General features: G+C 38.8%; 1 protein-coding gene and 1 pseudogene across 1 annotated transcript; one reads left to right on the top strand and one right to left on the bottom strand.

The window, feature by feature from the left end:
- The first annotated feature begins 21269 nt into the window (after positions 1-21269).
- LOC149231566 (E3 ubiquitin-protein ligase XB3 pseudogene) lies at positions 21270-63410 on the top strand (annotated as a pseudogene).
- Positions 63411-64503: 1093 nt separating this feature from the next.
- LOC149231565 (L-type lectin-domain containing receptor kinase IX.1-like) lies at positions 64504-66678 on the bottom strand. The gene has a single exon (XM_089381675.1). It carries the CDS (start codon positions 66676-66678, stop codon positions 64504-64506), a length of 2175 nt encoding a protein of 724 aa, XP_089237801.1.
- Between the last annotated feature and the right edge of the window lie 5411 nt (positions 66679-72089).

Below are 72089 nucleotides of genomic sequence, written 5' to 3'. Positions count from 1 at the left end.
ATATTCGTTCATTTCAAATTACATCTACATGACCCTATAAGTGACAATGTCAAGTACACAAAGTGATTTGTGTGATCATCATTGCATATGGTATAGTTCACTGTCATAGATGTTGCAATAATATTGTCGTAGAAGAAAAGATTGTATAAATTATCCATACGTTTGATATTTTCAAAAGTCTTAAATTCTAAGTTATCACTTCTGATAATTCTGCAATATTTTCCTCAATATCTCAATAAGTGTCATTCTGGACCCTTTTCAGTATGTTCCCCAATGATATTTATAGCATTGCATTTAGGCCATAGGCGGAAAAATGTTGAAAGAGGTGGAAAAGTAAGAATAAGAAATTCAAATGGCGAACCTAAGCTCAAGAGCTAGCAAAAGATGAAGGACTTTGATGTCAAAAGTGTTAAAAATTAAAACATTCTTATTAGCAGTTGTAAAGCTAGCAAAAGATGAAGGACTTTGATGTCAAAAGTGATAAAAATTAAAAGATTCTTATTAGCAGTTGTAAATAAATAAATAATTAGATAAATTACAAAGCAAGTGATTGTGTGTCAAGATGTAGTGTTCAATGAATAGTTCCTAGGAGTTCATCCAACCAACAAACTCTTTGAAACATCACCACATTACTTAATTATAGATAATATCCTAGTAAGTAATGATGTTAGTGTCTCAACTAGTTAGAGATGATGTGGCACATGACCTAACAATGGAAGAATATAAGCATGCAGTTGATAATATATCAAGCATTGAATTGGGCATAAAGAAGAATACTCTAAATAAGGAAGTTATGCCAATAAATAAATAAAAAAAACATACTTCCCAATCCAAGGAAGTTGTCTTCTATTTGCAAATGTGGGAAAATTTTGTTTTAGCTACATAAAAACTATCGAGAGGAATCAAATTGGTTATAACACCTACCGCACCTCCCCTATCAAGAAAGAGATAGTGAAATCCCTGTTATCACTCAAGTTTATCTCCAAAGAAAGATCCCAACCTTTTTCGATGAAAACCCAAGGATACTATTAAGTGATCACAACTTGTGACCAGTGACCACTTCACTTCACTTACTCATGCATAAATTATCAAATTATCATAGCAACCTATTGAAAATATGATATCCCAATTATAATATATATTTATATCAATAACTATATTCATGAAAACTATAATTTAATTCAAATTATTATTAACAATTTCAAAACAAATTAATTTAATAATATTTTAAAACACACTCCTAATTTTTCATGTACCCATGTAAAAAAAGAAACATCCTTTTGCAATAAATATTTAATTATTGACTTCTCTTTAATACATACCAATATATAAAAAATCTATACAGTTGATGTAAATATTAAATTTAACCAAGGTATTACTACATAAAACATAATTTCCATATGTCAATTTATAATGTGGCATTTTTAACTCGTTATTAATTTTTAAAAGAATGGCTTGGTTATTGTTAGAGCATTAAAATGCTTCACATCCAACCACTCATAAAGCCTAAACCAAGAAAATTAGCGTATGACGAAGTCAAGATTAAGTTTTTGGTACTATACGATGAAAAGACAACTTATTGAAATGAGATGGAACTAGTTTCATTAGTCAAACTTATTTGTATGTTATTAATTTATGGTGATTGTCAATCATTAAATTGTTATAAATATATTAAGCACTCAGACGTCCTTAGCTGTCATAAAACATGTGCATTGACCAGTTCATTTTAAGGATGAGTGCTTCTCAACTATATGTTTCATCACCACCCTAAGCAAAGTCTCTGACTATTTAATTTTAGCAGTTCATATGTGTATTAGAAATTGTAAAATAAATTCCATAATCCATTAATTCATAAATACAGCTTCTTTCTTAATTGGTTAAATTCATTGAAGGGGTCCCATTGGTACTTGCCAGTGATATTTAGTGTCTTCATAGATTTGGTCCAAATTTTTATTGACTTTTAATAAATGATTTTGAAAAAATCAAGTGCTTTTATAGAATTAAATTTGTAATGTTTATCTAGGAAGCTTCTCACTGTTGGAATAGTTTTCAAATTATAGTAGTGTCTAGCATAAAATGAGTATGTTTTAGGTGAAAATTGTAAGGACCAGTTCTATACTATATATTTTTTTATAAAAATGCCAAAACTATTTTTATAACTTCATAGTTTTCATAGTTTTCATCATAAGAGAAATTTTATGAACCATGGTTTTATTTTCTAAAATACTTTTATATCTTTCTTAGTATTAATTAAAATGCTTATCTTTAAAAAACAGCCTACTAATATTCTAAGTTGTTTTGAAACCCATGTTTAAGTTTATTGTAATTCATGTTGCACAAATCTAAACATGCAAATATCAAATTTCATATAAAACGAATTTTGTTCCCAATATCATAAAGCATAACATCACAAATCATAACATCACAAAGAAATGAAAATCTCAAATTTCATATAAAACGATTTTTTTTCCTAATGTCATAAAGCATAATGTCACAAATCATAACATCACAAAGAATTAGTCAAGATATATTATCATTGATATTTTAAAATATTTGTACATAGCATCAAAAATTAATTTAAAATATGCATTGGCCAAGAAACAATTAATTATTGTGAATTAATGGTTTTCATATTGGTCCTGAGACTGACTCATGAGGCTGACACTAATGCCTAAAACATTCAAATCCTTGGAGATTCCCAACTATTTATTCAATGAATGTGGAAGAAAATAACAATTAGTAATTTCACATTACAATAATTGTATAATATCATTCATTCTCTTCTATCAATTTTCTCACATATCCACAGGGACAGGAATAGGATTGCTAATGGACTTTCTAAAGATGGAACAAGGTTGGAACACAGAATCTAGTATGTTTTTGAACAGTGAGGGCACTGTCTTAGATTATACTCATTATGCATGGTTGTAAATCTGTTTTATTAGAGAATCTGGTGTGTTTCAGTAACCAGTCACATTACGGATTTGGTGGACTTTCAATAGTTCATAGAATTTCAGATGTATGCATGGGTGCCGTCTAGTTTTTTCCATGTAATGTTATGTGCTTTGTCTAAGTAAAATATATTTGTTTCGTTATACAATTTATTGACGTTTTATACTCCATTTTTCGCAGTTAATATCATTCTAACTTCAAAGCAAAATTGAACCAATTTTTTTTTCCATGGCAGTCTATTTCTTTGCGAACAAATATAATCGTAATTTTGTGAGGAATATTTGACATATATTGTATAACAAAACTTGGTTGCCTATATTTCATCATATTCCTTTCGGTCCTTATTCCTCGTGTACATCACGGGGCTTGTGACATTGGGCCTGTGGTGTATCTCCATGAATAGTGTATTAACAGAAACAATAAAACAGATAATGAAAACAATCATGTCAAATATTTCTAAATGATAGGCAATCATGGTGAGTAAGGCCACTCACTACATGTACAAATTGAATTACGTGCAGCTCTGGAATGTGGGATATCGTGTCATTCTAATCAGCCCCATTGACATGTCACAGGCAGGTTTTGACACTAGGTGGGGTGGATAACAATTTCTTATTTTAAGAAGTGAAGCTAGAACTAATTAACACTATAGATATATATAACCTAGTTACATGAGAACTGCCTTTGGGAGTTGGAGAATCGAATCCCATCATGTCCTAAGTTCTAAGGGCTTTGGAACTTATAGGAAACATTCCAAGAGCTTTGGGATCTTAGCTGGATGTTTTGGGTAAGGAGCATGTCACTCCCAATATTGTTCCCATGATGTTTTGTGCATTGCTGACCCCATGGGGCTGGGTTATAACACCAAATCAGCCCAGCAGAACCCGCAAATTGCCTGCTAAAGTAACTTATGAATTTGCATTTTCACGTGCATTTTACTCATCAAGTACTAGCTGGGTCATTGATTTGCAGGGTCGATGGCTGAAGTACTATATTCATCAGGACACTCCTTGCCAATTTGGTCAAAGTTCAAGCCAATAAATATATTGACAACTATTTCAAGTAAAAATAAATGTTAAAAATGCACTTATACTATTTGATTAAGTTCTAAGTTATAATATTAATATTATATGTCAATTGGGACCTGGTGGTTAAATCTCTGGGCAATTTTGCTAAATGCAGCTTATCTAAACATGGCAGACTCTAAAGCAAAAGCAGCCGATTTAAAGAAGTTCTTCAGAAAAGGATTCAAGTCAGTGAAGCATGCCTTCAAGTCCAGTTGGGAGAAGGTGAAACATATCGGGAAGAAGAAAGAAGCTACTCAAGGAAGCTAAGAGGCAATGATTAAAATCATAAGAGTTTAAGGGATTTCATATCATTTTCAATCATAACTACTTGTTCATTGTCCATATCTATTGTGAGTCCTTGAAAGAATTGGCAGCTTGAATCTAGAGATTTACTTTTGTGGCACTCACAACTTTTAGTGGATAGATTGGTCCTCACTAATTCATCAATTTTAGTTGTTGCCCTATTTCTTCCCTTGAAATTCTACCCGCCAGGGAAATCTAAAGCATCTTTGTTTAAATTTCATGAAATTTGGCCTTTTTCCTTCTTCAATAGCCTAAAATTCCATGGAAATTTTAAGAAATGTTGTTTAATTTCATAAATTCTGTTTTGCTTTGTTTTTATCCCGTGAAATTCCAAACTGTGTGGAAGTTTGCAAAATTTTTGCTTAAACTCCAACTACTGGGGCACTATAATAATCCGTTCTATGCTAGAGTGGGCGACATTAGCAATTCCAAGTTTAACCAGCTCAAAATCGACTTTCTATTTCGTCTTGCTTTCCGATTGAATGTCATGGCTAAAGTATGAGGACCTGTTCTATCGAGATAATGGCGTGGCCCATGAAACATAATATTGCGTCAGCAAATGGCTACCCTTTCGCCATGCATGAGTCCTCCTGCCGCCTCTGCTACTGATAGACAGTTCATGATCCAATGAATTCTCATCTTCTCCCTGAGAAATCTTATTGAGGATGCCTTTATATCCAAGGAATCTATGAAATCTACACCTGAGTAAAGTTTTTTGCAAGAGGCCTTGAAGCGTGAGACGGAAGGAATCTGTGAAATCTACATCTGAGAAGCGAGGATCTACGTATGTCAGGGAAGGAATCAACCCAATTACTTTCCTTCACATGCTCTCTACTTCATCAGCACTTAGGGACAGTAGATGTTGTTCAATGCTCCTATTTCCGGCATTCTGCACTCTTTTTTCGGTAATATAAATTGAATACGAGCTTCAATTATGGGGCAAATGCCATTTGTACAGCGTGTAAGCCAAATGCTCTGTGAAAAAAACTAGGATGCAACCTCCAAGCATGGAGTCAAAAATAGAACGTAGCGTGAAGGAATCCCCCTACGGTTATATGTAGAACACAGAGTTGGTGAATAGTCTCATTACTTCTGAAGGCACATTGCAAATGCTTTCCCCTTATTGGCATTTCAACAATTCACAACGCAGAGATGACAAACATTGCTACAAGATTCGGCCTCTGATTGACACCCTATCGAGTCTGGGCCACGAATCGGTTACGAATCTCATCTTCATTGACTGAGACTTTTAGCTCTCCATTGGCACTTTCATAAACCAGAAAATGGGAGTCTACCCAACACCCCAAACCCGTATATCTACTAATCATTTCTCCATGACATTTAATTTTATTTAGAACTTACTTAAAAATTAAAAGGTGAAGTCCTTCACATATAAATCTCAGACTCCAGTGCCAACCAAAAGAAAACAACAAGAAATAATTACGCATTTTTCATAACAAAAAAAATCAACAATCATGTTTAACAAAACTAGTCATGCATGCATGGGCCTATAGGTCTCAAGGGTTCAACTTGGCTCTGATACCAAGATTAGGGACCTACCCTATATATATTTTTCTTTCTTTTAATCACAATAAAATACAACCAAAAGAGAAAAACATTAGGATTTCAAATTTATTCAACAGTGTCTAACACATCCCTACATTTTATTTCACTGAAAATATCATAAAATTTACAGATATTTAACTAAGGCCATAAAGAAATCATACAAAATAATATTGCAAGACATATGTACCGTTCACCAGAAGGCGAGACTCCACTTGATTTTCCATTACTTGTCTTCCCTTGTTGTCGCTCACCTCCGAGAGTGAATGACGATGTACTTGATCCAAATGCGATGACCCACCGGTTAACCTCCCAGCCTACTCCTTGGGTCCTCTTCTTCCCCACAGACCCCTGAGCTGCAATGGGGTTGTACAATGGAGGAATGCAATAGCTGGTAGAGGAGAGCACTCCTTGGCTGAAGAGTCCCCTCTCTAAAATCCTCTACCTCACCAAACTCACTATAGTTTCGTAATCACTACTCTAACATAGTCCCATCCATCCAACAACAAGGTTCCCCCAAAAAAAGTCCCTTCTCCCATGGATTGCCATTTCTTTTATAAGAGTCATCATAGGTGACACTTGGCATGTCATGCATAATCAATTATATTTTATAATTCAATATTTTTATTATTCACCCACCCATGTGTCACTCTCTCATCAAGGATCTCCAAAATTATTTACTTAAATTTTAATTTAAGACTAATATTTTCCTCACCTCAACAGGATTCCTATTTCTTCTCCTAGTTGCCTCTTGATCCCCCTTTTTACTCCTTAATTTGTGTTCATTACTAAAGTCAATTAATGAGTCAAGATTTGATCCCCTATCTACTCCCTAATTTAACTCAAGTTATCTCTTAGATGGATATTCTTATGTTGGCTGTTGCCACATGGAGGTTCTCTACATTTCTCTAAAATTTAATTTATTAATATTATTTTAATTCACCCTCCTCTTCTCTTAATTAGGTTTAATCATTTTAGGATTAATCTTTATCCTTACAATTATGTCCCTCTTTCCCCTTTTACCTAATTAAACTACATAGTCTACCTACTATTTTCCAACATGGGAAGGGTGGAGTTTTTAAGGTAACCTAAGGTAACCTATTTTATTTCTTCTTATTACCCTATCAACCCAAGTTTTACTTTTGGTTCAGTTACCTCGGTTTCTAACATCATTTACTCTTGATGTAAATTTACCTAGTTTTCATTTCTTGATTATATTTATTAATTAATTTATCTTTAATGATTCCAAGGGTGCCAAGTTTGGTTGTGCCCTTCAAGAACTTCCCTCGAAGTTCCAAGGGTGCCATGCCTAATAGTTTATTTGTGATGCTAAGGGTGTCAAGTTGGTTGTGCCCTTCAAGAAATTCCCTTGAAGATCCAAGGGTGCCACACCACTTGCCCTTCAAGCATTCAATGACTGCGAGGGGAAAGGATAGGTGCAATGTCATAGACTGCTATCATCTCTTATGTTTCCTACTATAGTGAGACTAATGGTGTCGGGGATCAAGGAATCCGCTTGGATGCATGCTCCCTGGTAAAATCCTCATGAGTGACCCAACTTTGGGACCTACCCTCATGGCATCATGATCTTCAAGGTGAAGGTGTTTCAACCTTTCCAGTCCAAGTCACAGTAGGAGTGCTAGTGGGTGAGATGAGGGACACTATCCGACCCCTCCCATGTAGTTCCATCCACTTGTACAACCACATCACCGATATGTCAGTCATTCAACCAAGCAACTAATCTGTGCCTGCAACCATTAACATATCATTAGAATATAGATAAACATATATAGCAAGCTTCAAAATTGACTTAGAATTTCGAAGATAAAATAATATAAATTTTCATCAAACCAGGTGTCATCAACTCATCATATGCGAGTGCCTCTGGTGGTTTTCTGCCATACTCAATAATCATCAGTAACAAGGTTTCTAAGTGTTAGGCATTGTCATAATAACATCATTGCCATCACCTAGTCATTTGCATCATTGTTCATTGTGAACCAGAAATAATGCAAGTAGGTAACATAGGGGACACATCCATCATGGCTATCATCATCATAACATCAATAAAGAGCATACATATCCTTTAGTGCTATCATCATCATAAAATCAATAGAGAACAAACATAACCATTTATACCACTATCATCACAATATTAAAAGAGAACGTGCATAACCATCAATGTTACAATCATCATAATACCAATAAAGAACATACCTAACCCTTAATACTATCATCATCATAATGTCAATGGAGAACATACATAAACATCACAACCACTAATATCACAATCACTAATAATAAAGTCATGTGTCCAGATCCTCAACCTGAGGTCCTCAAAGAATAAAATATCTAAGATAATGTCATATTAGGGTCAGGAAACTAGAGTGGGCACTACACCTTACTTTTGTTGGCAAGGTCCTCTATCTCCTTTCCAATAGTTGTCTTTTTATGTAGCTATTTTAACAGCGCCTCCCAGGTCATGCCTTTAACTTCTAATTGTTTCTGGAACAAAACCTTTATCAGGCTGTGGTGATATAACTTCTTGTCGGCCTGGTCTGCCCGTCCGTCCCGCACACCTTTGGCCATTTTTTCCAAGCTCTTAAGCAAAAAATAGGGGAAATTCATCCTCCATCGGATGTGCTGGGCGGCTTCAAAATGTTGGAACATCCTAAAATGGTACACAAAAGTGCGGGAGTACCTTCCCTCACAAGTTATGAATTTTTGTAGGATGAAAAGGAGGTCCTGCCACTGTCCTAGCAGGCCATTGCGCGGAACTCCTTCCTTCCAATCTACCTCCATCTTCTTGTCGACAATGAAATGATGCCATCGCTTCCTTTCTTGTTTTTTATTTTTAAACCACTTCTCACCAGTATTTTCCAATCCTGTCGCTGTTGCTATAAACTCTTCCATAACCTCAAATTTTAGAGGCCCAATTTTTACTCATCCATTTTTTAAAGTTCTAGCAAACTGTAAGGCCACTTCACTATCGTGCCCATCAAAATTTTGCAGGAACTGAAGAAAGCCCAAGTCTCGCGATAGTGCAAGACTATTGTGATACTCAGCAGTCTGTTCTACCCTACTGAGAGACGAGGGTTCACTTCGAACAGGCAGCATCGCTGCTTAACGGTTATGAATAGTCAAGAATTTACATGAAACATCGAAAAAATTGGTTCTTATAGATAGGGATCCAACCGTCCCCCGTCCCTTCCATCTTATCACCCATTCATTCCACTGAAATAGCCATGGATGCACGACACCTTTGAGATCATGCCGGATAGGTACTTTCGGCGATGTTTTAACGGCTAGGTGAGGTAATCATTATGAGTGAAGGACATCTAGGATTATGGAAGAAAGGGGCAATTATATCCAAGCAATGGTTAAACACTTCCACACTCCTTCATAATTCAAAAAATAACTTAGCATTCATTACAAAATGATCATGATTCTTAACTTAAAAACACCTTGTACTTTAAATAATTTTCTCCTAGTTAATATGATAGCACAAGTACTCATCGACTAAGTGAAAAGACTTGTTATAGACTTTCATGATGACTAATTTCCTATGACGTATACTATGAAAAGAACAAATTGTACTATGTTTTTGATAGGGTGCATGCTTGCACTGGTCTGCTTGCACCGCTTAAACTATGTTATTCTGCTGGTACCATTCTGCTTGCATTATTATATAGGACGACATGCTTGCACTAGTGCAAGCATAATATCTAAAAAAGAACAGGGAATTTAAGTAAAATATAGGTTGGACTTCCAACATGACTTCCTCAACTTATACTGGAAATTTGCTTCGCCCTTTCTTGATTCTTCGGAGCATATCCTTTTGCTCTTTGTGCTTAGATCTTGCAATGAATTCATGAGGGAACAAAAAAGTGGGAAAAGGGAAATTTCAGAATGGGAAGGAATTCTTTTACAGGGATTCCAGGAATAGTACCACAAGAGGGAATAAAAAGAAATGGAATAAGGAAAAAATTCAAGGGTAAAGTGGCTTTTTTTACAAAACGGACAAGGTAAATTCATAATAATATGGGAAGGTTAATCATTCTGGGATTGAAGAAGAAAAGTGAGGGAATATTATGGAAGTGGAATATGAAGAAAGGCAGAAAATTTTCTGGAAGGTCTGCTTGCACTAGTGCAATAAAAATAACTACAACGAAAATTAAGCGTTACTTGAATAAAAATATCCATTCTAATTACCCCAATTTATAAAGGTTGGTTCTGCTAAACCTGCTTTTACTTGGTGGTCGCTACCATATCTAAAGATCAAGCAACATTTTATTTTTATTAGAAATTTTTGATCTTCCTGCTAGCAAGCTGGTTTTCAGGTTGATCCTTCTGCAATCATGTCAGCGAACTGATTTTCATAATTACAGGAAAAAAAAAATTTTACTTTTTTTTTTGTATTATATTTTTTTAAGAAGAAGAAGAATTCATGTTTCCAAAAGGTTGGTATTACCATTCACCACTACCGTCTCGAATTGTTGTTGGAATTGTTGTGTAAAATCTTTCCGGGCAAGTGGCTGAAAATACTTCTTTAATTTGTGTCCATTTACCAAGAATACTGAATTTTGTCCATCAATAGTTTTAACTTATACTGCTCCATTCTTGAATACTCGGATCACTTCATAAGGTCCCATCCAACGTGTATGGAATTTCCCTTTAAAAGTTTTAAGTATAGAATCATAAATGAGCACCCAATCACCTGGTTGAAATTGCTTTTGCTGAATGGACTTGTCATGCCACCTTTTGCGTTGTTGTTGAATTAGTATGTTCTACTGAACAACATCCCCACGAAATTCAACTAACTCATTTAATTGGAGAAAACATTGTTGTTGTGCCTCAGAGAGATCTAGTCCTAGCTGAACTGTAGTTCTAAAAGTTTTGATCTGGAATTCAATTGGTAACAGAACCTGTTTGCCATATACCAACTCATATGGTGTATGTCCCGTGCTATTTCTCCAAGTGGTTTTGTATGCCCACAAATCTTTTGGTAATCTTTCACCCCAGTCTTTCCAATGCATATTTATTGTCTTTGTAAGAATGGAATCGATCACTTTGTTTGTGGATTCCACCTGGCCATTTTCTTGGGGGTGATATGGTATGGATTTCCTGTGTCGGATCTTTTATTGCTCCATCAAGCTTGTACCAGATTAGAAATAAACAACGGACCATTGTCAGAAACAATTTCTCTAGGCACATCAATTCTAGTAAAGATTTCAGTGAAAAGAAAATCAATAACAACTTTTTCTGTAGCAAAGGAAAAAGCTTTAGATCTACCCATTTTGTAACAAAATCTATGCAAAACAAAATATGCTTTTCACTTAATGACGTTGGATTTATTAGCCTTATAAAATGAATAGCCCATTTTTCAAATGGATCAATCATAACTTGGGGGCATAAAGGCATTTCATTGGTTTGATTAGGTTGGCCCATTCGTTGATAGCTATCACATTTCCTGACATAATGTTTGGCATCCTTAAACAAGGAAGGCCAAAAGTAACTAGCATGCAATACTTTATATGTCATCCTCTTCTCAGTGAAGTGGCATCCACAACGTTCATCATGAGCAGATTTCAATATGTCAAACACTTCCTCCTCTCTTACACACCTATGGATAATCAGATCTGGACCAGTGTAAAAGATATCTCCTTGAATCTAGGAGTATGCAACACTTTTCTGAATAATATTCCGCTTTTCACGGGTGGACAAGTGGGGTGGTGTTTTCCCAGTAACCAAGTAATTAGCAATGTCAGCAAACCATGGAGAATCTATTGACATAGCAAAAATATGTTCATACAAATAATCATCATTAATAAGAGTTGCTTCACCAGGACTATCTAATCTAGAAAGAAAATTTGCTACAACATTAGATTTTCCCGATCTATCAACAATAGTAATATTAAATTCCTACAACAATAGTAACCACCTAGTCACTCTACTGCTAGTCAATGGTTTTTTCATCAAATATTTAGTTGTAGAATGGTCATTATGTACAAATACTTCATATCCTGTAATAGTGCCTGAACTTATCAATTGCAAAAATTACAACGAAAAAATCTTTCTCTATAACTGTATAATTTAATTCAACGTAAGACAAATTCTTACTAATATCATAAATAGCATGGGATTTTTTATTTTCCTCTTCTCCTAAAGTTTCACCAATAGCCAAATCTAAAGCATCAGAGGAAATGTGAAAAGGAAGGGACCAAGTAGGACCTCTCAAAACTGGTGCATGTAGCAACTTTTCCTTCAATGTTTCAAAACACTGTTGGCAAGTTGTGGTCCAAGAAAATTCACTATCCTTAGCTAGAAGTTGGAAAAGAGGGGCAGCTATCTTAGAAAAATTCTCAATGAATCTTCTATAGTAACTAGCATGTCCTAAAAAATCTCTTACTTCCCTTTGAGTTTTGGGTGCAGGAAGATGCAGAATGATTTCAATCTTCGCTAGATCAACCTGGATACCTTTACTAGAAATCAAATGGCCAAGTACCACTCTTGCTTTGCACATTAATCTACATTTCTTGTCACTCAAGGCGAGATGGGCTTCCTGACAATGAAGAAGTACTTTCTCCAGATTTTTGAGAGCTTCCTGAAAAGAATCACCAAACATAGAAAAGTCATCCATATAAATTTCTACAAATTCTAGATCAACAAAAATGGCCAGGACTGCCCTTTGAAAGGTAGTCGGGCCATTACATAAACCAAATGGAAGCACTTTATAAGAAAATGTACCCCATGGACATGTAAAAGTAGTTTTATCTTGACCTTCAGGTGCAATATGTATCTGGTTATAACCACTGAAGCCATCCAAAAAGGAAAAATATTTCTTTCCTGCAAGGGTATCAAGCACTTGGTCAATGAAAGGGAGAGGGAAATAATCTTTGAGAGTGGCTTTTTTTAATTCTCGATAATCAATGCAAATACACCATCTTCCATCTTTCTTAGGTACTAGCACTAATGGATAGACCCACTGATTGTCGGAAATAGGATAGATAAAACCGACATCCAAGAGTTTCTGTACTTATTCCTTCACAATATCTCTTAGAGCTGGATTCATTCGCCTTTGGGGTTGTTGAACAGGTCGGGTTCCTTCCTGAATATAGATATGATGTGTACAAGTTTCAGGAGGAATACCCTTCATATCTTCATAGCCCCATGCAAAGGCACTAAGATGGTTTTGCAACAAATTCACAAGCTGCTCCTACTGAGATGAGTCCAAATCAGAACTAATATGCAAGGATTTACCAGGGCCAATATTAAAAAGAGTAGTATTAGGCTCAGGAGTACTCAAGAGAGTGTTCAAATGTAGAAGTATAGAAGAATGAGAATCATGATTATCCTGAAAATCTAGCTCAATGGCTCAAAATTAGGTAGAGTTTCTATATTATTCAGGAAATATTGAATCTCCTCTTCTTGTGAAGACCCAATATAATGATGGATAAGGGAAATGGGTTGAGTCTCCTCATCACTACTTTGATCCAACCATAAAGTATCTCGAAGGTCTTGAATGGATTTGGCAGGGGGGAATAAGGTAACTTTCTTCCTATAATCTCCATGTGAAATATACATATCACTGGAACGACATCCAATAAATGCATCGGCTGTAGCAAGCCATGGTTGACCCAAGATCAAGGGATTTCCTCCTACTAGGTTCTTTGGCTCGAGCACAATGAAATTAGCGGGATATTCCCAAGAATCTAATGAGATGATCACATCATCCAATACTCCATCTGGCTTAATTTTAGATCTATTCGCTAATTCAAGCACAATGGGAGTAGGGGGAAGATGAGATAACCGAAGTTGATCCATGGTTTTCTTGGTCATGACATTAATGGTTTCCCCTAGGTCTATAAGAATGTTAGAGACAAGGACATTACCAATCTGAACTGAGACAATAGGGATTCCGGGATCAGTATATTTTTCCATAAACACACATCCCGTCATTAACTCTGCTGCCCTACCAACAAATTGAATCGTTTGGGGTTCCAATCTCTTCCTCCTGAGTTTCCTGAGACAGATTTCCTTAATAATATTGGTACAAATGGGGATCTCTTTGATGGCTTGAAGCAAATGTATCTTAATGAAAATATTCTGAAGCTCTGATGCCAAGCTAGTCTCAGAAATAGGCTCACTTCTTTCCATTACTAGCCTCTCTAGGAAGGGAGGCTGGTTGGAAGGAGATGGCAAGGATTCAGAGGGTAAGGGCTGCTTAGTGACAGCTTTTGGAGAATGGTTAAGAGTTTCCTCTTCTCCTTTCTCTTCAAAAATCATTTTAGGTTGCTTCTGATTTTATGATGTTACAGTCCTTCCCGATCTTAATTGAATATCATGAACCCCAACTAGAATAGACTGGTACTCAAATGGTAAAGGTGGGTTTGTTATATAGATCATTTGAACTACTTTATTATTGTTAGGATTGGGCATAGGTTGAGCAGGTAACTGAGGAGGTCAAAAAGGTGGAGGTAAAGGAAACAGTGGAGTAGACTGACTTGGAAGTTGAGGCATTGAATAAGGTGTATGCGTAGATGGATATGACTGCATGGGTGGCTGGTAGGAATATGGAGAATGTGTTGGTCCTCTCCAACCTTGTTGCCATGGTTGAGAAGGTTGCCCATGCTGATATTGATTCCCATACTGCTACTGCTGATTAGTGTTAGGATAAGAATATGCATGTGAATTATAACCAAAATAGTGTGGAGAAAATTCAGGGGCCATACATGCACCTACCTGAGGCCAATTACTTCTTGCTCCCATAGCATACAAGTATTCAACTTCAGGCTGTCCCCCTGTAAATATAGCTTTAAGTCTTGGTATAGAGGGGCATTTTTCTATGACATGGTCTTCTGCACAAATAGCACACTTATTAGTTTCTTTTAAATCAAGAGGACACTCTTTAGGAGGATGCTTGTCTCTACATTTAGGACAGAAAATACATAATGACTCATGTTCCTTCATGATTTTTCGCTGAAACTTTAAAGAGTCCAATTGTTTTGTAACAGTATTCATTATATCAATTTTCATGTTTTCCATTTTATTTTCTAGTCCAATAATCATAGCATTAGTAGATTCAATTTTTCTATTTCTATTTCGAGTTCCTCTACCGGATATATACTGATTTCTTCAAAATTTCCTGCATAATTCACAAATTTGTTCAAAAGTTTGCTAAGAAATAGCACCTTGTCCTAACAGATTTAAATTATTTCTAGCATTATTAGTAAGTCCTATTAAGAACAAGGTTCTAATAGTACTGGGATCAAGCTTAAGTTTCGACCTTTGTAAAATATACAGAAATCTTTGTAGGTAATCTTCAAGAGTTTCATCATCATCATGTATGATTGTAAAAATCTGATCCTGCATGTCCCGAGTTTTGCAATATTCTTGATATTTAGACAAAAACACTCTCTTCATTTGATCCCAAGAGGCTATAGTGTTTCCTCCTAACCCCATAAACCAGCATAGAGTTGAGTCCTTGAGAGTAACAGGAAATAATCTTAACTTTTGAGCGTCAGTTGAATAATCATAACTTATACACAGAATATCAAACTCGAATAGAAAAGAGTCAAGAACTTCATGAACTTTACCATGGAAATGAGGAAGACCTGATAATGAAATATTCTTCATTTGTGCCACAATATTAGGATCCACAATTGGAAACACAAAAGTGGACTGTTGCCTACTTACCTGGTTTTCACCAGCCCATTCCACATGATCTTCATGGTCCGCCATTGTTTCCCTTTTACTTGAACCGTCCTCAACAGGCTGAACCACACTTGAGCTGTTGTCATCAGAATCCAGGTGGACTATTCCTGTGTGATGGGTTTGAATTGGATTAGGTTTCCTACTCACAAAAGGAGACCCAATATGAGAATTGTTTTCAGAAATCTTTCGGCCCTTAGTGGGCTTCAAACCCTTACCTTTTCTAGGCATTCATTTCAAAAAAGAAAGAAAAATAACAAACAACTTCTAATAAAAATGCGGTCAAAAATCAATTAACACTAGTAAAATTCCTTCAAAGAAGCTTTTCCAAACAATACTGCAAAAATAAATGAAAAATTACCTCTATTGTATAATCAGAAAATTCTTACCAAATCAAATCGCCTTCCCGGCAACGGCGCCAAAATGTTGGGTGCAGGAATTACACTTAAGCAAACTCCTCAACACTTAATTTGTCAACCCAGGGGATTGTAAACTTAGAGACGAAGCACAGGGAATGCCAAAGATGGTATGAATACTTCTAATATAAATTTATACTTTCTTTAAAGGAAAGATTGCATAATCAAATTAAAAAGAGAAAAAGGCAATTTGAACCATCAAAATAATCTAAGACTGGAACAAGGAAGAATGCATTTGCAAGAGGGAATTAAAGATAAAGGGCAATCACTCTAGCTAATTATTGTTTAATTATTGAGTATGTGTTTTTCTTTAGCAGAGACACTTAGCAGTCACATCAGATGGGCCCTTAAACCTGCTCCTTTAGAGATTTCCTTCTTGCACTAATATGTCATGTACTATCACAGTCTCCTAGCACTAGTGCAGGAACAGAGATTTATGTAGAAGGTATAAATGGTGTCTTTACTAAAGTATTTTTACTTCCTGCAAGGCTTGAACTTTTCTAGGTTCAAAGCACTCAGATCTCGTGGCAAGAAACTAGTTCTTTCACTTGATCAAAGCTTATTTCACATAGCATTTAATTCTTAAAATGAGTGCTTAATTATTGCAAGTGCGATTATACTGTTAAATCAAATTGCACACATAAAAAGTGAATGTTTCTTATCTTGACAGAGTTCAGGAATAAAGAAACAATCCATATACATTTATCCTGTCATATTTAATGAAAGAAAGAAGATTGCGGAAAGTGGACTAAAAAGGCTTGCTGCATCACACCAACATGCACTAGTGCAGGTTCATTTCTCCTACTTGGACCAGGCGAGGAAAACCAATCAAACAGAATTGCAGAAAAGGAGATATCACACCAAGATGCACTGGTGTAGGGTTATTTCTCCTTCTTGGACCAGGCGGGGAAAACCAATGAAACAGAATTTGCAGAAATGGAAATATCACACCAATGTGCACTAGTGCAGGGTTATTTCTCTTGCTTGGACTAGGCAGAGGAGAACCAATATGAAATCAAGTCCAGTAAAGGAAATTTATCTACTGCACACAATGGATCCGCTTTCATTTAGACAGGAATGCATGTGCTTAAAATTAAATCACACTTGACAATATAAACAACAATTACAAGAAACAGAAAATGGGGTAAACGTGCTTGGTTGGCTGGGCCCTAGCCAATCAATGCGTTTCCCCTTTATATAAAAACGTTGCTCAATACTTTAATCAATTCATCAGCTCAAATATAGAAATGCGATTTGTAAAACATGAGGTGGAGCTCCCTTTTATTAATTCACTGAGGCAAGTACATACGTTAATACATCGTCCAGCCCAGATTCGGGTGATAACAAAACATAACAACCTGTTACCGCCTCTCTGGTTGTGTCTCTATTCAATCCAAAAACTCCCTTATTCCTATTTACATTCTACATTATATAGATCTTTGGCAAAAGGCCAAAATAGATCATTCAACCGATTACATAACCAAACACAGAATTTAACTTTTAGGCCTTTAAACTTAGACAGGTAGAAAAATTGGTCGTATCCAATCTCCAGCTTTCGTTCTTCTCAAATTCAATCTCAGCTGCCTTTGGATCGATCTTGCTGTCATGGTTGAAGCTGCTCAAAACAAGGCGGTGATCAAGGAGGTTCGGATCTGCTGCAAGGATTTGTTGTGCTGGCAATGGCGCAAGATCCAATCCTGCACTAGAATCAGTGGTCACGATAAGTAATCTAACTACCAAATAAACATTGGAGATATCCATAAGGTACAAAGAGTGATTAAAAGTAAGAAATCATGTAATAAATGATTAATTAATGCTAAGTTAAATTAAAGTATGAAAAATAAAGTTTATACGAAATATGTCATCGTTCTTGGACTGGTGCAAGATGAGGGTGTATAAAAGAGGTAAAACAACGGTAAATGGTTATGATTTAGGAAGGGGAAAATGGAAAAAAGAGCGAAAATTAGGGGGCTAACATTCCTGAAAAAATTTGAAAGTGCAGTACCAGAACAGCAGTGGTTTGCTGCTATCAAATGGGAACTGCGCGCAACACCCAAAAGATGGTGGGGTACACAGCGCACCAAGGATTATCCACGGAGAAGCATTCGACAGGGTGTGCAAGGTGTTGAACAGAATCCACCAGGTGAGACGCACTGACTAGGACCTGTGCCTGCCAGCGGTCCGATGGGCCTATAGAACCATGTGCGAAACCCCGACCGCAGAAACAATTCCAAAGTTGTAGAATAGGGTAGGGACTGTAATTTCTTAAGACCTTGCAACAATGAATCTACACATAAAAACACCCATCCGTACGACAGTGTGCAATTCGCAGGACGAATAAATCATACAGTTATGCGAGATAGAACACATAAGGCTTCAAGAAGCCATTCGGAAAGGGAACCTTATACTTCACGAACTCGAAAAAGACTAGGTAATACTAAGGAAGAAAAGAATTTTGATGGACGTAGAGGTCAAGAGGCTGGAAAGAGAGATCAAGAAAGCATGTCTTGTTGATAAACAAAGAATGGCAAGGCAAGGTGCAAATTATCATACCAATGGATTAGAAGGTGCTCGTCAAGAATTGATTAGTCTGCTGCCATGGCTAGGGCCACATATCACCAAATGCAGTGACCAAGGGAACGCACTGCATAGAGTAGAGCGTGTGGCATCAACTATCGCGAGGGCAAGTGGGGATGTTTCGCAGACTATATTGGAAGGTGAGATGGAGCCTCGTATGGTTGGTGCAACCACTTGACTAGCTGTAGGAAGAATAGTCTTAGTATTCCAGGTAGTTGAAAGGGAGCATGGGACTATAAAAGAATTTGATGGGGAGCTGTACAATAAGAAATGTGCGCGCAGAGTCAGCATGTCACAAGGTTCGCACCCACATACACAGAGTTGTGCTACTGCATGGGTAGGTTGGGAAGTGACCATTGGTGTCACTGTTCATGACATGATGTCTAGTTTGAGGCCAAATGGAGTGGGAGGCAAACATTTAAGATAGTAGTTATGAGAAAGATTTCGAAAAATCTACCACCAAGAAAGCATTGATGGCCCAAAATTGGGGGGAATGGTTGAATTTCAATTCAAAAGGTGTTATAAAACTCCAAGGGCCAGCCACGAGACAACATTGTTCACTTGAGACTTGAGCGGTTGAATAGAACACAGAGTGTTGAGCGTCGAGCAATATTCGAGCCCCTAAGTTCGCGAAAGACCGCATACACTACAGAAAAGATAACAGATACCAGGAGAGGTTTGGGCTTTGAAGAAGGAACTACTGGTGAGGCCGTGCCGACCCATACGGTACATGATATTCCTAAAGATACTGGGATTGAGCCAATAATCTCGAAATCACCTTGGACACCGAGACCGAAAAAGGATAAGCAGGCAATGGGACCAGTTCGCATGTCCCCGAGGAATCCGCGACTCAGTAAGCTATCAATGGAGGAAAATGGCAAGGCTATCACCATTGAGACATATGAAGAGGAGGAGGAATTACAGGCTCAGATTTTCGAGGTAGAGGAATAAGAAGATGTGGAGGTGGACGTCCAACCAATGCACTCTACAACAAAAGTACCAAAGTATGTCCCTCCACAAAAAGGGAAAGTTAAGGTACCAAAGGATCTGGATGCAACGAAGAGTGCACTCTAGAGCCCGCTCCTCTACGATGGAATTACATTTGAGGGTCCGCTCCTAGGATGTGTGCCCACCATAAAATTTGAAGACTAGGATCTCGTAGACAGTGAGAAGTTCCCACACTTAGAGATGGAGAGCCTAATGAAACAGAATAAGGAGGGGCTAGTGATCACATTACAACCGCGAAAATGGTTGTGCAGTGTGGAGAAGGTTAGGTTGCTTCATCTACTGAGCATACCACACTTTCACTCCCATAGCCATTTTCATCATCAGGTAGCTACTTTACCTAGTGCATGATGGGTACTTATGGCTGGAGGAGCCTATTCCCATCACGACGGATCTCATCCACATAATTTCTCGGGTTCCCTGTAAGGGAACGGACCCTGTGATGATAGCAGGAAAAAGCGGCGATTTGGCTCTCACAAAAGCCATGAAGAAAAAATATAAGATCGAGAAGAAAAAGAGGGGGTACTCTATCAACAGTATCAAGGATAAAGGGGTGTGTGTAGCCACCCAGCTGTTGGTCGGTAAAGTAATGAGAAATGTCGTGGCGATGAAGTGTCAGCGTTGGTAGTTGCATTGGCTCAATAGTGTGTGGAAGGGGTCTAGTTCAACTGGGCCGAGTTCCTCTGTGAATAATTTTTTATTAACTGCAAGTAGGCCCAGGAGTAGGGTAAGACCTTCCACTGCATGTGGTTTCTCTTGTCCATCTTGCTAGTAGCGAGAGAACTACCGGAGGATAGTCAGTTCCCAAGCATAGAGCATGACTTTGCAGAGGCCAAAAGTACACATCGCTCTGGGCTACCAAAGACGCGAAGTGGACTCGCGATACAAATATTTTATGGGTGCTCATGGAGGTAAGCATTCGGATGTGGATTAATAGGAGGTCGCGCCTGTCCCCCACAGTGCACAATAGTCCACAGAGTTTTACAAACTTCAAGGTAGACATGCACAACATTTACATCAGGGCATGAAAGGATCCGATGCAGCAGTGGACAAAACTCCCATTCATAGCCATTGACAATGCGATATTTATAGTGTTAGATTCATGGCTTCCCGAGTTGCGCGCCCTAGATTTGGCAAGTTGGAGAAGATAACAGCGTGTCAACTGGCCGAGAAAAGGCACAACGAAAAAGAAGCAGCTAAGGTCAGGGCAACCTACGAAGTGGCACAGGCATCCGTGGAGAAAAAGAAGGTCGTTGAAGCAGCAACAGCAGTAGAGGCTACAATAGTGTAGGCAAAGGAGGGTCAAGAAGTGTCTGCAGGATGGGAGGCAGAGGACACCGACCTTGCAGAAGAGGGCGTGGACCCAGGAACCACTTCGACCCAACTCAAATGGTCGTAGGTCCCAAAGAGATTGGGTCCATGGAAAAAGGTCAAGGCGTCGAAGTTGGCCATTGACCCGATTACATTAACTGAAGGAGACCTCTACGACATCGGCGAGACGATTTGCGATTTCACCAAGGAAGTACTCCAAGAAGTTATGACGGAGCAACAGGCTGTGTTGGGGGCCCTAAGGGCGCAGTTGTAGGAACTACAATTGCAGCCCCTGCAGGAAGGTCCCTTGTCCACCTACGTCACAGCAGGAACATCAACATTAGAACAGATGCTACGTGCAAGGATGGCTAATACAATAGTTTTACTGGACAAAGCACTGGCAGTAGAAAATGAGATCGACAGAGCTGCTGTTAGTAGAATCAAAGGACTTGGCCTCAATTTGGTTCCCTTGCACAAGAAACATTGTACCAACTCTAGGATGGAATAATAGCCGAACTCTGCGCCAGGGAGGGCCACATGATACAAGTTCTGAGTGAGAAAAAGATAAACATTGAACAGTTCATCCTATAATGTGATGAACTGGTATCACAGACTCATCGGTTGGAACAGGTAGTAGATGATGCTTGCAAATGCGTCCCGGAGCTGGCTATCCTAGCAAATATACCAGCAGCAGAGCGGATCCACAGGTTGGCGACCAGCGTCCGCGAAGCCATAGCAGAAACGATAAAGGTTTAGCTGGAGTTAAATCTTAACATCGTCGAGCTGCAGTTGAAGGCGCAACCTTCCACTCCCCTGGAAATCAGAGAACAACGCGCTAGCTATCCAAACAGGGTTGGAATAAATTGGGCGTGCATTACAAGACTGTACCGGTATGTTGGAACAAGAATTTGTGGTCCTCACATCTTTATAGGAGGACCCCAACATACAACCCCTAGAAATAAAGGCGCGCGAACTTTAGGAGCAGTATGACAGTGTCCGAGGAACTGCGCAGTCAGTAGTCCTCACTTAACGACTTGTAAAGATGCATCAAGCTAAGGCATTGAAGGAGCAGGTGGATGCGGTGTGATAGAGAGAGGCAATAATCAGAGTGTGCATCCAGCCATGGATTGATAGGCCTTCACCATCACGGCAGATATCGAAGGCAAGCTCGCATAGAGGCAGGGGATGTACGTGCTAAGGTAGGGATTTGATCCTGACAAAAATGCTTTGGAAAAGCGCATGAAGTAGGTCCAGGAAACCGCAGAGCAGTGTGCTGCGGACCTCCGAGCAGCACAAGGCTAGCTGGAGGGACTTCGCGCCAAGATCACTGTGTTGATAGAGTGACTCGAGGGTGAGTCACGATGTTTGTATTGGGGGGCTATTGGGCATGGAATCCCCCCATGACATCTTTTGAGGCTCAAAGCCCAAGTTTTGGTCAAAGATGTTGTAAGACTCCACGAATTGTGGGCACGGAGCGTGAAATGTATGTTGAGTCATAGGGTTGTTCGCCCAAAGTTTTGTAATGTAATGCAATTTCATGTCAGCCTACCCATGGTCCATGGACCATGGGATTGTATAAATAGAGCGAGGCTCTAAGTTGTAAAAAAATTGGAGAGAGAGGAATGTAATGATCTAGTAGTGGATAGAGAAGAAGTCTAAGTGTCTTGGGTCGTAGTAGTAGGAAGAGGCTCTGCAGCTAAGTGCCTAGAGGCCTAGTAGAGTCCGCAGTTGAGTGCGCAGACCCCTGCAGCTGAGTGCATAGGGGCGAAGTTGAGTCTGTAACCCAAGAAAAGGAATAATAAAGATAAAATTGATTCCAAATACTGTGTATCTGTTGTTGTATTACTCTCTATGCATTTATACTATTTTGTTTATTATGCGCACTTGTAATACTGAACATTGTTAGGTATAATTCGGCTCACATAGATAAGTTAATTAATCGAGTAATATTGGATTAACTTAAGGAATTGGGTAATAACACAGATCACGCCTTGAACAAGATTGCGCGAAAGCAGCATTATCGGATGTGAGGTACTGATAGGTGCGCATAGCGACGTGCGCACAAGGTTAATCTGCGGACCACTAAAAACCATCAGACATCACTAGGTTGTGGAAAATTGTTTCTAGCACCCTCGCATACTACTTCAGGTGAGACCTCAGTCCGCGCTCTGCAGACTGTTGTCGAAAGGACCAGTAGTACCAGGATTTGTTTGGCTAAATCATCTTTGAACCTGGGTCAAGCTCATACAAGCCAATAGTAACATCATTCCCTTACATGTTGTTTGAACATAAGAGTGAACAACCTACAAGCAGCATCCTCGTAATGAATATTGTGTTTCATGCAAAATTCAATAAAACGAGTGGTGTGCTCAAAGAAGGTTGTTTCACCCTCACCATTTAATTGAAGATTTGACAAGTCATTAATAATTTCCATTGGCACTTTCAATTTTGAGGTTCTATAAAAACATGTCGGGCTAAGATATGGGAGGAAGCCATTAATGAGTGTTGAAATTTCAAACAAACTTGATGGGATCAACTTTTCATATGTCCCTCCTTCTAGCAACAAAAATGTTGACAGCATCGGACCCGCCAACATTCTGGAGATATCCCCGATATGAAGTCCCAATTAGACTTCACACCATTTGGTGTAGGAGTCCCATCCAGAATTGATCTGTAGACTTCTCTGGATATTCCATTAGACAATTTGTCACAACATATATGATAATAATATATTAAGATACTGGAATTTTACACTATTACAGTATATTAAACTTTAAGATTTGTGGATTTAATTTTAATTAGTGCATGCACACATAAGAAACAAGATATGCTCTCTGGGAAACCCTTTCGAGAGAAAAACCACCTAGAAGGTGAGGTCACTTCACTGCCTTTCTATGTCTGGAAATATAGTTGCAGGTACAGAGAAGTAATGTATGTGGCCCGTGGACTGATACAGTGGATATATTTTCTCTTTGTGCTCTACCTCCTATCTCTCCTAGCTATCTTTTCTCAACTATGGAACAAAATTCTTGTCAGGCCAGGTAGTAACTCCAGAAGTTCAATTCATTGATTTCATTTAGGTTGGTGTTTATTATAGACATGAGGGAGGTTGTTCATTTCATCTCCCGGTGACTATTCATATTCTCCATTATTTATTTACATCAATTTCAGTTATTCACACAATCTTGATGATTAGGTGTCAACATTCCCCCCTTAATCTAAATGGATGTTTGTGAGTCCAAGCATCATTCTGAATCTTTCAAGTTTTTCTCTTCCAAGTGCTTTGGTGAAGATGTTTGCAATTTTCTCGTTCATGGAACAATGGCAGAGATGGATTTTTTTGGCTTCAACATGATGTCGAATCAGATGATATTTAGTATTGATGTGCTTCATTCGATCATGGAACTTTGGGTTCTTTGCCAACTTTATTGCATAGGTATTGTCAATCATGGGTGGCGTTGATTGTACTTTTTTTACCTGCAAATCTTCAACAATTTTCCTGAGCCACACAATTGCTTTTGTTGCTTCAGCTACTGCCACGTATTCTGCTTCTGTTGTGGAATCTGTTGGAACTAATTGTTTGCATGATCTCTAGGAGACAGCTCCTGATCCAAGACTCATAACATATCCTGGAGTAGATACCCCAGTTTCTTTGTCTCCATCGAAGTCTGAATCAGAGTATCCAATCAAGCTGAAGTTGTCCACCTGTGTATACTTGATTCCAAAGTCTTGAGTTCCCTTCAAGTACCTTAGAAGTCTTTTTGCAGTAAACCAATGTCCCTCACAAGGCTTTTGCATAAACCTGGAGAGGATTCCAACAGCAAATGAAATGTCTGGTCTCATAGTAGTTAGGTAGTTGAGACTTCCTACAAGTTGTCTATACTTTGTTGCATCCTAAAATTCTTTTCCTTCAATAGATGTGAGCTTTAAGTTTTGTTCCATTGGAGTAGTAAGAGGATTGCATTCTGTCATGCCAAACCTATTCAACAGATCTCCAATGTATTTCTTTTTAGAAATAAATATGGACTTCGGATGTTGGGTTACTTCAATACCAAGATAGTAATGAACATAGCCCAAATCAGTCATTTCAAAACTTTCCCCAATTCCTTGTTTATGGATGCAATGTAGCTTTCCTTTTTCCTTGTCATCAAAAGATCATCTACATATACCACAAGATATACAACAGTTTTTCCAACTTTCTTGACAAATAAAGCTGCATCATCAAGATCATAATGTTTGAAATTGATTTTCAGAAGATGCTCAGTTAGTTTTTCATACCAGGCTCGCGGTGCTTGTTTGATGCCATACAAGGACTTCACCAATTTGCATACTTTATGTTCATGTCCTTTCACATCGAATCCTTCAGGTTGGGACATAAAAACATTCTCTTTTATATCTCCATTCAAGAAAGCATTTTTTACATCAATTTGATGGACTTTCCAACCATTCTGAGCTGTTAGGGCAAAGAGTGTCCAGATGGTAGCCCATTTTGCTGTGGGGCAAAAGTCTCCTCATAATCGACCCCTTCCTTCTGTGCAAAACCTTTTGCCACAAGCCTAGCTTTGTGCTTGTCAAGTGAGCCATCAACTTTATACTTGTTCTTGTAGACCCACTTGTAGCCAATTGGTTTGGTTCCTAATGGAGGATCAACCAGCTTCCAAGTGTCGTTCTTTATGAGGGCATCATACTCATTTTGCATCTCTTCTTTCCATTCATCATGAGAAGCAACTTCTTTGAAGGAAGTTGGTTCAAAATCTGTAGACAAGTTCAATTCATAATCATAAGAAACATCCATATCAACAGGGGAATTAGAGTCATCCACATCACCTCCATTTTTCCAGTTTGAATTTCTAGTTCCTATCTTTCCAACCTCATTAGGATGAACACTTTCAAGTGTCTTCTTCATCCACTTTTGGGGACCTTTCTCAGATGGTCTAGGCTACTCCGTTGATTGAGTTGGGACTGAATCAAGATTGAGTCTCCCAATTCTATCAATCTGTTGGAGTTTCATGCAGGGGAGAGTGTTCCTCAGAAGACGGTTCCACATGTTGATCTAGTATAGGAATCCCCCCTGCAAGATGTGGAATCTGATTATCAAATTCTTGAAATTATTTTTATTTTGCGAATCTATCCAAGCAATCAAGTTTCCACTCAACAACATCGTCATTTTTGGATGATTCAAGAAAAATTACATCTCTAGATACAACAAACTTTTTATTTACTTCATCATAGAGACAGTATGCTTTGGAGGTGTTTGAATACCCCAAAATGATACACTTACAACTTCTAGCATCAAGTTTGTTTCTATGTACCTTTGGTATCAAGGCATAACAGGTGGAACCAAAGACCCTGAGATGCTTTACCGAAGGAACATGTCCATACCACATTTCATATGGAGTCTTGTTTCTAGTAGCATTAGATGGACATCTATTCTTTATATATGTAGCACATAGAACAACATCAACCCAAAACATTATCTTTATATTTTTGAAGAAGAGCATGGATCGTACCATATTTAAGATTGTCCTATTCATTCTTTCAGCTACACCATTATGTTGGGGATTATAAGGCACAGTTGTTTGATGTTTGATCCCATGTTGGCGAAGATAGTTTTCAAAATCATTTGATGTGTATTATTTTCCATTATCAGTGCGAATAGACCCAATATCAGATTGTGCATCATTTTCAATCCATTTATGAAAATTCTTGAATGTTTGAAAAGCATCAAATTTGTTCTTCAATAAATAAACCCAACACATCCTGGTGTAGTCATCAATAAATGTCATCATATATTTATTTCCATTTGCAGAAGGAACAGGCATTGGACCACATAAATCTAAATGAATGAGTTCAAGTTTTCTATGTGCTCTTGAATGTGAATCATGAAAAGACTATTTGCTATGCTTTCCTACAATGCAAGCATCACATTGCTTAAGGTTCCTAGGAATTGTAAGCAAACCAGCAACACCATTTTTCTTCAACAAGCGGAGGTTGTCATAGTTCAAATGTCCAAATCTAGCATGCCAAAATAAACTTGATGGAAGTGTACCTTCTTCATGATGACAATTGTATGAGAAATGTTGTGCACAAGAAGAGGTTCCTTACAGCTTGAGAAGTATTTCTTCTTCTATTCCCCTCAAGCTTGCCATCAAACATATGAATGGAGTGACCTTGCTGGCGGATGTGGACCAAGAACAGCAAGTTTCTCTTGAGCTATGGGAGATATAGAACATGATGCAGAAGAAAGTCTGGAAGACCAGGAAGTTTAAGCCTGATTGTGCCAAGCCCTGATGGCTGGATTTCTGATGGTCTGCAAAGTATACTGCTCCATCAACATTGTCAGTAAATTCTTCAAAAAAATATTTTCTATGAGTCATGTGGCAGGTTTCTCCTGAATAAAGAAACCAATAATTTTTCCAAGAAGCAAGTGAAGCATTAAATAAATCTTCATTTACTCCAATATTACATTGTGCCACAACATATTGAGCAGATTTAGGTGCTTTACCTTTGTCTGTATCATCAGTTTTACCTTTCTATTGGTTTCTTTTCTACTCAATTTTTTACCATGGTAGCTTTCATGTAGAGGCATCATGTTGTTGAAAATGCAACAAGAAGATGGAGCTTAGTGGAAAGGAGTCACCTTCACTAAGTGGGCCCGCAGGCTATTTTTGACGCAAAGTCTATTTTTAGACTATGTCTATTTTTAGACATATGGATCATGGTCTATGAGTTGCAAGATGCTATTTTCGGATGATTGGTCATGTTGGTAAAAATAGATGTACTTCTATTTTTAGACATATGGGCGGAGTCTATTTTTAGACTGCCAAGTCTAAATATAGAGCAGTCGAATATTATTAGCTCTTAATAATATTTGGACTATAAACATTATCTTATTCTCTTGGAGCACTTCAGTTTGAGCTACAGATGTGGCACATGCAGCTGTTAGAAGGAAATACGCTTTTCTTACGAGTCAATTGAGCTATTGCATGATGGACTTCAGTTAGAAATCAAGTGGTTGAGTTCTAGTGGAGTTGATTGAGGAGTTGATGGAGTTGTGTTCAGTTTGACTTGGTTGAACTAGTTCTATTTAGTCTAACTAAAGAATACACTAGTGATGAGTTGTGTGAATTAATTATTAATTAATTCACTAATTACTAACTCATAAAGCAACTGAAGAATACATCAGTTAACTCAGTGCATGGACAGTTCAGTGGAGACAGGTGTTAGAGGTGAGTGAAAGGACAAGACAGCTGTCAGTTGTTACTATAGTTGTGCATGAGATTTGCACATGCATGGATTGAGATTGCTAATGAGGATTGCGCAGTCACACACAAGGTAATAACGAGTTTGGATCAGCCATTCTCATCCATTCTCTTGAAGGATTGCGCAGTGGAGGCATGCAAACAGTGGAGGAGATTTGAGGCATCAGATCTGAGCTAGTTTGTGTGTAACAGGTGGAGATAGTACTGAGTACTTGCGAGGATTATTGTACTATGTATTGTTACATGTTCTTAATCAATATAATATACAAATAGTTGGGGGTTTTCAGCTGTATGCTTTCCCCAGGTTACATATTGTCTTTATGTGCGCATGTGATTGATGATTCATTGCTTTTAACTCCGCGAAATTGATGATCAACATAGAGGAGGTTATGTATTATGCATGTATTCCAAAATAGTGTATAATCAGGATAATCTCTGTGAGTAAGTGTCATATTATTCAAAATTTCTACATGGTATCAGAGCAGAGTTGATCATCAAATCTATTATTCAGGAAGTGTTTACATTTTATTTCTTCAAGCAGAGTCTGTAATCGGTCCAGGTAGCCTCTGGATTCATCCTTCCTTTGGAAGTGAGATATCCGATGAATGCCCATACAGTCGATCTCTATACAAGAAATACCTTGTTCTCACGAATTTTAGATCAGAAGCGGTTGAGTTTTGAGCTGGTGGAATTCAAATTTGCAGCAGTGTTTTCTTGGTGTCAAAGTTGAAATGTCTTTCAACTAATTGTGATTGGAGTATGCCATTGAGGGCAGCTCGAACTATATTGCATGGAAAGATAGGATGGAGGTAGTATTAGATGACAATGGGCTGAAGGAGTTCATAGAGGCTAAGGTCCCAAAGCCTACTGAAGCTGCTCACGTTGATGCTTGGCAAAAGAAGACAACAAAGTGTCAAAGGATTCTGTTGGAGGGCGTGAAGGATCACATTATGTCCAGCCTACATGGAAAGGCTTCTCCATACTTGATGTGGAAAGCATTGATAGATTTATTCCAAAGAAAGAGCGACCAAAGGAAGTTGGCGCTCAAGGATAAACTCAGAAACATTAGGTCTGAGAAAGGCGACAGTATACCCAAGTATCTCACGAAATTCACCCAATGTCGGGATGAGCTGGGAAGTGTGGGGGTGACTGTCGATGATGAGGACTTGATGAGCTTGGCTCTCCTTCGTGTTCCGAAGAGTTGGCATTCCTATCAGGACTCTATCAATGGTCAGGAGAAATTGCCAGGATGGGAGAGACTTTGGTCAGATCTTGTGCAGGAGGAGATCAGGCAGAATACTAGGGATGGATCTTCATCAAAGGAAATTGATGAAGAAAATTGCGCTTTGGCTGCCAAAGCAAAGAAGGGGAAGAACAAGAAAGCTTCTCATTCCGGTGCGAAATGCGAGAATCAAGACATGTCCAAGGTGAAGTTCTTTCACTGTCACCAGCACGGACATTATGCCACAAATTGTCCGCAAAAGAAGAAAAATAAGCAAGTTCCTGGATTTGCAGCGGGAGAGGCCTTAGCCTCACATTTTGAGCTAGATTTTTCATTGATCGCATGTTTGGTATCAAGTGTGATGGGATCGGTATGGTTCTTGGACAGGGGTGTGTCTTTTCACATGACAGGAGATCGAGATTTGTTTTCTGATCTGGAGGAAAAGGATCTTGGAGTGCACATCGAGATGGGCGATGATGGTAGATACAGTGTGACCGGTATCGGTACCATTTCCTTTGAGAGGGAGTCTAGTGAACCCTTCATATTGAAGGAAGTGATTCATGTTCCAGGATTGAAGAAGAATCTTATCTCTGTGGCGATGTTAGAAGACAAGGGATATGATGTTGTTTTTAGTGAGGGAAAGGCTTTCCTGCACAGTAAGACAACTGGAGAAACCCGGAAGATAGGGGTTCGAGTCAGGAACCTTTATCAGTTGCATGTAGATGGCTGCGCAGCAATGGAATGCAAGGCAGAAGCAATGGTGAGCCGGGATGACGGCGCGCTGTGGCATAGGAGATTGGGCCACCTTCACCATGGAGCCTTGAAGATACTACAACAGATTACTACTAGGCTTCCTAAAGGCACTCTTGCGCAGTCAGATCAGTGCAAGGGTTGTACTTTGGGAAAGTTTGTGAAAGCCACCTTTCACGAGAAGGATAATCGCTCCACGAAAATCCTTGAGAGAATTCACACAAACATGTGTGGACCTTTCTCAGTAGCTTCGATAGCAAAGCACAGGTACTATGTGATCTTTGTTGATGATTTCTCTCGAAAGTGATGGATCTTCTTCATGCAGAAGAAGAGCGAGACAGACTCAAAGTTCTGTTAGTTCAAAGCACTGGTCGAGAAGGAATCAGGGAAGAAGGTGAAGGCTCGTAGGAGCAACAATGGTGGTGAATTCATCTTTGGTGAGTTCAAGGACTTCTGCAATGCAGAAGGGATTCGAAGAGAGCTCATAGCTCCCCATAACCCACAGCAGAACGTGGTTTCTGAGCGGAAGAACAGAATGATCGTGGGTGCTGCACGGGCGATGTTGCATGATCAGGGCCTACCCCTTCACTTGTGGGTGGAATCATGCAATACTGCAGTATATGTGCAGAACCGTTGTCCTCACAGGATACTTGGCATGAGTACAATCGAGGAGGCTTATTCTGGTAAGAGGCCTAATATTTCTCATTTGAGGATTTTTTATTCTAATGTTTACATGCATGTGACGAAGGATTCCAGGAAGAAGTTGGAACCGACGGCCAAGGTTGGGATATTTTTGGGGTACACTGATACGCCCCACAACTATCGTGTGTATATGCCAGACAGTCGCAAGACTGTTGTGCGACAAGATATAAAATTTCAGGAGGAGAAAGCCATGAAGTGTTCGCTTGAGAAGGAGCCACACTTGCATGCAGATGAGGAGCTATTAGTTCGTAAGGATGAGCTTCAGGATGTGGATCAACCGCAGGACGAAGTTCATGGAGTGGAAGAGACCACTCATGCAGCGCCAACCATCAGAGGGCGAAAGCGCTTCATAGAAGCTGAGCGACTGGCTCAAGATGCAGAGAAGGTTGTAGGACCACCTACAGCTCAACGTAGACAGAGACACTCACCTGATCGGTACACTGGATACATGGCTCTTGTGAGAAAATGTGTCGTGACTGAGCCATCCTCTTTCAAGGAATCTGTGGAGGACCCCGCATGGGTAGATGCCATGGTGGAAGAGTATGATTTGATTGTTAGAAACAGTGCATGGGAGATTGTCCCAAGAGCAGAGGGGAAATCAGTGGTGGGTTCGAGATGGATCTACAAAGTGAAGTAGGCAACTGACGGGAGTGTGGAAAAGTACAAGGCAAGATTTGTTGCCCGAGGCTTTTCACAGATAGAGGGGATCGATTATGAGGAAACCTTTACACCTGTCGCAGGTATTCTTCCATACAGACGATTCTTGCTCTGTCAGTGCAGATGGGATGGCACATTCATCGGATGGATGTGAAGACTACGTTCCTCAATGGAGTCATTGAGGAGGAGGTGTACATAGAGCAACCCAAAGGTTTCGAGATCTTCAGCAACGAGTCACATGTGTGCAGGCTCAAGAGAGTGTTGCACTGTTGTGTGGGTTGAAACAAGCACCACGTGCTTGGTACACACGGATAGACAATTATTTCACTAGACTTGGATTCTCCAAGAGTGAGGCGGATCCTAACCTATACCAGATTGTGGTGGAGAGTAAGTTGCTTATCATTGTACTGTATGCAGATGATTTGATTTTAACAGGTGATGTTCATGCAAGGATGATCTTGCTAAGGAGTTTGAAATGAAGGACTTGGGCCTCCTTCATTATTTCTTGGGATTGGAAATTTGGCAGCGGAGTGGTGGACTATTTGTTTCTCAGGGTAAGTATGCTTGGGAGATACTAGAGAATTTCAACATGCATGGCTACAAGCCTGTTGATACTCCTCTTCCTAGAGGTTAGAGGAAGGAGGAAGCTACTTCAGTGGAGGTAGTGGATGCCACTGTTTATCGACAGTTGGTGGGGTCACTTATGTATCTGGTCAATACACGACCCGATATATGCTATGCTATTAACCAGCTTTCACAAGCTATGTTTAAGCCAACCAAGCTCTTCTGGAAGGCAGGCAAGCATGTATTGCATTATCTCAGAGGCACATTGGGATCTGGATTGTGGTACAGACAAGAGGATGAGGTGAAGCTATGTGGCTTCACGGATGCAGATTGGGCAGGGATCCCAATGGACAAAAAGAGCACATCTGGAGGGGTCTTCAGTATCGGGTCGACAGCTGTTTCTTGGAACATCAGGAAGCAAAGATCTGTGGCACTCAGTTTAGCAGAGGCCGAGTATATGGTAGAAAGTTTGGCTGCATGCGAGGCTATATGAATGAGGAAGATCCTGGCTGGGTTGTTCGGTTCATGCTTGGAGCCTACTGTGATTTATTGTGATAACCAGAGTTTCATTAAACTCTCGGCTAATCCATTATTTCATGATAGATCCAAACACATTGACATCAGGTACCATCATATCAGAGATTGTGTGCAGCGGAGAGTCATGTTACTTTCATACATTCCAATGGAGGATCAGGTGTTGATATCTTAACGAAGGCGCTCACCAAGAGCAAATTCAAATACCACCATGGTAGGATAGGGGTTGTAGATAATCCATATCTTTTTGAGGGGGAGTGGTGAAAATGCAACAAGATGATGGAGCTTAATGGAAAGGAGTCGCCTTCACTAAGTGGGCCCGCAGGTTATTTTTGGCACAAAGTTTATTTTTAGACTATGTCTATTTTTAAACATATGGATCATGGTCTATGAGTTGCAGGATGCTATTTGTGGATGATTGGTCATGTTGGTAAAAATAGATGGAATTCTATTTTTAGACATATGGGCGGAGTATATTTTTAGACTGCCAAGTCTAAATATAGAACAGTCGAATATTATTAGCTCTTAATAATATTTCGACTATAAAAAATATCTTATTCTCTTGGATCACTTCAGTTTGAGTTACAGATGTGGCACATGCAGCTGTCAGAAGGAAATACAATTTTCTTATGAGTCAGTTGAGCCATTGCATGATGGACTTCAGTTAGAACTCAAGTGGTTGAGTTCTGGTGGAGTTGATTGAGGAGTTGATGGAGTTGTGTTCAGTTTGACTTGGTTGAACTAGTTGTATTTAGTCTAACTAAAGAATACACTAGCGATGAGTTGTGTGAATTAATTATTAATTAATTCACTCATTACTAACTCATAAAGCAACTGAAGAATACATCAGTTAACTCAGTGCATGGACAGTTCAGTGGAGACAGGTGTTAGAGGTGAGTGAAAGGGCAAGACAGCTGTTAGTTGTGCATGAGATTTGCACATGCATGGATTGAGATTGATAATGAGGATTGTGTAGTCACACACAAGGTAATAACAAGTTTGGAGCCATTATCATCCATTCTCTTGCAGGATTGCGCAGTGGAGGCAAGCAAACAGTGGATGAGATTTGAGGCATCAAATCTGAGCTAGTTTGTGTGTAACAAGTGGAGATAGTATTGAGTACTTGCGAGGAGTATTGTACTATGTATTGTTACATGTTCTCAATCAATATAATATACGGATAGTTGGGGGTTTTCAGTTGTATGCTTTCCCCGGGTTACATACTGTGTTTATGTGCGCATGCGATTGATGTTTCATTGCTTTTAATTCCACAAAATTGATGATCAATGTAGAGGAGGTTATGTATTATGCATGTATTCCATAATAGTGTATAATCAGGATAATCTCTGTGAATAAGTGTCATATTATTCAAAATTTCTACGCATGTGATCCATCTCTTTTGCAGCGAATGCAGTGCAAATCTGCCTTTTCTCCTTGAGAATGTCTGCCCCCCTATCTCTGAAATATCTTCCTCTTCCTCTTTGACCACCTATTCCTCTTGAAGAATCTTGAGTAGGATGCTTTTCTTTATGAGCAAGGTACACAACTGTTATAGACATTTTTGTGCCTTACAGCATTGAGCATAAAATTTCCATAATCCAAGGGATCCAAAGTCCCTAAACATGTTGTTCCTACCCCTAGAGGAACAAGGCTAACAAACCACAGCAATTCACAGAAGTTCTCCACCAAAAACTGCTCAAAAACAAGTCAATTTAGGATCATGTCAATGGCTCCACTGGCTGCCTGCGCTGAATGTCAAAACCAACACTGGCTACCTGCGTTGAATGTCAAAGCCAACACTGGCTACCTGCGCTGAGCGAGAGTGGACATGTGGCAAGCTCATTTCTCAAGGTGTCAAAACCCATGAAGCTTCCAAAATGACACTTGCCTCAGGGAATTCGATTGGTGATGAGTAAGAGGTTCCAAATCTCCAAGTGGAAGCAAGAACCTCCAAGTGGAATCAAGAACTGACAGAGGGAGAGGACACTAGTCAGATCTCAAGCTGACTCATCCTCTCTCCAAAACATCTATATATGGATCTCTCCTCCATGAGATCTAGAGGCTGGAATTTTGTTATTGCAAAGAATTGCTGTTGGTTTGAGACTGGAATCATTGGGTGCTTAATGCTTTGAAGGGAGGTGAAGATAGGAATTCCATTTTGCTGGGAAGGAGATGCTGGATTGGAGCCCTCTGGGTTGTATCTCTTCCTGAACCTTGTTATTCATCAATAAAGCTATCTTGGTTTTCTCCTATATACTGATGTATCTTTGATGTATGATTTCATTAGTATGTTTAGTTTACTTCTAATCCTGAACTAGTTATGATTATGAATCTATGTCTTTGTGTAGTGTTCTTCTCTTGTAATCTTGCAGAGACCTGTTGAAGCTGGGCGAGCGAGAAGGCAAGTAGCTGTGAACACCCAAAGAGAAGAGAAACCGGATCGAAGGACAAACGGAAGACACCGGTTAGTCCATCCATCTCTCTTCATTCTTAATTCATAAAGGAAGAATACTAGAATAGCTGTCTCTGTTTGTTGCTAAGGCATTGTCACACCTTAGGTGGATAGGATTGTCCTGCATAGGCATTTTTCCCCACAACAAATTGGCGACTCCACTGGGGAGATTTGTTTTAGTCATTTAATTTGTGTCTCTATCATTGTTTGTTTCATAGACTCAACAGCAACAATCGAACTGCTTCTGCTATTCTCAGTTGCAAAGTAGGCAGTTGCTACCTTGATCCAATCACTGGATTTGTCTATGATCTGAACAATGGACTCACAAATGATTTGATGATCCTTTGTGATAGATCTTAGTACCCCCTCAAAGCATCCCTTTGATTGTACCTTGCTTGTTGCTTTTATTTGGCCTGAAACCGTTGATTAATTAGCAATCTGTGACCCAGAACCTAGTGAGAAACTCTCGTTTCTCGTTCAGCGCGAACCCTGTGAAGGGATTCTGCATTTCAACGCAGGTCCCGTGAAGGCCACCTGCACTGAATGTCAAAACCCCAGTGTTGAGGTTGCACTGAACCAATTTTTCCTTGTGCAGTTGGGGTTCTCTGCTCTCTGTTGCCCTGTTTTGATCTTTGATTTTTGCAGCCTGTAACCAGCATAGGTACCAGTCTGATAACTCCTTTTCTCTGCTTAAATTCCACCTCCTTTTGTACAAAAATACTGTGAGTGTTTTTATGTGTTTGTGGCGTCATTTACAGTTTTCCTTTGCATGAGTGAAATAATCATCCTGTAGCCCTTGATTCAGATCTGTTGATTGTGGTCTTAGGAGAGAGTTCATTGGTTGTTTACAGTTGATTATACATTTTCTTTTTCTTATTGGTTTGAGTTTGTCTCTTTTAAGTGTCAAAACAAGTGTTCATTTCGAAAGTCACAAAGTACTGTAATCTCTTCTACCCTTTCTGATTTCGAAAAAGTAAACTTGTTTGTATTTGTCATTTAAAAACAAATTCAAAGTTGTACAAAAAGCTTTCTTTGTAGGCATCAATACTAAGAAAGCGGAAAACAAACACCTGCATTGTGCATTTGCATTTTGATAGTTTGCATGCTTGATTTAGGAAAAGTGCATTAGAGTGTGTTGATTGCTCTTCGAGAAAAGATGGTGTCTTTCTTTTCCCTTAGTAGCTAGGATTTTCAAAGTTGAAAAGATATAAAGCTTGCTTATCATCTTAGACTGCATTTAGGAATTGTACCATACATCTCGTGGTGATCCAGAAAGGCAAACTTCTAAAAAGATCAACTTAAAATAAACTGAATGAACTTAACAACGCTTTGCAACATAACGCACAACATAGAGGTCTAGGCTAGAGACGTGTTCCGGCGTCGTTAAGCCTGGTGACTGTCGATCTCATGGAAGGTGGGTGATTCCTCCTAAGGGACGATAGCGCCAGTACGGATTGTGCTCCCACGTACCGTCGCGTATATATTGGGAGACCCCTATAGGAATTTAACCTTTATCCTTAGGAAGCCATGTCGGCCCCCCTACTGATCGCAATGCACTGAACACAGCATTCAGGAAGATCGACCGCCCGTACCTTAAAAAGTATTCTGCGGTTTTGTGAAAAGTTTGGCACACCCTCTGCCTAGAACTCCAGAGCAGTTTCTTTTGGCCTTTTTCAAACTCTATAACAGAAAAAGTCCATCCGAGCATTTGTCACTTCGTGCTCGTTAAAACATCGAAGGAGACTAGAGTCATCTTTAGCTTTTTCTCGACTCTTTAAAAGTGAAAAAGCAAGTTGTGTCTAAAGCGTCGTTAACAATTTATTTTAAACGGAACAATCACCGTTTATTCCCGCGTTGATCTTTAGGTTGAAAAGATGGAGCCCACCAACCAAGGAATTCCCCTTGGTGGAAATCCTAGTCCCTTCTCCTCTTGGGGAGATGTTGGTGCGCCCCACATGGCCACATTGTCGCTTCCAGGACTGACAATTGGCCTGCCGGTCTGGCTCTTTTCAACCAATGTCGTTCAGAACACCACGATTCCTGAACAGTCGAGTCAACAGTTAGACCAGACAAGAGTTACCCACCAGCCTTCTACTTCGTATAATTCTTCCTCTCCTCCTTCCTCTTCGCTTGACGGAACTGGTAGAGCAAAAAAATGAGTTCCTAAGGAGAAGAAGGAGAAGAAGAAGAAAGAGAAGAAGAAGAAGGAGCCAAAGGCGACTGGGGGCAAACAAGTGTCGTCTGACAAAAATCCACACACATCACTCACTAGACCTAAATCGCCATGTGTCATATGCAAGGGATACCATTTCCACAGAGATTGTTCCTGCATCCCTCGGATACTAAAGGACTGGTCTCCCCGTTTGCACAATTCGGTAGCATCAACCTCTGATAGCCATGTTGACTGCTCACCGTCAACTAGTGGAAGTGAAGCCCCAGGAGAGAGAGGGAAAGCTAGATTTCCCTGCAGATTGTGTGAAGGCGATCACGGCATCCACCGTTGTCCCTTCTTAGACAAGGCAAAAAGAATTTTGGAAGATCGCTCGATTTTACGAGCGCAACTTCCTCCTGGATATCAAAAACTCCTGCCAAGTCCTTCACTAGTTGAGAACCTGGTTGGCCCGCTCAGGTGGTCAGCCAAAACACCTATCATTGAAGATGAATCGTCTGAATCCATACCTAACGAAATTCAAAAGGTTGAGGCAGCAGTTGACCCGGTTTTTCCTTCAGAGGCTCTATCTTCGAATGATACCATCAAAGAGGAGAATAAAGACGACACCGTACAAATTCTCTTCATCAACACTGACTCTGATGAACAAGGGGGCAATGCCCCCATTCCTTTATCGCAGGAAGGAAGTTCGTCAGAATGATATCCGGTCGTCTATTCAGTCCCACCACCAAGCAACCTAGTTGTCTCATTCGACTGGAACCAACTAGGCAAACCCCGGTTGCCAGCCAGTATACCATTCAAAATTATCTTTCAAATATATAGAATGGTAATGGCTGGCACTATCATTGATGAGGGGGCATCTGTGAGTATCCTTTCCTCTATTGCTTGGAAAGCGCTTGGTTCGCCAGCGCTTTTGCCTGAAATGAGAAATCTATCAGGCTTTGATAAAGGAACCATTCGACCTTTAGGGATCCTCCCCAATGTGCCCATAACATTGAAAGGGAAGACCATTCAAATGAACGTGATGGTTGTTCAAGGACCCTTTTATTATAACCTACTCCTTGGATGAGACTATATATATTGCATGGGAGCCCTCGTCTCCTCACTCTTTAGAGTAATGTGTTTTCCGCATGAAGGAAGAATGGTCAAGCTCTTGGACCAACTTTCATTTCCGGGATCACACATCGCAAATAGTCATATACCATCCCTAAGTGGTCTATTCACGCAAGAAGTGTCTTAACCCACGGTCCGTCCTCCTGATGAGCGCGAGTAATCCGGGAGGATATGACTGGAACCCAGGGGCATGCGTCCTGGTCTGCTTCGGCAGGGAAACTTTGGGTATAGGGTAGGCTTCCGCGGGAGAATATGACTAGTCCGTACCCTGTCCGTCTAGGAAGAGGGTTGTTCTAGAATAAGATTCTTTTGTCAAAGTTATGTGAGTTGGCAGGCTACGTCGCTCACCTTTGTTTATCTCGGTAGACATCGCCGAAGAAATGTTTTGTTTGCTCCGCAAATGAGACAATCTTTGGGTAACCTGAAAGAGGTAAGACTCTCTCGTTAAAACAAATGTTTTGACGGAAATGAAGTAGAGGTAACCTTGAAATTGTACTTTATTCCTGGGGGCATGCAAACCTTTTGGAGTGCAAGCAAGGGGCGGCTATTAATTTTTTAAATTTTTAGGTCCTCCCTTTAAACCTGTAGGTCTAACCCTTTAAACTCGTAGGATTAGTCGTTTCCGAACTTGCATAACGAAAGGATGCGGGGCATAGCTTCGTGAGATGAAGCTCCACAAAAAATAGAATCTCAATGAGACACTCTTATCATATGACTGGTATAATCGAGCAGTTTTAACGCGGACTTCATGCTCATTAAAAAATAAACATAAGCAACGAGCAGTTTTAGCACAAAGTTCATGCTCGTTAAAAAATAAACGCAAGATCCGAGCAGTTTTAACGTGGACTTCATGCTCGTTAAAAAATAAACATAATCAATGAGCAAGTGTTTCCACCAGCGTTTAAGCTCATTTTAAAATAAAAAATGAACCTCTACCCGGTAAATAACCACTGTGAATGTAACTTTATTAGCCATTAAAGCCTTGGTCGTGTTTGCACCGTCACCTCCACTTTTCATTTGGCCGATCGTTCACCTCCATATGGTTGTTTACCCATTTTGAGGAACAGCTGCGAAGAGTGATTTCACCTAGCCATCCTTGTGACACTGCCGTGATTGGAAAATTCCAACCTGTACCTGGAATCAGCTGCTAACCCTGTTTATCACTCGTTCCTCAAAAGACGAGTCTTCTTTAAGCTCTTTTCAACTGACTCGTAAAATATGAAAAGATTGCCGAGTCCTTGGCCTTCCAGCTCGTTAAAGGGACAGGAAGTGCTATCCCTCCTCTAGATTTTAATCTTTTTGGACCTGAGGGATTATTGCACAAAAAGATCGAGCGCTTTTTTCTTCGGCTCGTTAAAACTATTGAAAACTCATCCCTTCTGTATTGTTTTATACTTTTTCGGACTAAAGGGATTAGATGACGAAAAAGGAATTTTGGAGTTAACTTTATGTACCTTTTCAGACTCTCTAAAAATGAAAAGGACTGAGTTATCCTTGTCGTTAGACTCGTTAAAATCACTAAATAGCGACAAACTTGTCTTTAGACGAGAACGAGTTTCAATATCGCTAGGCTCGTTAAAACATAGTGATGGGCTTGCCCGAAGGGCAGGTTATAGAACAAGCATATGTTATACTCTTCAAGCTTGACAAAAATAAAGAGGTACTGGTCAGCAATGACTAGGGAAAAATTGGGAGAAACTCAAGAAAACTTTGATGGTAGCAAGTCGCTCTTGAACATGACACTTTTCCTCCGTACCACAATCGGGTTGGGTTGTTTCATTCACCGGTCACATCACCATGGTCTCACCATACCATCCATAATTGGGGTAATGCTACTGATCCATCGCATCAGTGTCACCATATGTTCAAGAGAAGTCGTTCAGAAAGAGTCAACTGTGTCCCATCCACTGCCATACATTATCCTTCATCCCTTCATGACCTTCACCCTGAATCATATGTCATAGATCGTTTTCACCTCCATCAAAATCATTAGCTCCGTTCCGTGTCACTGATGTGGGATTCATTAAGGCCCTCCTTTGACGGATCGCTTCTTATTGACATCAGCTCATTATCCAAGAAGTTGATCTAGGAACAACCCCTTCAGTACTTTGAAGCTTGCATGCCTCAATGGCAAGTTTCTCACTTCCGACGACAGGTATACATCAATGACCTTCGACCAGAAGATTTTGCGTGGTGTTCGACGCCAAGTCCTTTATTCACACCACGTGAATTGTACTGCAGTACCTTGAGGGTCATTATCATTATCGGTGATTCCTCTCGCACTTGTTAACGGTTTACCTCATTGACCGGTAATCAAGCGATGTATTTCCATGTTAGACTTCAGAACAATTCTCACATGGATCGACTTGTACTTAGAGTGAAGATCGAACGAGTTTGAAGACCCCGGGTCTAGTTTCATCCATCCGGGCTGCGATATATATTCAGGAAAAATAAAGACATTTGACATGTACATCATTGCAACAGATGATCATCCTACTCAAAGGATGATAATTTCATCAAAATTATCAGTCTACCATCAAACGATTGTCTGTTCTATGTACAGAAAATGAATTTATAAAGCTGAGCATGGGAATGCCCGCCTCAGCTAGATCATTAAAGCAGTATGAAAAATAATGTATTGTATCGTATCGTATTACAGGTCTCCTCCCAACATTGGATGAACTTCGGATCCTCCTGGATAAAGCATTTCACCCGATAAACGGCCTCATACTTTAGGGGGCAACTGTTATAGACATTTTTGTGCCTTACAGCATTGAGCATGAAATGTCCATAATCTAAGGGATCCAAAGTCCCTAAACATGTTGTTCCTACCCCTAGAGGAACAAGGCTAACAAACCACAACAATTCACAGAAGTTCTCCACCAGAAACTGCTCAAAAACAAGTCAATTCAGGATCATGTCAATGGCTCCACTGGCTGTCTGCGCTGAATGTCAAAACCAACACTGGATACCTGCGTTGAATGTCAAAGCCAACACTGGCTACCTGCGCTGAGCGAGAGTGGACATGTGGCAAGCTCATTTCTCAAGGTGTCAAAACCCAGGAAGCTTCCAAAATGACACTTGCCTCAGGGAATTCGACTGGTGATGAGTAAGAGGTTCCAAATCTCCAAGTGGAAGCAAGAACCTCCAAGTGGAATCAAGAACTGACAGAGGGATAGGACACTAGTCAGATCTCAAGCTGACTCATCCTCTCTCCAAAACATCTATATATGGATCTCTCCTCCATGAGATCTAGAGGCTGGAATTTTGTTATTGCAAAGAATTGTTGTTGGTTTGAGACTGGAATCATTGGGTGCTTAATGCTTTGAAGGGAGGTGAAGATAGGAATTCCATTTTGCTGGGAAGGAGATGCTGGATTGGAGCCCTCTGGGTTGTATCTCTTCCTGAACCTTGTTATTCATCAATAAAGCTATCTTGGTTTTCTCCTATATACTGATGTATCTTTGATGTATGATTGCATTAGTATGTTTAGTTTACTTCTAATCCTGAACTAGTTATGATTATGAATCTATGTCTTTGTGTAGTGTTCTTCTCTTGTAATCTTGCAGAGACCTGTTGAAGCTGGGCGAGCGAAAAGGAAAGTAGCTGTGAACACCCAAAGAGAAGAGAAACCGGATCGAAGGACAAACGGAAGACACCGGTTATTCCATCCATCTCTCTTCATTCTTAATTCATAAAGGAAGAATAATAGAATAGCTGTCTCTGTTTGTTGCTAAGGAACTGTCACACCTTAGGTGGATAGGATCGTCCTGCATAGGCATTTTTCCCCACAACAACAACCTCTTCAGAAGATTCAGGGGCTATCTTCTTTCCAAAAGCTTTCTCTCTTTCACCAAACTTTTTCACAAGAGAGTCAAAGGTGATATCTTTGAGATTTACATTTGCTTGCAATGACTCAAGATAATTGGAGTAAATAGGATAAAGTGCCTTGAGAAAAGCAGTAAGAGGAATATCCAATTCAACCTTAGTGGATTTGATATCATGCATTATAGACTTTACTTCAGATGCAAGAGCAAGAGGATCATTATTTTGCAGTTCAAGAGTGAAGAGTTTAATCATGAGTTGAACAACTTCAAGTGTAGAATGTGAGTCATAGAATTCTTTCACCTTTTGTAAGGCTTCAAAGGTAGTTGAAAATGACGAAATATGGCGACTGACGTCTTCATTTATAGATGTTGCGATTAATGCATAATCTTTGCTATTCTTGTTTTCCCAAATGACGAGCTCTTTGTCTGAGGTAGGTTGTTCTGGTTCATTGTCTCCGTCTCTGACACACACTCCTTTCCACAACTCATTGAAAATTAGGGTGTGTTTTATCATCTAGGACCATTCAAGATAGTTCTCCTTGCCAGTGAGAATTATTCCCACCATGGATATGATTGAATGCATTCTGTAAAAATTACTTATGCTGATAGAAAAATACTTCTGCCAATATACAGTAAAATTGTACTTCTGGTGGTAAAAATTACAATTCAAAAGAGCATTCTCTCCATATAGGGCTTTGTACTATCTTTTTCTTTAATGAAAATATAAAACATAGATCAACTATGCATTCTCAAAAAATTTCAAATCTCTTCCTCATCAATTTTTCCGCAATGTTCTTGAATTGTTTTACATGGAAAGGCAACAGAGTTATCTGAATTTCGTCTTCACCAATCTAATCTCAACGTATGTATCAAATACTTATGAAATACCATGTATTCAACATACCAAAAAAAAGGCTCAATACAATTCCATGTGTTAAACAACGTTAAGAGTACATTCAACAACGTTAAAAGTACATTCAACGCATGGCTTTTAACACATTTTACATGCCAAAAGGTCTTCAATGTATATACCAAAAACTTCAAAGTATATGCCAACATTATATATGAAAATATTCGACGTATATACCAGCATCATTCACGCAGTAGATTCAGGCGCCTTTTCCATGTTAGGCCAACATTAAAAAATACCAGGAGCAGCGTATATGTGACATATATGAAACATCGTATATATGGAGGGAGCAGCATAAATCATATTACAGGCAGCGTTCAACATAGGGGTGGACAAAACTGTGCTAAACAGTGGTAATTGCAGTTTTACATATTACAACCCAGTGATATAAACAAAACATTGTTTCCTCCTGCGTAGAGCGTATTCATACCAGATACCAAAGCTTGGATAAGTCAACAATGGGGACACAACTTTGCAACATATTGCTTGAACAGTTTTCCAAGCATGGTATGAAACAAGTGGTCCTCCACGCAGCCGCACGTATGGTGGTCTTATTGGAGCAGCGCCCTCACGTTTCATGCACCATTCACTCAGGCAGCATTCCACTCACGCAGGTATGCCATTCACTCAGCAGCGCTCCCTCAAACTTCAACAGCACACTCTTCGCATTTGCGTTCCTCCACGCTCATACCTAGACTATGGCACGAGTTTGAAAATTCAAGGGCGGTAGACTGTACAAAGATGGGCACAGGATTTCAGCCGAGGACGTTCAATCATGTGGAGAACACCTTTTTTCAAAAATGCCCTCTGCACTGGAACATTGTTGCCAGGTCAGAGGTGTCAGTTCTGAAATATGGACAGAACAAGAAAATAGGCAGAAAATGGAGTTACAAGGGCAGGAGTACTAAAATTAGGACTGGCTCTGATACCATGTCAGGCCAGGTAGTAACTCCACAAAATTCAATTCATTGATTTCATTTAGGTTGGTGTTTATTATATACATGAGGGAGGTTGTTCATTTCATCTTCCGGTGACTATTCATATTCTCCATTATTTATTTACATCAATTTCAGTTATTCACCAAATCCTAATGATTAGGTGTCAACAATTCTCTCGAAACAATGAAATGCCACTTCCTCCTATTTGCCCAGTTATAACATGGCCCGATAGCCTACTAGTGGTTAAGTTTGACTACATCAATTGAGCTTAACTAGATTTACAATATAGACTCCTCTAGACTCTTTTACATCATAATCATGTGGCTATCCCATTTTGCATGAATAATGGGGGCTGACGCGGCATCCTCCCGAACTATAGGTGATGGTCAACTTCTAAGTGGCATAGCTTTTGCATACGGACTTTGATTGATGTGATTCTTGCACCGTTGGAAATATCTATGTGCATAGAATAACATGAAAAGGTGTTGCACTAAATCAACAAATTTTCACCCCCAAAAATGTCATCTGATGCCTCAAAACACTCCTGAAAGGTTTTAGATCGAGTTTCGCCAAACTGGTTCCATTAGTAAAATTGACCCTGTGAGCTAATTCCTCCACATTTTATGCTCCAAATGCATTGAAATAGATGAAAAACAATATAATGATCCAATTCAAATCAGGAATACAACTCGGTTGTCAATGTAATGGGTGTTAATGATATGCCTTGGCTGCAATTACGCATAGAGTGATGTATAGTGACTTTGGTATGAACAAGCGCTTGACCCTGTGGAGAGTCAAATGCGATGCATGAAGGTTATGCCATGCTGGAGGGAAAATAATTGAGCCCCTTAAAATATTGTAATAGTACGTAGATTTAAAGGAACACACGAGCCTAATGGCATCACAAGATAATATGCAAAACAGTTCAAAAGTTAACAATGATGAATTAATACAACAACACACATTAAACAAGATTCATACTAATGCAAACAAAATAGCTCATAAGAATAAGCGTAAGTTAAATAAAATACATTGCAAGCATAACAAGAATAGTTCTACTACATTTACAACATATGCATGAAAAAGTGTTGGCTCTGAGCTTTTTATTAAGTGAAAGTTATGATCATACATACATCATTAACAAACCACTAACCCCAATATTTGAACTTGAAGTCAACATCACCTACTCCTCTAAAGAAACATAATTCCTCTACGCTACAGAGAAGCCAAGGCTCTCACAAAACTCCCAAGCATTGACTCTAAGCCTAAGCCTAGCCGAATTCTTGGCTCCCAAAAGCCCTTTACATGAGTTATGAGGTTATATTTATAACAAAAGGAGGTGACTCTTCAACTCCACTTTGTGACTTTTGGACTTCCCTCATGACTCTTCAACTTCTTTACACAATAACTCATTAAATTACATCATGTCTCTTCACATTCCAATATTGACACTTGGAATTCCACTTACAAATTAATTACAGATAATGTTACAATTTACACTCGTACCCATATAAGACAAAATAGGGTAGAGACAACTAGACATCCCAACAAGACAAAACACTATCATTCTTGAGTTTGGGAGAACTCAATCTCAATAACTTCCAATTGATGTTCTTAACCACATATCGGTGCCAAGCTTGGTATTGTGTGATGACATCCCCAAACTGTGTGATGGTGTCTGGATGGAACTGGAATCTAGCCTCCATGGCATCCAGGTACAATTATTTGGAACCAGTTTCAACTTCTTTCTCATGAATGAAAAACATTGTCCGCACTTGGACATGGCCACTCATGTAGTTCTACATGTTTTCTCTATTCACCTCCAAATCTTCCTTGGTGGAAATTTGTCTCATATTTCTTTATCTCCCTCCTAACCTGGTTCCCAAGTTTGGATTTAGTGAGTGAGCCACCTGATGGGATCATGTCGGACTTCACCAAGAAATCCAAACTATTTTATAATGGTGCATATGAGGCCTGAATGTTACCACTAAATGAGGTGAGTTGTTTGTTGTTCTGGATCAACATCCACACTATTTCTTTCTCTAACTATGCCCGTGGCTTCATTTTCTTACCCAAGTCAAGCAGCACCCCTTTTTATTGCATCATCCATTCATGAATGACAACAATTGCAACTTTCTCATTTATGAGATTTTTGGAAGAGTCTTTACATTGTTGCTATAATCCCTCCATGTGGAAAACTACCTTATGCATGGTATAAATCTTCTCATAGAGATTCTGTACAGTCTCTTTGAGTGTCAATACTTCACTACGTATCACTACCCTCGTTTCCTCCAGATGGACCTGTGAGGAAGCTACATTTTGTGTTGTTGTGTGAAGCTATTCAACCTCTTGCCTGAAAACCTGTAACTTCTTTTCCAACTGCTTGTTCTTAGCCATCAAATACTGAGTGTTTGACTTTGTTGCACCTACAAAGGCCAAGTTGGTTGAGGCAATGGATTCAAGATTCCTTGTGGTGTCAGTCACAATCACCCTTTCTCTAATAAATGTAGGATATGTGATATCATCTAGAAAATTCTTTTTACGTGCTTGTACAATATTATTCTGGAGTTCATCGTATGACAGATTGTACGTGTCCATAATTGGATCATTGTTAAGAGGAAAAACTTCCCCTTCCTCACTTCGAGCTAACTCTGCTGCGCGAATTGGTGGAGACCAAAGAGTGACCTGTTGTGTGCAAGGAATCAGGTCAACATCTTTATTATGTAGTTCTAGTTCCGCCTTCGTGTCATCGATCTCTATCAAATCTTCAATCTACTGAGAAATATCTTGAACCTACATCTGTTTGCTCTTCTCCCTTTTTGGTTTCTGGTTATTTTCTTATTCTTCAACTTTTTTCTGCATTGTTTCTTATTCTCTTGTGTTCTGCCTTTCTTGTTCTTCCTACTTCTACTTCTCTAGAGTCACCTGTGAAGTTCTTGCAAAACTGGTTGGCTCACAGGTCTTGGAGGCATTATAGAAATTCTTCCATGTATCCTCCTCCTGCTATTGAAATTTCCTGCTCAACCACTGAAAGTGAATTCTTGCACAATGGTCTTTTCAAATACCATGGGGATCATATGGATTAAAGTCTCAGGTATTGAATGAAAACTTCGCTATCAACTTTCCTTCGGTATCTGCGACTATCATATTATTTGTCTTTTACAATCCAATTTGCATAGGAAGAGTTGGCCAAGGTGCTTTCTTCTTCCTATGCAAAGCTATTGGCAACCCTGTGGTGAGATGATATGACACTTATTGCATGAAAAGTTTGTTTTTGGCATGCCTTGGCAAAAGGTGCAGGGACTTCTGACTGTCAAACACTCTAAGGAAGGTGCCATCTACTAATGCAAACCAATTTGTGATCTCTAATATTGCTTCCATTGCCCCATGTGACATGCAAGGTGGTTCTTCCTCAAAGATCATCTTGTAAAGTGGAATGAGGAAGTGGTCAGATAGCTTCTCCATTATTCCTTGATGGCTGCAATATGAGCACAGTTTGTAGTGGATGTGCATGACAGGATCTTGTGGTGTCCAAGACCAATTCATGCCAGGAATGAATTATGTGCACAAATTGCATCTAGTAAATATGCAGACATATCAAATCTCTCTTTCCCGCCCTTGGGAGGATTCAGGGCATTACCTACATGGATATTTAACTTTCGAGCCAACAATTATAACCAGTTTCACTGATTCGCCACATTCACAACTTGGTTGAATAAGATTTCCCACCCTTTAGGAAATGTCTCTATGCTCTTCTCACCATAGATTCTACAAGATAAGATGATTAAAAATTGATAGGCCCTCCTTAGAGACCTTGTCTTATATGTGTTGGTGGGTGTTTGTCAAAACTTTGATGGCTCCTTCACCCAGCTCTTAACAACATCTTTCGTTCCCAAATAGTTATTATAGGCATATAAGTATGAACCCATATGTGTTTGTGGCTCAAGAAAATGGTACATATGTTGGTAGTTTGCTTCCAAAAATATAGCAAGCCTCTGTCCACTGGAACTGCTCAAGTTCATGATCTTCATATCAATATGCGATACAATCCATTTGATCACATATGTACATAGGAAGGTTTATTATATGCATGCAACCTTGCGTATCCCTCATTTCTAGACATTAATGTATACTTGTCGGCCTTCTAGATCTCCTTCTAAGTTCTTTTCTTAAAAATCTTCTTTCACTTTCTTTCATGTAAGATTTGATTCCTTTTCCACATACAATTGAGTGTTTGAGTACACTGGCAAGTTTACTGGCGTACTCTCAATTGCTTCCCTGATATTTATTTTTGTGGTATCTTTTGAGGTAGCTCTCTTAGGTTCCATGGTAACAGTGACTACTAGAGAGAAGTGATCAACACCTATGGTACCTATGGGAGGGAAAAAACACTCGTGGCTAGAATAAATTAATTTTTGCAAAACTACTTTCAAAGCAAGATCAGGGAGAAAACCTTTGAACTGATGATCAAGATTAGACAATTATGATGAGAAAGGGAGGGAGACTCACTAAGGGAAATGCACATTTTTCAATCTCAATAGCCAGTGATGTATCCTAACGCTTGAGACTACACAATGCACAGTTAAACCTCGACAGTGATAGGGAGAGACTGCACATTGCGTAGTCTCAGTGGACAAGGGGGAAATACTGAGCCCTAGGACTGTGCAATGCATAATTTGACAAGCTTGTAGTGTGCATTTTGCAGTCTCAGAAGCTAAGCCTCATCTTGAGCTTCAAACTTGCGCAATGCCCAGCTCGACAAGGTAGTGCATGGCCAATAGAAGTGTAAATATGCTTGGTGAGGGTGTAGGAAACAAGAAAATCTAAGAGATAATGCAAGTTAAAACATGGATATGACTAAGTATGGATATATCACTATGAATCAAGTGCATAGACTCAAGAAATGGAAGGAAAAATAGATATGCGAGGAGATCATCGAAACGGCGATAGTCGATGTGCAAAAATAAGAAAATCGATGCAACACTTAGGAAAGGCAAACAAAAAACTGAAACAACACTTCTACAAGCTAATATAAGCTAAAATTCCAACAGCTATGAAGAGAAACAAGAAAAAAACACTCACGGAAGTGAAATGGGAAAAAGCGATAGAAAAAACAACAAAAGACGACAAAAACAAAACTCACCCGGAAAAGTGACGCATAATCCACCAAAGGTTCCTTGATCTCCTTGGGAATGCTAGATTTCGAAGATCAAATGTAAAATTGATCTCTAGATGTGTCTATTAAATAGATTTTAGCGGATTGGGGTTTATGATGCACATGCCTAAAATCAAGGAAAAAGTGACTCTTGCTAGAATTTTATATAGATAAAGCTTGTACTACCTTCAGGAAACTAATGGTGAATCCCTATTTTCTAGGGATTTCTTTTCCACTTTTTTTTTCTCTTTTTCTTTTTTTGGGGGAACTTGCCATGCACACTACTTATGAAGATTGTGCAGTTCTAGGGAATTGGGCAACTTCCCAGCTCATTGCATTTCATTGTTTATGAGCTTAAGGAATGGATTGCACATTTTTTATGCTTAATTCTAGGTTTCTATGCATGACTGTGTAGTTCTCAAGCTCAAGGATGAGTTTTTATTCAAGGTTATGCAATTTCCATCATCAAGGCTAGCTTGCCCTCATGGATTATGTAATTTCTGGAGGCAATCCCACAACTGCTGCAAGGTCGAATCAGAAGGTTAGCTTGTGACTCAAAATATCAAATAAGTATGAAAATAAAAAAACACAAGAAAAACATAAAAAGATAGTTCTTAATCAAACCATCAATACTTGAAGACAGTCAAATATAAGCTCATGTAAACAGAAAGGAAGACTGCAAAATCAAATCATAGGTAAAATTTTGGAGGATGGTTGTAGTAGTTAAAACAACACCTTTATGGCATTAAAATGGTTGAACATGGAAAACACTCTCTTAAAATGTCTCACATACATGCATATAAGGTAACAATTTCAAAATATTTGTTACAATAATAACTTTCCTAACATTTTAACTCATCAAAATTATGGTGATTTATGAGCATTTTCTTTTGAAAGCTTTCAAGCACAAAATTAAAAATTCTCAAGGAAACCAAGTAATTTATTATCATTCTTTTCTTAATGTTTGATAGATAGATTTGGTTTCAATGGATAGTAACCATAATCATCATCAATGACGACAACAATACAAAAAAATGAAGAAAGAAAGATAAATAATGGGTGGGAGTGGGTGATTATTGGAATTCACTGACCTCTCTATTCTTCTTTTTCCCACTAGAAAAATATTAAATCAACCCCCTAATAAAAAAGAGATGTTACTAACAACACCTATTTTTGAGGACCTAAAATTGCAGCATTCTAAAAAAATGAACATTATTGTGAATGAAACCATTAGAAAGGTAAAAATAAAACTAATATATATATATATGAGAAAAACATATGTAAAAGAAACCCTCCCCATAATCTACCTGTCTGTTAAATGAATCATGGCTCTATTTAAGGGATGGGAGGAGGTCATGGGTGAAGGGGTAAATGGAGTGAGGTGTGTACGTTCAATAACCTCCATAACCCAATGAAGGTGAGATGAATTTTAGAGTGGGGAGAGGGGTTGTATCCTCTCCATAATCTTTTCACACCCATTAAATGAATAGTAGGATTAACTTGTTTCTCAGTTAAAATGTAAGAAATCCATCATTCTTTTAAGAAGTTGGAGGAGGTTATTAGATGATGAAAATAATGTGGATATGAGACAAAGAAGAGTAGAAGAGATAGTTTTAAGAGAAAGGTGAGGTAAGGTGGTGACTATAATACCCTTCCTTAACCTTTACCTACTCCTTAAATAAGCAATGAATTTAACTCTTCCCTATTTAAGGGACAAGGAGGAGGACATGGATGGTTGAGGCCAATGAGAAGAGGAGTGGGCAAAAGGGGTTGAAAGCCACATTTTCTCTTAAAGTGGTAGAGTTATTGTGAATGTTGTATATTATTTTAATATTCTTATTTTTAAATCCTAATCTTAAAATTTAGAAATACAATTATAGCTTTTATATTAATTATAAGTTTTCTCTAATTTCCTTGTAGAATATTTCAAAGTTTATGTAATTAATTAAATAGTGAACTCGTTTTTATAATAAGATATGGGTTTTGTTTGATGTACTTAAATCTGAACTAAATACTTTTAAATTAAATATATACTTTAAAATTTATATCTACATGTTATATTTCACATTAAATTTTAATATTATGATATCATTCTATATATATATATATATATATATATATATATATATATATATATAACATTTTATAGATAAATAATTCTTTCTTCATGTCATATAAAGAACAAATAATTTCATGTTTAAACACAAACTTTTCAAAAATATTATATATTATGTTTTTTTAATGTTTGATTAATAAGTTTATAAATTTAGTTCGCCTGGGGTAATTCTATTCTATTCTTTTATAGAGATGAAAAGTTGGATATGATGAAAATGTAGTCCTACCAAACTTACAAAAAAAAACATTATAAATTTATAATTTATATAATTCGATTTTAAATATTATATAATATATTATATTTTTTATTTTAATTTATTAATATAAATATTTGAAAATGTTGACTTGATGATGGACCAGATACGTTGGTTCGAAAAGCGTGGACCATACTTTTCCAATATGATTTCTACCGAAAATGATTCAATTATTCGATATATTTTATAATATTAAAAAAAATGTCGTAAGGCATTCCCCTCTGAAATCAACTCTCCTCTTGTCTTACATGTCTTGCTATGTAAGGCATTCCCCAAATTAGACGACAAAAATGTTTGTAACTGTTAATAAAAAATCTCATTATAATTTAAACAATAACAATCGAAACTTAATCTTTTTCTTTTTATTATCACGGCCTGAGAGGGTTTGGTGTGCAGGAAATGTCTCATCTAACACCTCCACCATGGTATTCCATGGACCGAGATTCTACACCTTCACCATGGTATTCAACAGATCGAGATTCTACAAGCAAGGCGAAACTTCTCTCAGGGTTGTCTAGTAAGTTATTTAAGACTCCTGAGTTAGATTTTTCAGGATTCAAATGCCTAAGAGGTGTTGATAAGGGGCTCATGGCAGTGGGGATTTAGCAGGAAAAATTTGGTAATAAATGGGTTAGACTCTGAGTTGTAGTGCCTCCAATGAACATGCCTTCTTCTCTATCATCCAGCAAGGGGATTTGTAGAGGGTGGAGGGTGCTCTCTTGAAAGGAAATTCTATAAACTTTGTATCTTTGTTGTTTGTGACTAAATAGGAAAGGCTCATACCGACTCAATATTTAAACAAACACACCCTTGTTTGTATGTTTTTTCCCTTACAGACAACCAGGGAGCATGCCTCTGCACCTTGTTGCTCGAGGAGGTTGCTTGGATTCTGTGCGAGAATTGTTGCATCTTGATGCCTTAAGTCGCAACAAATAGACTCCTCTCATGATGGCCGCCATGTATGGGAAGGTTTCCTGAATTGAGAGGCTTCTGCAAGCTAGTGTAAATATATTGTTGTTTGACTCATTACAATAGAGAACCTGCTTGCACTATGCTACAAACTGTGGGCACACTAATTGCTTGGAAGCCATTCTCTCAGCTGCCTACACTAATCCCGTTTCAGACTCTTGGGGATTTTCCGAGTTTGTAAATGAGAGAAATAGGTTTGGATCCACTTCATTACACCTTGCAGCCCGAATGAAACATGCAGGGGTTGTTCAGTTGTTGTTGAGAAATGGGGCTTTAATTTAAGCAACCACTGGAGCTCATGGGTAAGAGATAGAGCCATGGGTAAGAGATAGAGACACCCAGTTTTGTAATTAGTTTCTTTGTATCATCGAAACCATATTTGTCACATCTGAAATATTTCTCTTCATTTTAATAGCATGTGTGCCTCTTTTGTGAAAATTGGGTTTTTTCTTGAAAATTTGTGCCAAATGGATTTTTCTTTCCTGAACAACATGTGCTTTATCAAAACTTGAAAGGAAATTATGTCAACTTTGTATTTTTTTTGTTTGTGACTGAATAGGAAAGGTTCCTTCCACCTCAAGATTTAATGAAACCTTCCCTTGTTTCTATGTTTCTTCCCTTAGAGAAAACCAGGGATCACACGTCTGCACCTTGTTTCTCAAGGGGCTGCTTGGATTATGTGCGATAATTGTTGGCTTGAGGTGCTGACCACTGAGTCTATGTTAGGTCCCTATAGAACTAGTGATGCCCCCATTAATATTGTAGTTGTATCCCTTATTAATATTGTTGTGCCCCTATTGTCCCCATATTGTTATTACTGTGCCCCATAGAATCCCTCTATTGTTATTTTTGTGCCTTTATATTATTATTGTTAGGTTGGCTTGGTTATATTGTGACCCCTTAGACTCCTATATATAGAAAGGAGGTTTTGTCATTTGAATCATCCAAGAATTGTTAATTTGTGTAATGTAAAGGAGGTTTCCCCCTCAAAGAGGCTTATTTCTAAGGCGTTCATCTATCTTTTCTATCTTTTTGTGAGCTGGTTTCATAACATTTGGTATTAGAGCTTTGGATTCTAGGGTTTTGCTGCTCCAAATAGGTCATCATGGAATTTTTGCTATAACTTTTTTTCTACGATGTTTTAGAAGCGAAAAAAAAAAACCCATTTGAGATGAAATCACAGTAAACCTCGGATCCAAATTTCAGAATTTTTTGCGCTATATTTGCAGAGATATGATCTGAGGAAGTTGGTATTTTTGCAGACTCCTCAATTACATTCCAAACAGGTGACCTAGGGAAAATATTCATAACTTTCTCTCTGAGCATCAAATTGAAATTTTGTAAGAAGGTACAGAAAGAGGACGGATGGTAGTTTCTTGTATATATTTTTTAGAGCCAAGGGTCAAAACAGTTACATGTGGCACTTCATACAAGTTCGCTCTTTTGGAAAGGTCTATAATTAGGTCATCTTGGGCGATTGTGCATAACTCTTCCTTGGAGAATCCAATTTGCATTGGACTGGTGGCATTAGAAATAGGACGCGGAGAGCTACTACAGGTCGCAATTTCATAATTAGATGATCTGAAATTACAGAGATACATCAGATTCAATATCAAGCTCCTACAAAGTGAAAAAAGTGTGTAGTTTTTTTAAATTTTTTGCATAAGCTTGGTTTGAAAAATTAGTTTGAAGGAATTCAAAGGGCATAGTAAAGCATTATTATAGGTAATTGATGCCCCGAGGAAAGAAAATGCAAACACCTAGTAAGCAATCTGAAGGCTCTAGCATGACTCATGAAGAAGAGGAATAAATGCAACATGATATATCAAAATTACGAGACCAAGTGCAACAAGTGTCACTTGCACAAAAAGTAACAAAATCTAAGATGGATGGTTTAAAGAAAGACGTAGAAGCTAAGATGGATGGTTTAAAGAAAGGTGTAGAAGCTAAGATGGATTGTTTAAAGAAAGGCATAGAAGCTAAGATGGATGGCATGGAAGCTAAGATGAATGGCATGGACGCTAAAATGGATGGCATGGATGATAAGATGGAAGAATTGAAGATAAATATGAATAAGTTGCTAAAAGAAATGGTCACTAATGGTGAAAGGGTAGTAAAGGAAACTCATGATGAGAAAAAAAGAAATGTTAATCATGATTCCATAGACTCTAATGTTGGATCGAAGACCCACCATATTCCAAAAATCGATATGAAGAAGTTTGATGGCAAGGGTCTCGCAATATGGATATTACAGATGGAGCAATTTTTCAATCTCAATAATGTGAAAAACACATAAAAGGTACGTATTGCAGCTTTATATTTGGAACCAAATCAGTTTGTATGGTATCAATGGCTTTGCTCTCGTAAACAAATTATCACTTGGTTAATTTTTATGAAAGAATTGACAACACATTATGAGGATACAAAAAACAACACTTTTTTAGCCAATTCATAAGCCTCAAACAAAAGGTTTCAATAATGGAGCACATTGAGGAGTTCCAAAAATTGAACATAAGGGTAAAAAAATATTCCAGAGGAGCATAGGATTGATGTTTTCATAGGGATATTAAAGGATAATATCCAACATGATGTTCTCCTTTGGGAACCTGATTCATTAGAGAAGGCATTCAGGCTAGCAAAAAAAATGGAAAGCAAAATTATGGCAACCAGGAAGCATACCACTCACAACTATAAAGATGGAAGTGTTGTTTCCCCTAGCCTTCCACAACCTATAAGGTTGACACCACAACAATTGGAAGAAAAAAGAACAAAAGGGCTTTGTTACAGTTGTGATAGCAAATACACTAAAGGTCATAAGTGTGCTAAGAACAAATTATTCTACATAGATTGTGAAGAGGAAGAAGAAAAGGAGCAAGAAAGGTCAAAAGAAGAGGATATACTCCAGGAAAAAAGCCTAGATAAAGAAGAAATGAATCCGACCATATTTTGTAATGCATTGGCTAGAATTACCACTCCTCAAACCATCAAGATAGAAGGAAAAATCAAGATTAAAAAGGTAATAGTGTTGATTGATTCAAGAAGTACCCACAATTTTATTCATTATAAGATAGCAAAAGAATTGAATTGCTTCCCATATCTAGCACAAGAGTTTCAAGTGATGGTTGCGTATGGAAGAGCAATAAATTGCTTTGGAAAGTGCCATAATATCAAGCTATCCATGGGAGAATATGTATTCAAAAGCCCAATGCTTTCCATTCCAATGGGAGGTGCTGATGTTGTACTAGGAGTCCAATGGTTACAATCCTTGGGTACAATAGCTTTTAACTTTCAAGAAATTTTCATGAAATTTTATGCGGAAGGAAAGGAAGTTGAATTAAGGGGTATTGCAGGGAAACTGAGAAAGATAATAAGCTCTAACGGTATGACAAAGCTTATAAAAAAGGAAAAACGAAGTGTAATTGCTAAATTATGTTCGCTAGATGTTTCCACACCGAAATCATCTATTGCTCTAGATCTCCAAAAAGTCTTGGAAAATCATTCCAAGGTATTTGAGACTCCCAAAGGTCTCCCACCTATTCGTGATAATGATCATGCTATTCATTTGATTCCAGGAAGTGTTACTCCAAACATCAGGTCATACGGATATCCCTATGCCCAAAAGAGTGAAATTGAACGTATGGTTGCAGAAATGCTTGAGGCTGGTATAATTCAACCTAGCCAAAGTTCTTTCTCTGCTCCAGTAGTATTGGTGCATAAGAAGGATGGATCATGGCGCATGTGTCCAGATTATAGGGAGCTCAATAAGCTCACTATTAAAGATAAGTTTCTTATTCCTGTCATTGATGAATTATTCGATGAATTGCATTGATCAATTTACTTCATCGAGTTAGATATTCGTTCCAGATATCATCAAATCATAATGAAGACTCAAGACATTCCGAAAACAACATTTAGAACTCATGAGGGTCATTATGACTTTTTGGTCATGCCTTTTGGCCTTACCAATGCACCTTCTACATTTCAAGGTTTGATGAATTCCATTTTCAAACCCTTCCTTAGAAACTTTGTGTTAGTGTTTTTTGATGATATACTAACTACAGCAAGTCTTGGAAGGATCGTTGACAGGGTGCTACAACTATTGGAGGAGAAACAATTATATGCAAAAAGATCCAAATGTTTCTTTGGAGTACAAGAGGTGGAATATCTAGGTCATCTTGTATCTCATGAATGAGTTAAGGTAGACCCTAGCAAAATTAAAGCCGTTAAGGAATGGGAAATCCCCACATCCATAAAGCCTTTGCGAGGATTTCTCGGGTTGACAGGGTATTATTGCAAGTTTTTTAAGAATTATGGGAAAATAGCAGCACCTCTAACAACATTATTGAAGAAAGATGCATTTCCATGGACTCCAGAAGCAACAAGGTCCTTCAAATATCTTAAAGAGGCAATGTGCCAAGCATCGGTCTTAGCTACACCAGACTTCACAAAAACCTTTATTGTGGAATGTGATGCTTCCGGAAATGGAATTGGTGTTGTTTTAACGCAAGATGAAAGACCCATTGCTTTCAAAATTCGTCCAATCAAGGGAAAGTATTTACACAAAGCTATTTATGAGAAGGAAATGTTGGCAATACTACATGCACTTAAGAAATGGCGACCCTACCTAATGGGAAGACACTTCAAGGTAAAAATGGATCATGATAGCCTTAAATACCTTTTAGAACAAAGATTATCCTCTGAAGAACAATAAAAATGGGTCACAAAGATGTTGGGTTATGATTTTGAAATCATATACAGAAAAGGGAAGCAAAATGTTGTGGCAGATGCACTCTCAAGAACAGATGAGGATGTGGAAGCATTGTTGTGTGTCATTTCTATTATCCAACTAGATTGAATAAACGAAGCAAGGGAGGAATGGAAGAATGATGAAGAAGTGTGGGAACTTATTCGAAAGTTACAACAAGATTCCAGTACATCTGATACATTTAGCTGGAAAAATGATTCGTTATGGTACAAATATCGCTTATACCTCTGTAATAATTCCCAACTCAAACAAAAGATTCTTCTGGAATTGCATGCTTCTCCCTTAGGAGGGCACTCAGGATTTTTAAAAACTTACCACAGGGTTAAGAAGGAATTTTTTTGGGATGGCCTTAAATTGGATATTCAAAAGTTTGTGGCGGAATGTTTGGTATGCCAACAAAATAAAGCTGAAACAATTAAGACACCAGGTCTATTACAATCCATTCCAAGCAAATGTTGGGAGGAGGTTTCAATGGATTTTATCACAGGTTTACCCAAGTCTGAGGGCACGAGTGTCATCATGGTGGTAGTTGACAGACTTACCAAGTATGCACACTTTTGTGCATTATCACATCCATTTAAAGCCAGTATATTTCTATGGCATTTATGGAAACAATTAAAAAGCTACATGGAAATCCAAAGATTATTGTAAGTGATAGAGATCCCATTTTTACAAGAAATTTTTGGACAGAATTATTTTCTTGTCTTGGTACTCAGTTAGCTCATCGCTTATCTTATCATCCTCAATCTGATGGGCAAACGGAGATAGTAAACAAATGTTTGGAAGGATATCTTTGTTGCTTTGTATTTGATAAACAAACACAATGGTACAAATGGTTGCCTCTAGCTAAATGGTGGTATAACACTTCCTTCGATACTGCAACAAAAATGACCCCATTTATGGAACTTTATGGATATCAGCCACCATCCATCACATCCTATTTAAGAGAAAATTATAAGCTTCAAGAAGTGGAACATCACTTTGAGCATCAACAACAAGTTCTCCAACTCTTAAAGGATAACCTCGTGTTGGGCAGAATAGAATGAAACAACAGGCAGATCAACATTGCAGTGAAAGAAGTTTTGATGTAGGTGATTGGGTATTCCCAAAGCTACAACCATATAAACAAATGCCCCTCAAGCAAGCTAAGAAGGATAACAAATTGTCACCAAAGTATTATGGTCTGTACAAGGTGTTGTAAAAGATTGGTACTATCGCATACAAATTGGAGCTTCCTGCAGCTTCTCGAGTGCACCTAGTTTTCCATGTTTCATGTTTAAAGAAGGTTATAGGCGATAAGCTCCCAGTTCAAACAATATTGCCAAAACTTGACGAGGAAGGAAAAATTATATTGGAACTGGAAGCATTCATAGAAACAAGAACTCGACAACTACGAAATCGATCCATTTCAGAATATCTCATCAAGTGGAAGAACTTATCCGTTGAAGATTCCACATGGGAGGATGAGAATTTTATACAGAAGCATGCAAAACTACTCAAGCGTTGAGGACAACATTTTTTTGAAGGAGAGGGGCATGTTAGGTCCATATAATACTAGTGATGCCCCCATTAATATTGTAGTTGTATCCCTTATTAATATTTTTGTGCCCCTATTGTCCCCATATTATTATTACTGTGCCCCATAGAATCCCTCTATTGTTATTTTTGTGCCTTTATATTATTATTGTTAGGTCAGCTTGGTTATATTGTGACCCCTTAGGCTCCTATATATAGAAAGGAGTTTTTTTCATTTGAATCATCCAAGAATTGTTCATTTGTGCAATGTAAAGGAGGTTGCCCCCTCGAAGAGGCTTATTTCTAAGGCGTTCATCTATCTTTTCTATCTTTTTGTGAGTTGGTTTCATAACAGTCTACTCCTGTTGTAGACTCTTGGGGATTTTCTTGATTTTTAAACGTGAGAGATGGTGTTGGATCCACTTCATTACACCTTGCAACCCGAATGAAACATCCAGGGTTTGTTCAGTTGCTGTTGAGAAATGGGGCTTTAATTTGCACAGCCACTGGAGCTCATGGGTAAGAGATAGAGACAGCTAGATTTGTAATTAGTTTCTTTGTATCATCGAAACCATAGTTGTCACATATGAAATGTTTCTCTTCATTTTAGTAACATGTGTGCCTCTTTCCTGAAAATTGGGTTTTTTTCTTGAAAATTTGTGCCAAATGAATCTTTCTTTCCTTAACAACATGTGCTCTATCAGAACTTGAAAGGAAATTCTGCCAAATTTGTATTTCTCTTATTTGTGAATGAATAGGAAAGGTGCCTTCCACCTCAAGATTTAATAAAAACCACCCTTGTTTGTATGCTTTTTCCCTTACAGATGACCTGGGAGCATGCCTCTGCACCTTGCTGCTCAAGGAGGTTGCTTGGATTCTATGCGAGAATCGTTGGCTTGGGGTGTTGACTGCATTCAGTGAGATGTGTCTGGGTCAAAACTCCCTTAACTCTCTCTGAGGGCATAACTTCATTCCTCTTGTTTACTCAAACTTTATTATATGTTTAGTTTGTTACAGATAGGACTACTGTAATAGGAGATAAAAAGAGGGAATTTACTAAGAGATTTCCATAGACTATTGATTAATGTGTTTTACTTAGCATACGCATCCCATATGCGGTAGCCGTTAAATACAAACACTTTTCCTATGCAGCCTTACTGAATCACAATTCTGCAGAACCATTGCCATGGCCTACATAGTGGAAATTCATAAGTCAACTCAATATAGAGGCTAAGCTCTTGTTGGAAAAGGCCCTTATGGAGGCCAATCGAGCAAGGGAGAAAAACATTATGTTTGGAGTTGTCTCTTCAGTGTCTTCTTCCACTAATCAAGAAGATAACATTGAAGATAATATTTATGACGTGTGTTCTTGCTTCTAATCTCAGATGTCTATTGATTGGTTGGAACTTGGTAGAATCAAGACACATATCAGACTAATAATTTTTATCAGTTATCTATTTTCTTCAAATGTCAAGTGACTATCATTTCCACTAACTGGTTGTCTTTGTTTGTGCCAATATGCAGGCTAGTGAATTTGAGGTTTGTTACATTCACTTTGATCAATTGTGTACCATTGAAGTTCAGGATTGTGCGCATGAAATGTGTGTCCTCTGCACTCTAGCATTGTATTGTCACAATAAACCTAATCCTACCATAACAGATTCTCCTCCTCCAACTTTCCCTTTCTGTCACAGTAGCATAGCACAACTAGTGGTTTCCCCTCCCCAAAGCAGCTACACTGGCATTGATTCTTAAAAGAAAAACAAGCCAAGACAATATAAGAGTTTCAATGAGGGGAGCAGCAGTTTCAAAGGAATCTCAACCAAGGAATCTTTTGGGAAGATAAGTGGAAAAGGGTTTGAAAAAATTGCGAACATTAGTGATTGAATGGAACAAAAACCTTGATTTTTTATGCCAAATATACCAATTAAAATTTCAACCTATGATATGGCATTACTACTTAGTCCTTGCACTCCCATACCTATAGATATTATTGCTAGGATGAAGATACAACTCCCACTTTTGTCCCTTGCAACAACAGATCCAACTCTGACATCATATGAATACCCTTATTTTATCTGTATGACTCACAATGGTGTTTCTCTAATGGAAGCAATACTGCACATGATCTCTAACAAAACTACTCCAATACTATACACATCACTCTTATCAGTCAACCTTTGAGTGCTAAAATACCTATTAAATAAAACCAAAAGAAAAATTGATCTAAGAATGGCAAGAAAAATGAACAAATCAGATTCTACAACAAATACAATTCCTTCACCATCACTATTATTGTAAAGAGGGTACAAGTTATGTGTGCGATATACTTTGGATCAAGGTATCCTGCAGTTCCTTTCACTAGAGTGGTAACATGAGAAGGCTCCCCATCCTCCTCATCAATCCATACCTTTGAAGGATCAAAGTCACCAAGGTTTCCTTTTAAATTGTTGTCTATAAGAATGTTCGTTGTCTTCACATCCTTGTGAATAATCTTCGGAGTACAATCTACATACATGTATTCCAATCCTTTGAATACAAATGGAGATATTGTTATGCATTAATTCCCTTTAAGAGATAAAAGTAGAAATCTACATAAGAAATCGCATGGAAAATATGTCGTTTTCCTTTTGGAGCATAGAGTAGATATCTATCGAAATTTATATTTTTATAAAGTAAGTCACAAAAAAGAGGATATGAAAAACTACCATGTGTTGCACCTAAAGCTATTTTTACTCTCGTTTTCTAATTTAGTTCCGAAGTTGTGTTAGGAACTGGGAAATGAAAGAGAGTCAAATCTCCCTTTAATTATTTGATCCTCATTGAATTCTCCATGGTAATTAATTTTCTGGCATGATTTCTTGGTGAAATTTTACCTAAATTCATTCTACATAGGAGCTGGTATTTTGCATCATGTGCGTGCTAATTTTTTATTTTTTGTTTTTAACTAGTTAGTATTTTCACTGGTTACATCGTTTATAGAGGTTTGCAATTTAACAAAAGAATAATGGAATCTATAGTATAGTAGATCATGTTACCTTTGAACTTAAAATAATCCATACTACTTTGGATTACTTTCCATTACATTCAAGTCGTAAGTGGATGTCAAACTATTCACACATGGAACTTGGCAGATAGATAGTATCAATTTTATGCATGTTTAGAAACTTGTTGTAGTTGGGTATTTGTTCTTTCAATGGATTTGTATTTTGCTGGTGTACCAAAGATGGGATTCACTGATTGATTGATTACACTGTCGGTTTGAAGAGTCACAAGTTAGATTTTTCAGGATTCGCCTGAGAGGTGTTGATAAGGGGCTCGGGGCATTGGGGATTCAGCAAGCAATATTTGGTAATAAATAGGTCAAGCTCTGAGCTGTAATGTCTCCAATGAACATGCCTTCTTATATGTCGTCTAGCAAGAGGATTTGCAAAGGGTGGAGGTTGCTCATGAGTGAGAGCCCCATTTGGTCTTAGAGACCACAATCTATGAAAAGATGTCTCCATTGCATATTGTTGCTGCAACTGGCCAAATTGATGTCCTGTCATCTCTGTTGGACCGAAATTTGCAACTTGATGCCCTAAGTCGCAACAAACAAACTCCTCTGATGATGGCCGCCATGTATGGGAAGGTTTCCGACATTGAGAGGCTTCTGCAAGCTGGTGCAAATATATTGTTGTTTGACTCATTGCATCAGAGAACTTGCTTGCACTATGTTGCAAACTATGGGCACACTAATTGCTTGGAAGCTATTCTCTTAGCTACCCATTCTACTCTCGTTGTAGACTCTTGGGGATTTGCCTAGTTTGTAAATGTGAGAGATGGGGTTGGAGCCACTTCATTACACCTTGTGGCTCAAATGAAACATGCAAGGGTTGTTCAGCTGCTATTGAGAATTGGGGCTTTAGTTTGTGCAACCACTGGAGATCATGGACAACCAGGGATCACGCCTTTGCACCTTGCTGCTCGAGGAGGCTGCTTGGATTCTATGAGAGAATTGTTGGCTTGGGGTGTTGACTGCATTCAGCGAGATACGTCTAGGCGAATCCCATATGTGGTAGCCCTTAAGTACAAACAGTTTGCCTGTGCAACCTTACTGAATCCAAATTCTGCAAAACCATTGGTTTTGCTACACCGTGGAAATTCATAATCAACTCAATCTAGAGGCTCTCGTTAAAAAAGGCCTTTATGGAGGCCAATCGAGCCAGGGAGAAAAGCATTATGTTTGGAGCTACCTCTTCAACATCCTCTTCCACTGATTAAGAAGACGACATTGAAGATAATATTTATGATGCTAGTGAATCTGAGGTTTGTTGCATTTTCTTTGATCAATTGTGTACCATTGAAGTTCAGGACTGTGGGCATCAAATGTGTGCCCTCTGCACTCTAACACTATGTTGTCACAATAAACCTAATCCTACCACAACATATTCTCCTCCTCCAGGTTGCCCTTTCTGTTGCAGTAGCATAACACAACTAGTGGTTGTCCCTCCCAAAGACAATCTAAGAGTTTTAGTGAGGGGAGTAACAATTTCAAAGGAATCTCAGCCAAGGGATCTTTTGGGAAGATAAGTGGAAAAGGGTCTGGAAAAATTGCGGATAGCAGTGATTGGACAAAACAGAAACCTTGATTTGTAATGCCAAATATACCAGTTGAAATTTCAACCTATGTTGTGGCATTACTAGCCACTCCTTGCACTCTCATCCTTATAGATATTGTTGCTAGGATGAAACATAAATCTTTCCAAAATGGATTTCAAAGCCTATAATGCTACGTTTATTCATTCAAGGATCAAATCTTGTTTGATTGCAAATGGAGAAAATGGTCAGAGTTTGTCGCATAAGCCGAGTAAGTTTTGGTCCTATAGCTGAGGGTTGCTTGATGTATGGAAGGATTGTTTAGTAGTTGTTACCAAGGTAGATGAATTGAATCTAAGGGAAGTTTTTTAGGATCCAGAGTTCAAACAAGAAATATGCAAGTAATATTTCAATGATGACCCCCTGATTTCTCTGGTACTAGATTTGCCTCCAGCATTTTCATATAGTAAATATCTATACAATCAAAAACATAAACAACATTGGAGAGGCCTCGTTCACAATTTCCATTCTTCTTTACTACTCTTACCTATTCTACCGCCTTATAGTATTTCCTTTACCACATCAAATATTTTTTAATTTGACTTCCAAAAACAAAATAATTATCCACCCATATTAAAGTTATCTTATTATAATTTTAATATCATAATTACAAACAACATAAAATGGTAAAATAAATATATAAAACAAAGCATGATAAAACACCAAGAAGTACCCATCTTTTCAATCAGGGCCGCACTGTGATAGGCCACGCTGTAATAAAGAAAGGACATGAGACTCCTGTCCATAAAAAAGCATTTCAAATTCTGGAAAGTATCGATAAATTGCTTATATGTCACATCCAGAAACATGCAGCATATAAACTGGAGTCCGCAACTATTTTAAAATAACCGTTTAGTAAAAAATAATTTTTATGCTGGACTAAAGATTTTCCCATACAGCAACAAAAATGTTGAACTACATATTATTGCATCCCTTTGAACATGGTATCAAATATAATTTTCTGATAGGTATGGAGGTGATGAATACTTTAAAAATTAATTATTAACAATTAAGTAGCTTCGTCCATCTTTTCTGTTCTTTGATCCATAATAAAATAAACAAAATAAAAATTACATAATAAAAATTTTATACCATATTTCTCTTATGGAATTCACGTCTATCTGCCATCATGTATGGGTATAATGGATACCCTCCAGAGCCGGTAGAAGCTGACCCCGCAGGAACAACATTTAACTGCGAAGAAGTGGAGCGAGAATGAAGTTCGGTTTCGGATGGCAAAACTACATAGATAGCCACGGGTCTAGTAGAAGGAAGCGACATCATCTGTTCATTGGGATTAATAAGAACCTGCAGCGCTTGCCTGATTGGAGGACGCAGCTGGGGATCTGGATGTGAGCAGGCCAGTCCCAAAATCAATACTCGTTTCATCTGCTCTTCGTCAAAATCCCCATCCAATCTAGGATCCGCAGCCTCCATAATTATTCCCTTCCCGTAAAGACTCCAAATCCAATCCACTAAATTTCCCTCTGACAATGATGGCCCTCGCTCCACAACCTGCCTCCCGCTTGCTACCTCCAACACAACGATACCGAAACTGAAAACATCGGACTCTGCAGTAGCCTTGCCGGTGTACCCGCACTCTGGAGCCACATACCCGATCGTCCCTGCCACCATGGTGGTGACCGCCGGATTCGTTTCGTCGTGCTCGATCAGCCGTGCGAGACCGAAATCCCCCAGGCGGGCATTGAAGTCCCCGTCGAGCATAATATTGCTGGGCTTAATGTCCCGGTGGACGACTTTCTGATCCCATTCTTCTTGAAGGTACAGCAACGCGGAAGCCAAGCCACATAAAATTTTGTGTCTTTGGAGCCAATTGAGAAGTGGCTGATTTTCATTCTGATCACCTTCTTGCCTGAAGAGGAGGTTTTCGAGGCTCCCATTGGGCATATATTCGTAGACGAGCAGCAGCTCGTCGCGCTCGTGGCACCAGCCGTGGAACTGTACCAGGTTCCTATGTCGTAGCCGGCCTATGCTGCTGATTTCCGACATGAATTCTCGTTGTCCCTGTCTCGAGCCGGCCGAGATTCTCTTCACCGCGACATGTACAATCGCCCCGTCAGGGCCTTCCAGAATTCCCCTGTACACGCTCCCAAAGCCGCCCGATCCGAGAAACTCCGTCTCGCTGAAGTTCTTTGTCGCGGTCGAAAGCCCTTTGTAGGAGAACCGGCGAGGAGCATACGATGAAGCCGCCGATCGGCCCTCCATCAACGCTAGCTCCCCACTGAATCCTCCGCCTGACATCCGTTTGGCGCCTCTTCGGCCTTTCCTAATTCTAGCGACGAACCATGCCAACAATCCCAATACCATGACCCCTACGACGATGGAACCGTCAATGAGCCCGATTTTCGCTCCCTTGCTTGTCGAACCTGCCCTGGACTCAGTCCCGACGGACAGAGACGACTTGGGCAAAATCTTTGAACTGAAATTCCAGTCCAAAACGCGCTGAATCTCGAAAGAATTCCCCGTAGAACCCGTGAATCCCAGGTAGGCTGATCTCGGAACGATTCTTGATAGCTCTATTTTTTGAGTCAAGATGACGGCGTAGTTAATTGGTTGGTCTGCATAGGCAGCCGATATTTTCAGGATTTTGTTCCAGCCATTGTAATGCACTCGAAACCTTATCGGCCGCCCTGATTTGAGCACAATGCCTTTTGGCCCGAGATTGGCAGTCACGTTGGATTGTATGCTATTGGTATCTATTCCGACATGGTTGGCGTTCGGATCCCATTCGTTCCAGAAGGTGTCGAATTCGATGGCTAGCTGATTCGTTTCGCTTCCATCTACTGATGGATCAAATACGCCCAGATAGGATCCGTAGCTTTCCGGAGGAGAGGGTTTGTCATTGGGCACTATGATGAAGGCCATACCGTCTGCATTGAAATTCCTTATCCCGACGGGAATTGTGATATTTTCGACATACATGGTGAAGGTTGTCGTAAATGTCGCCGGCCAGACGGTGATGGGTTCATGGAAAATAACCCTTCCGACGCAATTATACAACTTAGAATATTTGTTCCCAGAAGCAGCTGATGTAGTGTTCGGCGATGGAGTAAGATCAATGTAACCAACTGAAGAACTATAGGAAGCATTTCCCATGTATTTCAACTGCTTCTTGTTGTGGTCGCCGAATGAAGGGAAATAAAACTTTGTATAATTTCCATTGGACTGTGCAAGGGAGACGACAGTGAGGAACTGAAATAGGAAAGCTAAAGCATACAGCTCCTCTTTGGCACCTCCCATGATAATTAGACCAAAAGTTGAACCAACAATTGAGAAATTAATAGCTCGGTATTGTTCACAAATCACGACTGATGTCCACCGCGATCGATTGAATCACAGAAAATGGAAGCTCTGTAAATCTATCCACAAACAATCAGCAAACTCAAGGGAGTTTTGCAGTTATGCATCAAATGTCAAAGCACGAGGGATATAATTAATATATTTCTTCCAAAGCTCTGAAAACTTGAACAGCTGACAGAATTTTTGACTAAAATTTATGTGGCTTCCAATAAATCATGACAAATCTGAAAATGGCAATTACCAACTTTAGCATCTGGATATCTCGAATCACATGACACCGAACAGTAATCTGCCACTTGGTAAACAAAGAACAATGAATGGTAGGGAGGGAGCATGCATGTAGTCAACCCTAATCCATTATCATCAGCCCCTATGTTGTGGAAATCAAATATCGCGAAATTTTGGCAATTTCAGTTTCTTCCCAAACAACTCCCTGCCACGGCACATGGCTTTTCTGTTAGCTCTCAGCCAATTATTCCTAATAATAGCTTGAATTTATTCGTTTATAGAAGAATAGTTAGTTTTAGTTTTCTTGATAGAATCTTGATAGAAGATGGATTTTATTTATTTATATTCTGAGTTGCTGGTAATAGGGCTCATTTCATCCCACCACTACTTTCCCTGAAGGCAGCCTGAGAGCGAGATTGTCGTTTGACTACATACGGAGAGTAGAAAGACCTGAATACTAATTCTCAAGGGCAGAGCATAAACTTGAAATGTTTATAAAGGGAGAAGGTTTATAAATTATGAAGATCCAACTCTCTGAGATCAGCCAAATCATAATATTTTAGAAAATTATGAAGGTCCAAGCCTCTGAGATCAACCAACTTTCAATATACCGATTGTATGCAGTCATGCGACGGAAACCAGAGAGGGTTTCCCATCTGACTGCAACCAGAAAGCGATCTTTTAAAACTGGGTGTTGTAGTTGATTTCAAAGATTTTAAATTTAGAATGCTATAAGAGGCATTTTTTTCCAAATCAGAAAAAATGCTTTCTATTGACAAAACGAGAAAGTACATTGATAGAGATGGTGATCCTCCTTATCACCTGTAGAGGATATAAGCAGTAACCTAGAACTCTGTTTAATACATCTATTCTCTAAGATTCATAAACGGTAGTGAGTAGTCCTGTTACAGTGATAAATAACTGGAGGTACTTTGCACAAAAAAGTTAAACAGAGAGTAACCGATACAATATATAGACAGAGTTAGATCAAAATGTGTCCCGACCATTGAAGAGAGCCAGAGGCGAAACATTGGAATTTAATTTTATCAGTATCTAGCTGCAAGCTTCCTTGGCGAGGCAATCTGTTTCGCCATTCTGACTTCAATAGACGTGAGTGATGGAGACATAGCAGAACTCCTTGAGCAGGGTTTTGATTCTGCATTTCCAAGTGTCGAGGTTGAGAGAGTCTAAAAAGCCTTGATTGTTAGCCCAACCGATGGATTTGGAATCCCCAAAAATGGAAAGAGCTTTGATGCCAAGCCAAGGACAGTGTAGGACCCCCCAGAGAGCAAGGAGTTCAACACAAGTATTAGAACCAATTCCATAGTGCGAGTAAAACTCGTAGAATCTCTCAAGGTCTAGATGGATGGCCATGTCATAGCCACAAGAGTCAAACAAGGAGGCCCTGTCGAAACAATCGACTGGGTAAGAGGACCAGATGTTCGAGGGAGGAGAGGGATGTTTTGGGGCCGATGTCTTGAAAGGAGAGTATTCAAGATAGGAGGAGAAAATTTTGCAGCTGGTTTTCCAGATGTTTGGCTTCACATGCTCAAAGATGAGGGCGTTCCTGGAGCACCAAATCCCCCAGATGATGAAGAAAGCCAACATTCTATGTTGAGGGTGATCCACAGTCCATTTTCCAAGACATGAGAGAATGTCAATGCAGTACAATCTGCAGAAGAATTTGACAGTGGTAGCACATTTGTCGAGATAGAAGAAGCAAAAGGGTAGTGGAGGAAGAGGTGGTTGATGTCCTCTCTAGTTGTTGAGCAAAGGCAACATCGTCCTAGTGCCTAGAAGCCCCTCTTGTAGAATATTTCCCAAGTCAAAATCTGGTTGTGCACCACCAACTAGGAGAAACACTTGATTTTGAGTGGCAAATTCCTTTTGAGCATCAAGCCAACCAAGAGAAAAGTGAAATATTCTTGGAAGGCTGGTAGATTATCCGGTAACCTTCATTTGTTGTTACACTTTCCTATTGTGAGCCTCTACACTAGATGAATCTGTCAGCTTTTGTGGATAGGACAATCCCAGAGAGTTTTAGATCTATAATGTACGATGTCCATTCCCGAATCAGAGGGGCTTGAATTTCTAGCTCTGCAACATTTCTCCAAGGTGTAATTGTGGAGGAGGAGAGATATTCGTTTGCTATGTCATGTATATAAAAAAAAATCATTGATTATTCAAAAAATTAATGAGGAGATAGAAGATGTGGGCCTGTTAAGCCGGAGAGAGGGTCCAGGCCAATATTTGGGGTGGATCCTGAACCAACATCCCATTTCATATTCCCAAAAAGCCAATGCTTGGTGTGGAGAAGGTTGCGCCATGAAATCAGATAATTGGGAGGGTCAGGAGCATGAGCATGAATCCAACCGATGTTTTGAAGATATTTTGAATTGATAATTTGGTTCCAACATATTTGAGATTGATCTCCAAAAGTTTTTAAGAAGTAGTGCCAAGTTGAAGGAGGAAATGTCCAAGAGTACCCATCGATCTGTTTGATTGAAAGGTTGAGGGTCTCCAAGATGGTGAGAAGAAATTTGCGTATCGATTGTGTGGTAGCCCATATGAAGCATGTGATAATGGGGTTGAGTTTACGGACAATTACTTTGGGGAGTCTGAAGATGTGCATCTTATATGGGAATGTTGAAACAGACTTGACAAGAATAAGGCACCCTCCCAAAGAGATCCAACAATGAGACCATTGTTTAAGTCAATTTCTAATTTTGAAGGGGCCAGTGCCAGTCCTTATTTTTGCATCCATTTGGCTTAAGGAAGAAATTGAAGTAAGTGAAACCATCGTCCAAGTGTGAGACTTTTACCCCAAAGATATTGGCAATCTCCTTGGTCCCGTCTGCATGAGACTCACTTGAAATCAGTTAGACTCTGACTGGTTCACGAGAAGCCCCAAGGTGATTCCAAAATCTATAAGGGTGTTGAAGATCACCCGCCATTTAGAAGGGTCATATATTCCGATTGTGAGTAAGTTGTCCACAAACATTAAATGGGAGAGGGGGGCCTGTCTGTTATTTTGCATCCAGAAATGAGACCATGATTACGAGCATTAGTTAGTTTTCTGGAAAATCCATCAATAAATTTGACAAGAAACAATAGAGGAGACAAAGAACAACCTTGTCTGAGTCCTCTAGAGATTGAGGAAAAAACTAATGGAGAGCCATTAATCATGATAGCAAGGGAGACAATCTTTATACATGTTTTTATCCAATTTATCATAAAGAACCCTAGGCCCGTTTTTTGTAGGATCATCCACATTAGTTCCCAATCAACGTAGTCAAAAGCCTTGTTAAGATAAATTTTCATAAGGCAGGCATCTAGATGGTAGGTCTTGATTGGATGAATGAATTCTTGTGCAATTGCAACAACATCATGGATCTGTCGATGCTCAAGGAAACCAAACTGTTCAACAGAAATGTGTTTCGACAAGAAAGGTTTAATCTGGTTTGCAATGGTTTCTGACATCAATTTGTAAATGGGATTACACAAAGAGATGGGACGATAATTAGAAAAGGTGGCAGGATAAGGAACCTTCGGGATGAAGGTGATGAGCATGGCATTTGTGGCGCCTGGCACCCAACCAAGGTTGCTATATTCCTCCACCATCTCAGTGAGCTCAACAATCATGATCTCTTGAAAATGGATGAAACGCTCCATTGTCCAGTCACCCAATCCAGGGATTTTTCCATGGGTCATTTATTTTAATACAAAGAGGACTTCATCTTATGTAATGGAATGATCCATATGCATGGTGTCCTCCATACTAGGTGAAAAAAGGAAAAGGTCACATTTTTCTAGTTGCTTGTTGAGTGGGACCTATTCTTGGGGGCATAATATGTTGCTAAAGCGTCTATTTGCCTCCCATTCGATTTCTTGTTGTGAAGTGAGTTGTTCACCTGATTCTAATTTGATGCTCCATATAGAGTTTATTTTTTCCTCATTTTGATTTTTTTATGAATTTATTTTTGTTTTTATCTCCCTCCTCGACTGACATGATGCAGTTTTTTTGCTGCAATTCTTCAGTGTGTCTTATCAATATCTATAATCTGTGAATCTCTAGTTGTAGGATATATTATTTTATGTTTTCAGAGAAATATGTTGGGTCAAATGTGTCCTCCAGTATTATGCTTGTTGTTTGATCCAAATTATCTCTCTGGTCAAATCCCTTTTCTTCTTCTGAGCCCATCTCCTGACCCTTTCTTTGAGAGCGTCTCAATTTTCAATTGATCTTGTCCATTTTCCAGGAGCCAGGGACTCCAAAAGTTGTCTCCCATAAGGATTGGACAAGGTCGATGAAATGTGACTCCTTAAGTCAGAAGTGGTTCAATTTTAAAGGAATATTTTTTTGTTGTAGTTCCCCATTCCAATTTAGCAAAATAAGAAAATTATCCGATACTCTCATTGGGAGGATATTCGAGTTTATTTCCTTAAGTTTGTTGCCAGTCGATTCATGAACATAGGGTTGGTATAGTCGTTTTTCAATTCTCTATGAGCCCTGTTGTAACATGCATTTTTGTTGCTTGTAGTATTTAGTTTTCATTCAAGAACTTGAAAATATTTCAAAAAATAGATAAAAGCAAGAGAAAGAAGTGATAATGGTATATTAGAAATTGCTAAAGGAATAAGTAAGAATAAAGGAATTGGCTCCAGTATAGCCAAGGATCAAATCAAATCATAATATAAATGGTTATATGTAGCCATAACCAATATATGTATATATATATATATATATATATATATATATATATATATATATATATATATATATATATATATATATATTATATATATGTGATTAAATCGCAATCGCAAATCACAGTGGGCAGTTATAGCATAGCACCTCAGCTTTGGTCGATTGTGATTCGTGATAGTCAGACCCGAAACACATATATATTATGTTTTAAAGCTCCGGAACCACAAGATAATGAAGAAATGGCACAAAGTCAAAGTCAGTGGACAGATGAAGAATGAACTCACAGGAACTGTTGGATCTTAGAGATCAATGGATAAGGTCGAAGATCTACGGTCATCGGGCACGAACAAGTTCGGGTGTTAACCAAGACGAAGGGCGGATTTAAAACTATAAGCAGGATTTCGGGCGGATGCAA

This window comes from Pinus tabuliformis, chromosome J (assembly GCF_031772625.1).
Source record: "Pinus tabuliformis cultivar Carrire ecotype Pingquan chromosome J, CPIR1, whole genome shotgun sequence".
Taxonomy (NCBI): domain Eukaryota; kingdom Viridiplantae; phylum Streptophyta; class Pinopsida; order Pinales; family Pinaceae; genus Pinus; species Pinus tabuliformis.
This window is presented reverse-complemented; position numbering and strand designations above follow the sequence as displayed.

Coding starts and splice junctions, on each gene's coding strand:
- LOC149231565 (XM_089381675.1), bottom strand. CDS start 66,678: ATGGGAGGTGCCAAAGAGGAGCTGTATGCTTTAGCTTTCCTATTTCAG.